Here is a 72,089-nt window from a genome sequence, read left to right as displayed (position 1 = left end):
GCCAACTGGATTTCACCCCATTCACCACAACCCTCTGGGCTCCTCCATCCAGCCAGTTTTTTACCCAGCGAAGAGTACACTTGTCTAAGCCATGAGCCACCAGCTTTTCAAGCTTCACCTTTGCCTCTACTATTCCAGTATTACAGCTTTGGAACAAAGTAATGAGGTAGATGAAATGTTGAGAGAGCAGACCCTCCTATTGACTGGAGACCAGCAGAAACCAGTAGTCCAGTCAAAGAAACCTACTGGTAGTCATGTAAGAATGTTCAGTGTTATTGCTTGGACATATCCAAGAGAATAGCTCTTCTAGTACAAACATTGCTGCCTTCTAAAACATAAAGATGATGAAGTAGAGTTGTATAAACAGCCGTAGGGAAGTGTAAGATGAGATGCTACATGGAGGTATCAAAACTGATTTTACTTGTTTATCCATTATTCAGAAATGACAAAGGGCAGAGGATTAATCTTGCAAGGACCCTGATTACAGGGGAATTCAAAATTCAGGATCCCCTATACAATACACAGACAAAGCTCCCCTGTGGAGCAGTTGGCCTGGGCTGTTCCAACAATGTGAAGCGTCACAGCTACTTTGGGGTTCACAGCCAACACCTGTCTCCTGCAGCTAACTATCTGTATTTGTTCAGTCCTTTCTTTTTCATAAGACAGACACTCTCCTCATGATGAGACTGGCACAGTAGGATGGATACTCTCTCTAGAAACTGGAGACCTGAGTTAGCTGTCTCCCAGCTGGAACAGAAACCTGAACCAACGTCTCCCACCTTGCAGGTGTGTACCATAAACACTGATATATTTGGTTCTGTCCCACTTAAACTGTTCTTATGCAAAACACCTAAATGACTGCTGGTCAGAGAGGACTTGAGAATCTGCTGGTCAGACAGCACTTGAAAACCACGGAGAGTGAAGACACGTTTGTGGGCCAGAAGACACAGGACTTACTTAGTTTCTGCTTTGCTTTGGGTTGAAAAACAATGATCTTAATACTTTTGCCCTCTTGGGACTTTTTCCTCCTCTGCTTTACAGTGCTGCTGGTACTAAATGTTTAAGAGACTGTACTGGGCCTAAACTTTTTTTTCCTCTCCTCCTATATTTGTCCTTTCACTGAACAGGTAAGCTACCTTGTCTACTACACTGGTAGAGTTGGCCTTATTGCATACCAGGTGGCATATGACTATGAAATACTCAAATTAAGTCAACATTGCATCTAAAATTCCATCAAGGCCTCAACAACTTGGAAAAAAGAACACTAAATGTAATAGTCCATGCTCATATGGCTAGAGTTGGGCATTAAGGGTCTGTGCTCAAGAGAAAATCATATTTCTCTAATCCATGGTAAGAAATGTCCCTTCATTCTTCCTTGGGTGTTATAGCAGGAGCTCTTCAAGCTGTTTTAAAAATATCTTGTGTTTTGTTTATTTATTGTTGTTATTCTTATTTTAAATTTCATTTCAGTATGTGTGTTTGACACTTTTATAATTATGTTGATGGGGCAGATAAAGAGAAAATTTGAAGTTGTTTCAGTGAAGAAAACAAGCAATTGTTACAGGACAGAGTTCATTGTATCTAACAAGTTAACACAGAAAGTTTCAGCATGCTTCAATACACGTAACACACTCTTTGAATGTCATTCATGCAATGTTTGGTTCCTTTTTAAAAGACTGTCAGAAAGACTGAGTCAGATTTGAAACTCAGAAAATATACTAGAATACATTTTTAAATTACTTTGTCTTAATCTGATAAACAAATCCTCCCTTACTATAGAGTGACAATTTACTGTATTTTAGCAATCATGATAGCAAATGTACCACAAATGTATTCATTATTTTTCCCAAATGCATAACATCTCCTGAAGGAACCTTTGCTTTACCTCGAGCCAAACCTGAATTCCTTGAAAGATCAAGTTAAAATCATCCAGCCTCATCATGCATCCTTGGTTTCAGGTAAAGTTTCAGCTCATCTTGAAGCAAACACCACATGGTGAGATCATCTTGGACTGCAGCAGAACTAACACAACATGCCTTGCTATGGGTTGTGTCCTATCCCCAGGGGATCCTGTAGCTCCTGATGGCAGCGACGTGATGGGAGGTACGTGGCAGGTGGGTACATTGTGCCTCTGATATTCCCAATCCTAATTCTCTCACTGCTTTCCCCATGTTTGGTGGGAATGTCTCTTTGTGCCTGTTTCAGTGGAACCATTTACTGTTCATTTAGGCTTGATAGCTGGAGTGTGGGCCATAGCCAGCACTGCTTTTTGTTTATTCTTGGTCCTTCTCTTTCAGAGGACACTGGGGAGACCAGTCCTTGAGCCCACTCTCATGGTCTGGGTGAACATCTAGGTGAGGCTCAGAAATGTCATGAGGTGTCCCAGAGTTCTCATAGTCCCTGTGTGACAGATGACGGGCTGTCACTATCTAGTCCCTAGATGGGATTGTTGTCATGGAAACAAAACTACATGGAAATACTAAAAATAAAGCTGGCCAGACACGCTTGATAGTTTTTAGGCAGAAAACCAAAGTGAGAGAGTGCCATGGGTATGCTTGGATTTTAGACAGGCATTTGATGAGGAGGCATATGATAGTCTATGGAGAAAATTAAATCAGTTTGGCTTAGACAACAATACAATTAGTCCAATCAAAAGCTGGCTTGTGAGCTACTGACAATGGAAAATTATAAATAATTCATTAAGAAAAGAGAAATTGGCTCGTGATGTCCCACAAGAATTAGTATTGGGTTACCTGTTTAAAATTTGGAAAAATATATCTACAAAATTCTATCAAGAATAATGAGTTATTCAAGATACATGTAGAATTTGGACTGCTTCAGTAAAGTAGAGACTAACTAATATATGTCCCTGCACTAGCTGCTGTGAGGGGTGTGTAGGTGCTTATGAAAATACATGACCAAATTTTCAAGTCTTCACAACCCAAAAACTTTGGGCTTTTGCCTGTTGGTGGAAACTTTTTGCAGATAAGCCTGATTTTACTTGTCTTCTTCCAGCAGAATTAGGATAATACCTCTAAGAACTGGGCCTTAGTTTTATTGGATGGAGAATCCAAAAATCCTTCACTCTCATTTTTCTGACATGCAGACCCACATTTCCCAGTATTTCCTTTAATATCAACCACAGCAAGTTGCAGCATAACAGATAGCCCAGCACTGTAGGTCCCTGGGCTGGTATCCAGCCACACATTGAAGAATACACAAAATCCTCTACTATCAGGTAGCTCAATATATAGTGGTAACTTTATTCAGCTGTGTTAACATGCATGATTAAATTAGACTCCTGCTAGTAATGTCTATGATAGAAAAAGGTAATTATTCTCTTTTATCTTCTTTATAAAAAGAATATTTTTACTATCTAGCCTCCAATGCTGACACCTCAACTGTGGAAAGCACAGTGCTAATAACGTAAATGGACTACATAGAAATATTTGGGAAGGCTGTAGTTACCCAATCTCTGACTCTACTATTAATCATTTAAGTCATCCAACTTTTGCAAACATGAACTTAAAATAAACACCAGCAGCTAAACTCATAAATACGTCAGCAGTCAAGACTTGTTTGCATTTGAAAATGTGGTGAAATAGCCAGAATAACTGTTTCATCGTAAATCCTCAAATGGCCGCTATTTTCCAAGACAGCTATTTCACTTAATATCTGAAGATAGACAACCTCTGAGTCATCAAAATTATCTCCCCTGTCACTGAACAGGGGGGATAGATAGTTTTATTTTAGATCTTCTCCTCACAGTCTGCTGATTTATCTATTATTCAAGTAACTACATTTTCCTTTGTCCTTGAATTATTTAAACTGTTGTGCATCCAAACAAACACACTTTCCCAACTCTCCAGTGAGATTCTGTTATAAGCAGATATTTGTGTCTAATCACATGCATTAGTGAACACAAAGACTTAATATATCTAACATTATGATCTTTCTTGGATGCAAAACCCCATCAATACTATTTATAAAATACTTAGAGCTTTCACTTTATATTTTATATGCTAATAACTTTTTTTGTTGAGGACCCAGTCTGGCTGTGCTAAGTACATATTCTCCCCCAAATTAACCTATGGAACCTCAGGCTGAAGACAAAATTTATATTTGTGATTTAAAACTACCACCTTAATCAGATCATTATTGTGTTATTATCCTAATACTCAATAATGCATTTCTTGTAGATAATTTAAATATGAATCAATGCCCAAGAATAACTGATTCCACTGAGATCAAGTAAATTAAAAATTGAAAGATGTAAATAAAATCTATTTACTTCAAATCAAAGCAACAGCAGCAGGTTTAAAGAGAGTTCGATCTGACACTATTATGCAATTGTAGTGCAGGGAACATTAGCTTAGAAAAACTCATCAAGAAGTTTAAAAAGTAACCTGTTTTAAAGCTGTCAGTTCAGAAAGTATTGACAGCACCATTTCAAAGGCTTAATCAGCTGCAAAGCGTACTTGAGAAACTCAGTTTTGTTATGTTGAAGAGATAACAACCCAACTGCAAAAATATATGAGGGTAGTTTGGGACTACAGCTACACAGAATGTTGCGGCAGTCTCTACGGTGCGAGAGAGAGGCACCTGGGCAGTATCAAGGTGGTTATATTCAAAATTATAATGCAGAATGCCCCTTCTAGAAACTACAAAACCTCTGAAAGCCAGGGGTTCATACTCCAAAAGGCAGGTTTCAGCCTCTGTGAATGTCTTTAAAAGACTGGAGAGTCTCCATCTCTGCCTTTGCTGCCGGGAGAGGAGTCAGACACTGGGGCACAGAGCTGCCCCATGCGCAGCCCCTGCATTAAGCCCCTGGCTCCTGGGTGACAAGAACCCATCCATCTGCCCCATGTATCCTGCGGGCAAGGAGCATCATACTCAGCTCACCCTCCTCCAAACCCACCTTGCACAAACTGTCTGCCTCTTACGAGACTTAATTTTCCTAGTGAGCTCCAAAGCTTTAAATGCCATTGCGCTGAATCAATCTCATACCGTTAGGTGGCAAATTCTTAATAAGGTACTTTGTAATTCAGGTTACCCAACACTGCACACAAATAGATTAGACTCTACAGTAACTAATTCTAGCTATCTGCAAATTGATCACTTAAGACACATGCTGTAGTTTCTCCTCTTTACTAAGGTGACAAAATTTTACACTTTTTAAAAAAATTAAGTACTTACTTACTTAAGGAAAAACTGCACATTAACTCACTCAATGAAATACTCATTAGTTGTTTGCTTTATTTAGGAAGGTTTCCAGTAACAAACTCTATACTTATACAATCATGAACAGAAAATACACACAAAGAGATACGATGTAAATTTGTGGGTTTAGGTTGAATGAGAAGTCCTGATTTTTTTCCCAGGACTTTCCCTACCAGAGTTCTAATCTGCTTGGAAAATTTGACAGCATATAGAGAAGAATCAAAAGAAATAAATTATATGTCCTAAACCACCAAACTGTGGAGTACCTGAACCATGAGAAACCTGGACAGTGATGCATGCTTCTACAGGCATTATATCTCTGTTAAGGGTTAAGTGCAAAGTAATTTATGCTAAAAATTATCACGATATCGCAGCAGGGCACAAACCAAGAAAAAATGGCACTTTCAGCTTGCCTCCTCCTGGTTTTATACCATATACATACTGTGATATTCAGTGAACTGCAGACCTGGTATCAGCCTAAAAGAGCACAGGGGCAATCTCAAACCCAAGCAGTCCCTTCCGCTGGGCAGTGCATTTCCCTGCTGCAGCTCTGCGAGTCGCAGCCGGTTTGCTGACTGGGCTCAGCTGCTTCTCACGGGTCTCTGAGTTCCTTCCTCAGCTACCCAGCTCCGCACTAGCCAGAAAACAGAGAAAGCTCTAGAAACCTGTTTTCTAATATATTTCCAGTAAATAATTGTCCTGGTTTCAGCTGGGATAGAGTTAATTGTCTTCCTAGTTGCTGGCTGGGGTTAAACCACAACAATAATGAAGTGCTTTGACCAGTGTCTTTGCTGACTGAGCTGGGCCAGCATCTTTAATTCTCAGGCAAAGGAGGAGTAGAAGAGAGGCTGAGTCCATTGCAGTGAGTGTAAAGCAACACACTAATTTCTCCTTCTCACCACAGCAGTTTTCAATCACTTTTGTGGCAGAACTTTCTGCTTTTACAGGTCTATTGATAACTGCAGTTTTGACTGCACTATTCTCCATTACTCCTTTAAAATTACATACATGATTCAAATGCTGTTTGTTGTTTCAGACCATCGCAGTATTTGTGCATGAATACTTTGGGACCTGAGACTAGAATACCTGCGTGCTTATTGCTCAGGATAATATCATTCAAATAATAAGGATTTTTTGTACAGTATTTGCAATACTGTTTTTCACAGAATAGATGTGTTCACTAATAGAACATCTTCATCTTTTCACTTGAAGTCATGGATGGGACACTATTCAGAGGCCCTTTCACCCCTCCAAAAATCCCACTTGTGCCATTGATAAGTTGGTTTGCTGATGTCTCCATGTGGTTTCAGTGGACTATGGCATCAAGCATACTGTTTATTCAGAGATCCTGATTTCAACTCATTTTGTACATTCCATACATCTTCATGTCAGATATATCTTGGCGTAAAAGTAAAATTTGAAAAAGATATCAACAGTGATACTTATTTGGATAGTGAGAGTAAAAATTGTTGGAAGAAAGGATTTCTAGATTGTACTTACAAGCTAGTATTCCACAAAAAGAAAAAAGAAATCTTAGAGACTTCTAGTAACACAGATAATTTCAGAAGTATTTGTCTGGCAAAGGTTTTCAAATTATAAATTAAGTTATAAATGTTATAAATGGAGTAACTGCCTCAGTGGCTGAACAAATTAACACAAAATCTTTATGAATCCTGTGATAAGATAAACATGTGTAGCCATAGCATTGTACCAAACCTTCTATATTCTGATACATATTTACTGTTCTTAAGTAACTTAGCTTGTGGTAAGATTTCATTTTCTCCTAATCATTGGGAAGAACAGGCTTTCTGAGCCTGAGATGAAACAGTGATGCTTCTTCCAACTCAAAAACTTTTAGTGAACATTGTCTGCAATGACAGTTGTGCAGCAGCCTCAACTCACATTTTCAAGATTCCTATCTTTGTATAAAACATCACTTGGGGACCTCAGAATATACAATGATTTTTTAAAAAACTGATCAAGATTTAAACTATATATGGCTTTTGCTATATTTACTGTACTGGAAAGTTGTTCCAGACCACACTGCTTTGATGGGTAAAACTCATGCTGACTTCTAGCCTGCCTGTATTCCTAGATAGTCTGGATCCATTATCTGCCTTGTCAGTTAGACTAAGTAGTAGTAACAGCACACAGGTTTTTTCTCAGCTCTGATATATTTCCAAAACCATGATATTCCCTCTCAGCTTCTGCTTCACTTACTTAGTTAAAGAAGATTAATCTTTTAGACTCTTTCTCCCTGTTGGTTGCCTGCATTTTTTTCACGGAGACTAGAACATAAGTGATTAAATTTGCATGCAATAGTCCAGCAGGGTCCCAGCTGTGCCTTGCACAAGGTCATTAAATCTACTCTTTCTCTAAAGAAAGTACCCAGCCTACAGCAATCCTATTACTGCCTTTCATTTCTGATGGGTGTACATAACAATGGATCAAGGTCATTCTGTAATCAACTAATTTAGCCAGATTTCTTTTTCTTTCGGTGTGAAGAGGAGATAAACAGCAACAGCCAGTGAACTAGTTTGTATTATCCATATTATCTTTGTACAGTGCATATTCCCATTGCACCAGCTCTGCTCCCAAATTGGCTATTTCAGTACTGAAAAAAACCTGAGGACCACAGTGGTGACTGCAGCCAACTGACACAGAACTCCAAAGCAGACTAACAGTGAAAACTGAGCACAAGAGAGTAAAATAAGGAATGTTATTTATAGCAAAAGTCACAAAGTGCAATTTATTATGGTGTTTTATCCTTACACATTATTGTACATGTAATAATGTAATGTATTTATAATCCCACAAAAGCATATTAATGTAAATAAACTGCAAGATATGAAAAAATATTACTGTGCCAAATATTAGCATTCCAAATCCACAGACCTGCATTCAAAGGTGTTCAAACATTTTTCTTAGAAAAGCAAGTAATTCAGTGTTATATAATAGCGTGCATAAAAATTTTGGAGGAAAGTGCTATTGTAATGCAGCAAAATAATCTGTTCCTTTATAATTAGGAAAACATTTTGAAATTAGTTTCCTTTATATCATGAGCAGTCATGAGTCTAAAAATAGAGGCATTTTGGCTTTTTAAGCAAATTATGCCCTCATCTTAGAACACAAAGTGATGTAAGTCAGTCTGTAGTTCTCATGCACTTGTGTGATACTCTGAGGTATGTGTATCCAGCATGGCAGAAACAGGTTTAATTTTGAAAAATTTTATTGTTTTCATTGACATTTTCAAAAACCTTGGAAGTTTTTGTATCCCAATTAGTCCATTTTAGGAGAAAATCTAAAACTCTGGGTCTTAACATTGCCTGAAAACTCTTATCAGTGTCCATGTTACTAGCAATAATCCAACTAGAGAGTTCACTGTTGAACTAAAGAAGAAAAACAAGTATTTCTATTTTAAGAGACACATGAACCTCATTGGAATTAAAATACACTGGAAATGTAACCCCTGAAGTGGCAGGAGTCTTTTAAAAGGTTTTCTGAAGTTTCAATGGAGCTGCACATACAAGTAAATTTACTGTTATTGCAATTCTATCAAGCCCTTTTAGCCTAAAATCCAAGTTCCATGTATTTTTTTTGCCAAAAGGCTAGCAGATGACAATCAACACCTGAAGCAGCGTTTCAGACCTGAAAACCCTCACAAGTCCCCTGCCAAGTAGGCTTACAGCCAGCTACACATTATTTTTAGCAGATAAGAACCAGCATAAGTCTGAGTTTTCCCCAAGCTGAGGCGTACCTATAGTTTTGCTCTGGATTTTTCATTCTTCCTATAGTACAAAAAGACTGGTTTGCTTAAGTGCCTGGATCAAACTGAAACAAAAAAAGGTATAATTATCTCTCAGTGATAAAGATGACAGTGTTATGACGTACTAGTGCTGTGTGTTAAAAATCAAACAAAACAATCAAACCCTCCCACCCCAGGAAACTCAGAAATTAGTGGTGGGATATTCCTTCGAATCAGCAACTGTCATTGCTGTAAAGCTTAATTTCAATTCATTAATTATTATGCTGAAAATAGAGAATCCTGATTTGTAATCTGTGTTGCCTGTTTCAAGCTGAGCAGCTTACTTTTTCCTACTGGAAAATCTTTCCTCATTGCTTGTGACGTCTGCGTTCCAGAACAGCAATATATGGGCAACAATTTGCCCTAACCAGTTTTATTCCTGATGTATCTGTAATACCATCCAGCTCACCCTTCACAGGATTTTTAAACTGCATCCAATGAATAGTTAAGCAATAGCATGTTTTGCAATTTTTCCTTTCCAGGCTGTTGCCCTAAAGACAGAGATGGAAGATATGAGAGACAGGGAGGATGGAAAGGAAACAAAGTGAGGAGAGCCTTCATGGAAACATGATTGCTCATGTGCACCGTATGTGAACAGTGGCATAAACTGAATGAATCAAATTTTGTCTTGCCATATTATACTTCATCAAGAAGCATCACACTCTACAAAGTGTATGTGGCCTTGGAGGAAACAGAGTACACTGATTCATTGTAACAGAGCAGCTGGGGCAGTGCAGTGAGAAGCAAAAAGAATTAGAAAGTTTTGCTAAGGACCCAGAGTGGCTCTGGCTCCTGCTGCTGTTTGCCTCCAAGAAGAGTATCTCCGTGCTCTACATGATGATTCATGATGCAGTACTTGCTATGGTCCCATTTTACAGGTATGGAGACTGAGTTCTGGAAAAAAATGAAGAATTTTCTCACAAGCTTGACCCATTCCTCAAAATCCTCCTTATGCCTGCCTCTGCTTCTCACTTCCCCCAAAACCTCATTTATTTGTTCCAAGAGAAAACTGACAAGTTCTGGTATGTTTTTCCATGTATGCTCAACTCACCATCTTTAGCCCTCTTTCCTGTGTTTCCAGTCTCTAGTTACTGACCTCAGTAAATAAACCCTCCTACCTCTCTAACGGTTCCTTCTGTATGTTCTTCAGTGAGGCCTTGTCTTTTTCCATCCCTCTGTGGTGATCTCCTACAGCTCTGTCTTTTCTGTGTGCATCTTTTCTAAGTAAATGTCATCTACAAACATAAATTCTACCTCCGCTTCTATGCCTCACTTCTAGCCCTGTATTCTGGCCCTGTGGATGGGATTCATACGTCTGAATGGAGATATTTATTTCTGAACCACCCATTGTAGGCTCTCCGTGTAGTCTGAAAAATCAAGCCAATAATATTTGAAGAACTGTAGGGTGCCATTAATCCAACTGCTAAAGAACATCACTAAAATAAAGCAGCTGAGTGACGATCTAACTGTGCTTCTTTCCTTTCACAATAAAGGGTAATACATTGTAGCTATATAAAGTTAGGTAGGATAAATCCCACTCTTTTGTCCAAACTAAAATCCTAGTCTAGCTCTAAAACTTCTCTGTAGACATTTAGGCTCAATGTCGCTAATATAAAACTCATATTCTCCATAGTATTTTTCTGCTCATTTCTTGTGGACAGAACTATCAAGCATATGATCACACAGGACCATAACCTGACTTTCTTGTTCTTGAAGTCTTCACACTCAGAATTACAGCATCTTTCTATCTGACTTCTCTAAAATACACTGTTTCTGATTCATTCACTCAGCTCAAACTGTTATCCAGGCTCTCATCTCATGCATGTGGCATGCTTCCTTGGGCCCAAGTAAATCCCATGTCTCCCCTATATACCCAGAAGAGCTTTGCAATGATAATTCTCCATGCCATTAGTCACCTTCTCTCTCTCTCTGAGGTTCCTCCTCTCTTTCATGTCAAACAAAGGCTTTTGAGGACCTTCCCAGCCAACAACAGCTTTTTTTCTTCTGATTTGGCTCTGAAGCCAGCTTCGGGCTTTGTTCAGAGCATGTGGCTAGCTTGTACCTGGCCAGATTTTCAAAAAGCAGCTTTATCCTTTCTTTCCAGCTACTGTTAATGTTTGAGAGCCACTTGTTACAAATACATGCAAAACTTCCCAGTCTGTCTTTAAACTCTTTCCTAAACTTTCCTTTTCCGTGATGCTTCGACAGCCCCTTGGCTCGTTTGGAAATTTCCTGGGACAACTGTCCTCTCTCCTGTTGAGAAGCACTTATGTGACTTCTATTGATCTGCTGCCTCTTCTTCCACATTAGACTCCAAGTTCTCAGGGCTTTGATGATGTTTTTGTTCTGTTTTCTGTGCAGCTCCTAAAACACCAAGGTCCTAGCACATATGTTTGAGTAGACCACGTTATATCCTCTAGCTCAACAAATATGCCAGATCTCAGAAAATTTTCATACTGGAAAGATCCAACAGATGTGAGGATCTTGACCAACATGTCCATGAAGTATCTACACTATGCCAGAATTGATGTATTTATATTTATTTCTTTTCCCAGCAGAAAATAAGTTGCACTTACAGAGCATAAGAGACTGACAATTTTGAGCACATTATAAAAGTATAAATGATTTGTCCTAAGGAAACAGGCATTAAGGGAAAGAAGGTTTAAGTGTTAATGCAGCTGTCAGGCACAGAGGAAAGAAAGGAAACCCCACAAGTTTATTTAATTATTTTTACTTGGATTTATTTTACATTCTCAATAACCAAATCCAATAACAACAAGAAGCTGCTGTGAATATTCTCCAGCTAGCTTGGAGGTATAGGGATAATTTTGCAGGTGGATTTTCTAATTTCCCTTGTGGAAATAATGCTTTTAGTGCATAGTGCACTGAAGCAAAGAAAAGACAGTGACAGATGCTTTTAAAGTGTTTCTTAAGTGGACAAATGGCCTTTGTAACACAATAGAGACTCAGAGTGTTATTTATCAGAAGTTGTGCAAAACCCGTCATTCAACCTTACCTTGGGGAGCTGGAGTCCCACTTTCCTTTTCTGTTGTAAGGCAGCAATTAGTTCTGAAAAATATAAAGTCCTCACACAAGATCATTACGGTGCTACATAAGTGGTTAACAATAGTTGCTGAAAAGGCTAGTAAAATCTGCTAATTAAAGGTGAATGAAATGATGTAAAAAATTAAACTATCCATTGCTTAGCTAGCTCCAACTATTCAAAGCACTGTTTCAAACAATCAAAAAAAAAATTAGTAGGAGACTAAAAGGAAGTATCTGTCATATTGGCACAAGGGAGACACTGTGCTTCATTCCTCCTCTGTCTACTTCAAAAGCACTATGCCTTATTAACTCTGGTGTATTTCTCCTCCTTTGCTGCTTGGAAAGACCTGATGACTGAGTAGACTGTATTTGTTAATGTTTTCTCTTTCCTTTGGTTCTGCAACATGTCTATACAGGTATAGTGATGCTTTCAACCTCATTACTTCCACTTTATCACAATACTTATTCAAAACAAGATGAATTCAAAAGAAAGAGGCATCCTGTTCTCCTCCACAAATGAAACACAGATGATAAACTGAAATGATTATAAGATGAAGGCTGCTATATAGAAGAAATTAAATAAATTTCCTCTTAAAAGAAATCAAAACATATTAGGTGTTTGGCATCTGTTAGGCAGCAGAATGTAGAACTAAAATAACCATATGTGTGCCTGGGAAGGAAAACACAAAGAGGAAATTTCTACTCTTTTTTAAATGTTTAAGCTAATTTAGAAGAATAATAAAATGCTTTAGTCATGAGAATAGGGTCATTGTATGTTGCCACAGTGGCATAGGTTTACGGTTGCCCTAGTACACTAGATGCTGTTTTCAGATTTAACTTGCTTGGATTTTTCCTTAGAGTAATTCTTACCTTTCTGAACTTTTAAAGCCTAGCTAAATGGTTTTGTCACACATACAAGGTCCATGTTCTCAAATTTAGCATCACTTAAAGTGCAGTTTGGACATGAGTAATAATGTGAGTATCAGTACTTTAAGTGTCCTACAAGAGATGTAAAAAAGTGTGTAATGTGCAAGTTCAAAGAGAACTGAATGGGAAGGTGAATTTGGTTCTGATATGAAGAGAAGGACAGTAACTTTCAAAGAGGGAAAGCAGTTACAACTATTTGAAATGGAAGGCCACCTTCTGAATCCAGTAGCTCAGAAAGAAAGGCTGAAATTTCATTTAATTTTTGTAAAGTAGTGTAATGATTATCCCACACTTTTTTCTTACTATCCTTTTTGTTATTCTTGTTCATGTACAATACTGAAATGTAACTAAATTCCCTGGATGCTGAGAATTAGTTTGAATCTGGAGACAACAGCCCAGCTCTGAGCTGAGCTGCAAAATCAGCTGGGAACACGTTAAGCAGTGACTACACAGAGGTACTGTGAGAACCACACAGCGCAGCAGTAGCTTGAGGACATCTAAATCATGAAGAGAAAACATAATTTACACTCTTCTGACCTTCTGTGCAAATGCCGCTCGGCTATTGCTGTTTCTTGTCTTGTGTATTGATACTGCAGCCCTTTGGAAAATTTAGAGACCAGGAGATTGCCGGGATTTGAATTGTGAGCTTGAGCCCTAACTCTGTTTTGAATGAGTAAGATTTTGTTCCTGCAGGTCACGATCAAGATCACATTAATTTGAGGGAATTAGACAGGAGGGGGCTATCTACAAAAGCCCCCCAGTGCCTATGCATTGTGTGCCAGGTGCCTAAGGATTAGACAGGGACCCAGCAGGGAAAGACCTACACACCCATTTGTCTCTCCTGTGGCAAAGGCACTTTTATGTGTGAGGGCAAAAATTAAGGATGCCTTCAGGAACCAAAAGGACTGAGGAGTTAGATGGTTTCTTGGTGGACCACCCAGTAATGCATAGACGCATGAACTGCACCTAAGCTCCTTTTGGAGATACACTAATCACTGAAGCAAGGAACCAAAAGATGAAATGCCAACTGCCAAGTCCCCAGCCACAGATCTAAGTGGTGGAAACCTTCCGAGCATGCAAAAGCAGAGCCTGAAATTATAGAAGTATACCAAAATGCAACAGTAAGATGTAGCAGGTGGCAAGTCTCGGTTTGTTGTGCCCCATTCTTTCATCTGTTCTTACTTAATGTAGATGTTTCTTTTTTACAAAAACATAGATAAGCAGCTTCTCAGCAGAGCCCGCACTGGCATCCCTGAGATTGTAGCAGGCTACATGTGAATTCAGTTCTTTAATATTATCATTATGAAGCAGAGTGGCAGAAGGCCAGCAATTGCTAATCGGGGAACAACAGAGCTAATTACAGCTAACTGCAAGCTGAACAGTCACCAGACAACAAAAATTCTCTTTCCTTATGGCTGAGTCCCATCCTGAATTTCATTTCAATTCAATCTGTTCCGAACAGCAAAAAGTTGGAGCGTAACAAAATTCTTTCCAAGGCAGTTCCTGGAGCACCAGCTTATGGGCTTTTCTAAGCTATGGTCTCCCACAGTAGTACACAGCAGCCAGGACTCACAGTGCTCTACATAAACCAAACTGATATCCTAGCTTATTACCCAGTACAACTCTCCTGCACTGTCATGGAGACGCATCTCTTCCAAGTTTTAAAGATGAACAAGTTACACCTGAATGACTCACGCTGACCTGATCTTCCCCAAGGTCTCAATTGCAATTGTGGGGCTAGCTAAGGACTGAGCTTACTCTTGATATATGGTAGAGTTTTCTCAAGGTTCACCCTAATTATACTGGTCTGACCCTGCTTCCCGCTGGCTGTTGTAAAATGAGCCTGGCACATGCCAGCTACTTCTGCATTGGCATACATGTCACAGACACAAAAGGTTCTTTCATTATATATATGAACTATTTTTTGAGTGTAGCAATGTTGAAATATAGCACATTAAATTAAACACTAGAAAGAGAACTAGCGGTCTCTCTATACCACTAAGTTTTCCCTAGAAGAATCCAGCAGTTTATCTGTTATCACTGATTAAAAAAAAAAGTCTCTAGGAAGTCAGACATACTCTAATGCTCAATGTCATAAAGAGGACAAAACTAAGGAGCAATAATAGCAATATATTTTCTGTCCTAAAAGAAGCACAGGATCAGAATAATGAAGATATATCTTGGGCCCATCGGCACAGAAAGCACAGCTGGGTGGGCTGGAGCCCTCTGCCACAAGCCCATCCTTTCCTCAGCTCAGAGCGAGGGCTACAGCAACCCTGCAGAAATGCTGGCTCGGCGCTGAACATCCTGGTGCTCCCTCTCAGTAGTTCGCAAAGCTCTTTTTTACACATTCTGGCTCCAACACTAGAAAGCTGGTCCCATATGTGATTAGAATCTAGAGGATCAAGCTTACTCCAGAATAATTTTAAAATCCATGGGACTCCAGAAACACGTCCTCTATTGCAATGAACTTTCAGAGCCATAAAGGCATCGCTCAGTTTTCATCAGAATGCTTTTAAACAGACATATCTTTGCTTGGTGCTCCTCTTGCTGCCTTCAGTCCTCTCTCAAGGCCTCATGAAAGACATTTGCACCACTTTACATTAACAGAGTAGAGTGGAAAACATTGTGAATCCAGAAGTAAGATTCAATATTTTTTGGTGATCAGATTCTTGTCATTCACATAACCATTTTAAACCAGCTAATCCACTGGTTGCAGTGGGACTGTTGGCTGAACTAAACCTATGAGAGTGACTATTTGAGACCATTTATATGAAAAAAGAATGGGAATGAATGCACCTTCACCATCTTTGCTATCTTTCAGGCCAGCAGTCATAGCATATATAACCGACCTTACAACATTTGACCAAATAATGTGCTTATGACCACTTAAATTTTGGAACATGAACCAGTGATTCGGGAGGAAACTGAGTTTTCAGCAAGACTTGACTCAGGACATTGATCTTTACAAGCTTGATATGGCAACTTAACTGCTTTTGGAAATCAAATGGAAATTGCAGGAGTCAATATAACTTTCAAAAATAATTAAAAATTTATAACCATCTAGTGATGGGTGACAGGGCCCTGGGAAACAAGACACTGCGTAATGCAGTAACAGTGGGTACTGAAACTGTTGTGAAATTTTCTGATGAATAACCTGCACATTAGTTCTTGGACATGAGTGTTATAAATCCCTGTGGTATTTTGAGTGGGGTTTTGGGGGGGTTGCATTCACTGCCCTCTAGGCAAGAAAACCAATTTTTCTGGAAAGTTTTCACTTACCTTTCCAAGCAGACAGGACTGCAATTCCACAACACACATTTTAGTTTAAATAATGTGCACAGGACTTTGGTAATGGAAGACTGCTCTTGTTATTTCAAATGTTATTCCAGGTGAATTGAATCATTCAATAGGAAATTTTGCATTTGTTTTCCTCCTTTTGCTGTGCTTCTGTGACGGGAAATGGCCATATTCCCAGGGTAAAAGATACCATCTGGAAAACAGCAAAAAAGGGAAAAAAATGCTGTCAGGTTAGGAGACTTATTCTTATGAAAATGGAATCAAAATAGCCCTCTATCACAGAATAGGTACAATGAAGTATCATTCCCTGCATTTTTAAAGTTACTGCTATATCTAGATAAAGAAGGGGGAAATTACTGGGGTTATTTTTCTGTGTAGCAGAAACTAGATTAAACACTTTCCTAAAAGAACTAGATTTCAAATTTAATCAAGAGTCAAAAGGGTTGTCTTCAATGAGCAAAATAAGCCTTTTTTTCCTCTATTTTGGTTTGATGAGTGCATATGAGGTGTTCAAAGATAAAAAACACAGTTAGAACATGGCATTTTCATCACGGCAAAAGCCTGTTAGTGCAGGGGCAGAGGGCTGGCCTTGACCACTTCACTTCTTAGTAAAACTAAGCCTTTTTTCTGTACCATTCTCTCTTGGGCTAGCACCCACATTACTTATAGACCATAAAAAGCCATGAAGAAATTGATAGAAAAGCAGCATAGTTGCTTTTGAATAATCCATTGTGTTTCCAGTTCATCTTTAGGAACTTAACTATATTTGAACATACTTCTCTGCATACTCTGGGATTGAATCCTCTCTAAAATATCTATATAGATTAATCACATAAATAAACAGGAAATATAGAGGTAAATGCAGCTTAGAATCCATGGCAAGAGATTTAAGGAATAATTTTGACTCTTTTCTATTTCCACAGGGCTGATGCTTAGGCCCAGTGATATGAAACAAGTAAATGTAATGATAATAATAACACTCATGGATTCTCTTTTAGCTTCCCACAGCCCAGAAAAGGAAAATAAAGTAACCCAAGATGGGTTTATATATGATTTGCTTGTACTGAGAGATGTGTCATGGAACTTGGCAAACTTTCTCAGGTCACAGATTTTGCTACCACAGTGCAATATGAGCAGTTTAACCAATTGAAGTAAAAATAATCATTTCCTATCCTTTAATCATAAAATGTTCCTAAATAGACCACAGAAAACTCCCCCAACATCCTACAGAGCAATGGCTGTAAGTTGGATTTGTTAAACCCATGCAGCAAGGCGGCACACAACTTGGTGGTTTTTAGGATGAATTTGCATTTCCAAGGACAGCCTCAGACTATGCCTTTCATGTCCATAAACTGAAGAGGAGGACTGGCAGATGCTCTCTAGGCATGTAGAAAGTACTTCCTTGGTAGCGTCATCCCTACCTCAGGGCTCTGCTAACCTAGTTTCTAAACTGAAGGAGGAAAAACCACCTGGAATAATTTGGAGTTTAGGTTACTGTTTGAATTAATCCCATTGGGATGCTGAAGGTAAACTGCCCTATCCTCTTTGGAAGACAGTATTGTCTCTGAGATCCTTTCCCACTTTCAGAAGTCAATAATCATCAGTGATCTCCTCACTGTGATTTAAAGAAAGGTTGGGATTGCAACTGCTTGCAAGCCATGGAGAATGGGAGGGCTGGGAAAATTTATCTAGGCCTTAATTACAGATAAAATATTGCTAGCATTTAGAAGATTTAACAACAAGGTTAGTAGACGAGTATTTCTGGGCTGCTTTTTTTCTTTCTAACAACTACTAATTATTTCAAAAGCAGCAAGATCAGTTCGGCCTGCATGTAAGAGGGCAATGACAGCTCTGTTAATCATCCAGAAATCATCTGCTTGGGACATTGTGATAAATAACAGATGAACTATCCAGCCAGTTCTTGGAAGCAAAGCCCCTGCTTTGGAACAGTGCGAAACCACAAATACTATCCATGTGCAAACAAATGTGACTTACAGTTTATCATTTATATTCGAGCTGCCCTGAAAATGTCTTTCCTCTTCCTGAATCATTAACTTGTCTGAAAAAAAATAGAATTAGACACATATTAGAGGAGGTCAATAGAAGAAAAGCAAATGACAAAAATTAAACAAAACAATAGACTATGTTATGTTTCCATGGAAAGGCAGCAAAGGAAAAAAAGAAAGGCCAAAAAAAGAATGATGAAATGATTAAACAGAACAAAACTAATACTTCAGTAAACGGTGGCATGTTTGTCTTCCCTTTGAAAATGTTTCTCGTGTCAATATTTACAGGTCTTACCATAGGCAAGCTGGGGAGACCACACTCTGCTGAGGGCACCTCCTCCCTTCTCATTACATCCCGATGTATTTATTTTGCAAGTTATTTTGAAGATCACTTTTTTCATTTCCTAAGGCCTCCTCCATGTGTTCAGAATTAGACTAACCAAAAAGATGGTTATTGCCTGCTTACACGAGTGACAGATGATTACTTCTGTAATTACACCTAGAGCCTGTGTTTCCGGCATATCCCCCCTTACAGCTCCAAAGCCTCTCAAATCTGAGAGCTCTTCCAAGGAGATGTTTAGCTTGCCATTATATTTAGAGATATGGCTGAGTGAAAAAGGCTAAGTGGATGCTTGTGTTTATATGGAAGCCTTGACAAACAGAATCCAAGGGAGCTTTTCACAAAATCTATTACCCTAGTAACTGCAGAAGTGATAGTCTGTAATTGAGAACATAGTATCAGTGGGCAAACACAACAGTCAACTGTTGAACATGTTGTGGTGTCAGGAGAATGTGAAAATAGGACCTGACATCACATTTACTGTATGGAGTAAAACGAGGAATAGGCTTGCGCTACCCACTCTGATTACACGTGGAGATCCATTTTTGCAGTGTGCTGCTCTGGCTTTGTTATGTGGCATTAACACAATTGCATTTTGAAGACGCAGAGCACAGTTTGCATTTTTTCCACATGCACTCAGTTTGGGGGGCTATTTTTACCAAGTATTAAAGCCATAAAATAAACATGATTCTAAATATTTGTGAAAGATTTTTTTTCCCATGCTGCATTTATATATATTCTTTTACATTTGATTTCCATTCTGCTGGTTCCCATTCAGAAAAAAGGAGCTAAAAGGAGAGAGGACGATAAAAAGCAGATATCATACGGATTGTGGTTTTCTTGCATTTTACTTTTGTTTGTTGGCTATGCAGAAATAGCTGTGGAAATAAGGATATATCTTCCTTTAGGAATTTAAATTAAAAAAAAACCCACGACCCGATGCAAGTTTGTACAGAGCTGATGCCTATTTCTTGTGGGTTGTTTTCGAAAGGATAAAAGAGCTGGGTTTCATCTGCTGTTCTGATAACAACACAAAGAAAGAGTTTTTTCCTGAAAAATAGCAAAATGGATGCCTCTTAGAAGATCAGGAAAAAGGTCATGACCATGGGAGTTATGTCTAGCATTAGTCTAAAACCCTGACCACAAAACTGTCTCTGATATAGCACTTGCAATGGTTGTAACTGCAGCCTGGAGATCAAGGACCAGCCCCTGGTAAATGGTCATAAACCCACTGAAATTGGAAATGCTTCCTCAGTTTACACAGGCTGGCCTTTTATTTAGAGAGGCTTGAAAAATAAACACTTTTTAAGCAAAATTACCTAAATACATAGGCCCGGAAAGCCCTTTACAAGAGAGGCCAAATATTACTCTCTGATCCATGAAAACCTTTCTCCAAGACTAAATCAAACAGCTGCTCTGAAATATTCATTGTCAAAAAGGATAAATGGGCCTCTAATAGACAGCAGTATAAATTAGCTTATATTCTAGATGGGATATTTGAATTTATAATAAATGTAACTAAGCCACAAATTCTTTGCTGGGCACAGTATCATGCTTAGCAGTTGCTGTATGGTCTTAATTATCAGAGTAATTTCATTTAATGGTTCATCTCAGCAGAGCGGGCTTGCAGCTCCAGGATTTTGTCGCCACAGAAAGTGAGAAAGTGTCTTCTGGTGTAGCACAGGAAGTCATCACTTCTCAGTGCTGTGGGAATCCTCAGATAAACATATTTTTGTTACATCTGGGGACTGATACTGGTATGTCTGGTTTCTGTTAAATGAGACCTTTTATACTGTCAAAACACAGCCACAGCCACAGCCATTAGCAAACCCATGATTTTCTCTGTTTCCCTGTGACAGTGCTCTCACCGCTGGCCACCACTTCAGATTCGTGAGTGTCACCCTCCTGCCGCACTGTGCCACCTGCCACCACGCGCCGCGGGAAGTGACCTTCTCCTCTGGCACCTGCTCTGGGTTGCACTGAAGATTATCTGATGTTAGAAGAAAGAAGAGGTTAAAAAAACCTTCGGTGTCCAGCTGGTCTCGAAACACCACTAAGCATCTCTACTCCAGACTTTTAAAACCTGTGGTAGCTATGAAAGGTGTGGCAGACAGCACCAATATTGATGATTAATCGCAGTCTTGCTCTTTCCTTAGAGGCATTACACTCTTTTGGTAAATTATTTCCAAACAAGGTTAGATTTTTACATATCTTCTTGTAGCCAAGATTCTCTAACGAGTATTTTGCTGAATATCTATCAATGTATGTATGTATGGCTTACATACATACAAAGGATTTTATGTTACTTACCAATTAATCATTGGAAAAATTGTTTTAAATTCACTGCTAGTAGTACCTATGTACCTTTTGATTCATATTCGGCCAGAGATCCATACATGCTGATGTACCACAACCATAGCAGGATGCCAGAGTTACTGTTAGAGAGCATTTACTTAGCAGGAGATGGGGAAGTGGAAGAAAGAGAGGGGCTGTTTCTGAGAGATGCTGCCAAGAAATCTCTGCAGTCATGAGCTGTGCATGCAGCACCTTGCATGAGGAATTCAGCCTCTCAGCTCCACGGTAAGGAAACTATAAATTACTCAGTCGTTTAACTTTGTGAAACTAGGTCTGTACAGTGCACCTGCCAAATGCTACCTATTGATAACAATTTTAACTTTTGGTTTTTGAATAAAAATACTTCGACAAGAGCCTCCAAAAAACCCACAACTTCTTTTTTTTTCTTTTCCAGTGTTTTCCTTATATTCACAAAAAAGCAAAAAGCAATCCCATAGGCTAGCAAAAAACATTATAAAGCACCTGATAAATGGAATTTGACTATTTTGCAGTTTTTACCAGGATTCAAACCTGTGTGAAACAAATGAAGAAGTCAGCTGTCCTGCTGGGGAGCCCTCCTAGAAGAAAGCAGGATTCAGAGGCATTTGCTGTGAAGTAACACAGCTCTCAGCAGCATCGCTGAGAACACGGGACTGTGCTCTCCCTCAGTGAACAAACTGGTCTTACGGTATATAACAACTGGGGATTTCACAACATTTTAAAAGCACAGAATTTCTGATATTAATCTAGGTGGATGGCACTTTACATGATTACAGTTCTGGTGGAGAGGACAAGGATTAATTTTTTTTTGTAATGGTTTTCATGATCTGTGTTATCCTATTTTTTTACTCTCTAATCCTAAAAAGCAAAGAGGCATCTACAAAGCTGTATTAGCCCCCCGCCTCCTCTCCCAAGAGCCCTCGTGAGCCCTGATGCCCCAATCCCCGTACCATGAACTGCTGGACGACCCTCTGGGAGAAGAAGAGTGGATCAGGGCTTCTGCACCAAGACAGAGAGGAGTGGAGGTAACTGAAGACAGTCCCGAGGCACACGGCAGGGCACCCGTGCACGTCCTTGGGCTGACCCACATTCAGGTACTGCATTTTACAATGCTGAGCCCTTACTGATAGCAACATAACCACAGCCCCAGAGGAGCTATGGCTGCTCTGGTAAGATCCATCTCACCAGCTGTGGACACTTGCTTCTACATGTCTGCTTCCAATTTGGTCACCCGATAATTCTGTATAGGCAACAGAAAGAAGTGGGCACTATCAGGAAGTATTTAATCCAACCTAAGATTCCTTCACTGGGACGTTAAAATATGCCACCTTCTCTCCACTGACTATCTAGTGAATCTGAATTAATAACTCAGATCTTTATTCTAAATGTGGTAACATTAGCCTTATTTCTTGTGTCCTCAAACACCTTTGAAAATTTCTAGCCTTTATTTTTACAGCCAGACAGCAGTACAGCATTGGACTGTTCTGTCTTGTATGTGTTTTATGGCCCTTTGCTCACACTCACCTCTTGTTTTCCACACATTCATTCATTAGAGGAAAACCAATCTAAATTCTTTAGACCAGATGAAAGAACCTTTTCTTTTATATGTAGCATTACACTATATATATATATTAGTATTTACATATGCATACCATGCATAATATATGTACTACACATTATAATATACCAATACTGAGTATAGTATTATACGTTTGTCTTTCTCAGGACTGGCAATGAACTTTCCTCCCTGTTGCCTGTAAGATTAAGGAAACTGGGTTCAAAAAGACTCCTGATGATAGAGGGAGGAATAGGGGTCACCTTCTGTTCACTGCTCCAGCTTTCATTCATACAAGGGAAAAATGAACTAACATTTCTGGATTCTTGGCCTACCATAACCTGGAGATCAGTGCCCAAATTAAGAGGCTTATATTTTGTCCTGTAGGAGCTGAAAGACCTGGATTTCCTCCCCACTGCATCATTAAATGATTAGTGAAGTGCTTTTCTTTTACCCATTAATTTCTTTCCAACACATTTTATTTAGACCAGTGCCTCTAGTCCAGGAGCCATCTGCGACTCTCATGAATGACAAGTGAATTCCCAAAGAATAAATAGAAAAGGGCTTATTCACTACAGATTTTTCAATCATCACACCCATTTAACTTACAGGTTTAAATTGCAACCTGGAATCTGACCAATGTTTCTATTAACTCACCCTTCATATTATATCAATAAAGTAATTATCTCAACTAATAAAGATAATGGATTATGAGAAAATAAAGAACAACCAGAAGAAGAAAGCCATCTATACATATACTAAACTAGTTGCACACAGTGTATCAGTTTGCACAGCTGTGAAAATATGAGGTATGAGTCACTGCAGAAACAGTTAAATGTTACCTAGAGAGATAAGAGGTCTAATAAGAGATGAGTCTTAATGGGTTACATGCCCTTAATTCCTTCCTCTTATTGTTTCTTTGTCCTAAAACAAACGTGACAGTACTGCTTCAGATAATCAGGTTAATGAAAGATGTGTGTATTGTGAAGGTCAGATAAGGCTTCTGGTTAAAGAAGTTTCAACACAAAAGCCTGAAGCAATTTGAATTTTTCTTGTGTTTCAGATTTCCTAATGCAGCTACTAAAGAGGCAATTTGACAAACATATAGAGCTCAGGGCTTTTTGTTCACAGTTGTCAACTGTTTTTTGTTCGGTAAAAGCCCAGTGGAAAGAAAGGGCTTTAAATAGTCATTTTGTTAACATAGAACTTGGATTTAATAGACACGCATCTGTACCCAGCAGTGCTTTTTGCACTGTTCTTTGTAACCTGTAAATCCCCCATATGCGGAATGTGCAGTCTACATGTGGGAGCTCATCCGCCTTCCCCTGCTGCTCGTGCTTTTAAAGCAACTTCTCTTTAGCAGTCATTAGGGGAACACAATGTAAAAAGGTTTTCAAAAACAAACAAGTAAATTATTTGAAGTATTCTTACTTGCACTTTTCCTAAAGAACTTTGTATTTCTGAGTGCATACATTAATCTTTAGGCATCTATTTTTAAGTTTCATTTAAAACCTTAACTAGAATTATCTACCAACATGCAAGAAGAAACCTCAACCTACAGCTCCATGAACATCATTTAAATTAGTGGATTTACAGAACTATCAGTAGAAAGGAAATAGTTCAGTGGTTTGTTTCCTGTTTCTTTTTTCTAAAATCTTTGTTCCCTGGTTCTATTCATGCAGAAAATAAGGATACATAACAGCTGGTCTATCAAGTAAGACTGGTGGTTCATTAAATATACTTTCCCCTTTTCCAGCGGCAAATGACAAATGCTGGCATGAAACCCCATGACAGGTAATTACGGATTTTTTTTTGGGGGGGTGGAATAACCAACTGCCAGGGAAATACCAACTTACTTTCATAGGTCAGTGGCATCTATGAAAATGTTCAGAGACTTCCCAGAGGCCCAAGGCAAAATGGAAACTGTAGAGTCTGCAGAAGTTCAAGACAAACTGCAGGAAATGGATGGGCCTTGGAGACCCTGAGATCAATTGCCCCCTGGACATATATTACACTAACTTAGGTCCGTGTTTAAAAGATGGGATGTTACATTTAGGAACAATGATTTCCACACTGTGGCTGTAGTACTAAAGAAGCATGCTTCAGGTGGGCTTGGTATGTGCAGAACCTGATGATTTTTGGTAGTTTAAAATTATTTGGTTTTGTTGTTCTTCAATGCAAATACCTATCAGCAACTAATACAAAAACTAAATGTGATTATCAGCCTCTGCTGACTCTCAGGGATCCAGGGTGGGCTCTGGCTATGGCACCTGGATTCCCATTCAGATTGGCTTCTAAAACCTTTTCAAGAGGGAAGTGGCTGCATTTTTAATCCCAGTCAAACCTTATTTCAGCAGCAAGATGTGAGATCCTGGGGAATGAGCTGGCTTGGGAGGAGTCTGTAACAGTTCCCAGGGTTTCTGGGCACAGAAATTTTCTGTGGAAGGATATCATCCAACAAAAAAACTTGTTCTTGGAGATTAAGGCCCACCATTATACATGAATAGTAGTTAAACTGGCACTAGTTAAACTTATTTTTCCAACACAGATCAGCGGGACTTAAAGAGGTGTTAGAAGGGCATTACAAATCTCTGCTAGGAAAAACAGAGCCAGGTACCTTCTGATCATTACAGTTACTGATCTTTTACATAGAAATTAACATGTAAAAAGTGACTGGACCTTTAAGAAAAAATACACTGGTGAGTCGAGCTGTCAGTCTGATTTACAAAACCCTTAAACTATTAAATACATATTCCTAAGGATACAGTTTGACCTCGCTGCTTCTTGGATTACTAATGATTCATTTTCTTGTTTTCCAGAGGGTATGAATTTTGCAAGAGCAAATAGTTGAAACTTGCTTTCAGATCTTCTAGCTCTAGTATGGTAAGGCAAAGACAAGATGGTATCAGGTCACATCAATAGATGATAAAACCATTAAATTTAAAAAATTATGCTGAAAATTAAGAAGTACAAGGGAGTCTATTTTGTGAAAAGAAAGGAGAGAAGAAAACAGGCTTGATCTCTAGATTTTCTCCTTGTAGACATTTATTTAAGATTTTTGCTAACAAGAACCATTCAGAAGATTGAGATTCTCTCTGAGTGTCAGATCTTTCCTAGATGGTAGCTCATTATACCTACCTAAAAAGTGCATGCCAGGATTTATTGTCATTGAAATGTGTCCTAATTTTTAGGCTTTTTCTCCTATGATGTCTTTTTCTCTCCTCTTTTCTTCCATGATTCTGATCATATTATACAATCTCCTGGTAGCTCCTCGCAGTTGCATGTCCTCTGTATGTTTAATGAGCATTCTCCTTTTCTATCCTTCCATAGTTAATGAAGACAGGCTCTGAAGCATCCCCCTTGATTATCACTACAGAGTACATATTTCCAGCCTGTTTTACACCTCAGCCTGTTGTAGTTCCATGTAGAAACGTATTTTCAAAGCCTGCTTGTGAGAAAGCTCAATAAAGCAACGTGAAAAGCTTTACTACAGACACCACACAGGGTATCTTCTGCTCCTCTTTCATTCACAGAGCTGCAGAAGGAAATTTGAAAGGTCTGGCATTATTTGTTCTTGCCAAGTCCGTGCTAGCTGTCGCTCAGCTCTATTTTCAGCCCCCATCCTTTTCCTTTTGCTCTGGCTCCTATGCAGTCCGTCTTGCCTCTGCAGCTTTTCTGCCAGCACGCTGAGGTCCCTTCCACTGAGAAAATTTTTTGCTGTCTGTGGGGTGCAGCTATCATTCCCTTGATTTATCATCTTTGCAGTTTGATTTTCATTTCCTTTTTCCCCCCCTTTTTCCAAATATTTTAATGTTTTTTCTATCTGTTGAGAAAACTTAGGCAAAGGCTTTCATTCTTTGCCTCTAATTCTATTCCACCTCTCTGGCTGCTTCCTCAATTTTCTTCTCACTGCTGTGTCTGTGTTTTCCCCTCTGCCTCTAGTCCTTCAGACCACCCTCTGACTTCTCTTCCAAGAGCCCCCACAGCTATTTCTATCATCTTTTGAATCTATCCTTTACTTGCCGTTCCTGCTAATTCAAAACAACAAACAAAAAACCCCTTTCACCTTATCTGCATCGCGTTATCCTCCGCCACTGAAAACTAATAGATAGAAACCTTTTAAATATCTTTGTCACTTCTGAAAATGAAGATGAAACATGAAGCCACTTTTACTGATTTAATTTGGGACCCATGAGCACTACGGTAATGCAGCATTAGATCCTCATAGTTATTTTTTAAAGCATGTGTAACAATATTCCAATTTGCTAGTTTGACAGATCACCGCAACATAGTCATAACTTTTTACAAATTGACAACAATCCCAAGGCTTCTGCCTTCTAAATAAGGCCATTCTGAGTTTCCAGCTCTTATAAAGTAATTATGTTTTGTACTACATTTACAATGGAAATGGATGAATTCAGTATAAAGAAGTAGGCTTTTTCAAAGGAAATCAGACTGAGGGAAAGTAGCTCTGCAATCTGAGAATTCGCACAAAGCAAGCAGCTGATCTTGCCTACACACACTGGGAATTTCTTTTAAAAGGAAAGATCTAATTACAACTGGCACTTTGAAACCAAATAATTCTGCTTTGCTGAAAAGTGACATAATTCTTGTGACACTGCTAGCATGGGGCACAATGTGCAGCAGTCCCCACCCTCTCACCTCCAATGCCAAATAAATAAAATATAATAGGATTTTTGTTTTATTTTTAATGTTAGAACTTTGGCATTTTCCTTTGCAGCATTGTGTCCAGGAAAGGGTTTAGAGAAAGATCAGGCCCTGCAAACTAAAGAAAATCAAAGGGCTTGTTTAATTCCCTACACAGTGGTAATAAACTCAGATCAACAGTATTTATGCTTCAAAACTGTAATTTGAAAAATTTGCAAATGGTATTTTTAAAATCTGACAGATGACCTCAGAGGTAGATCCACTTAAACAGATCATATTCTTTTCAAATAAATTGCCATCCTCCCTACTCACAACAACATCCCCCATTCGCTTATCAGCATTTCCTCTAACAATCCAAAAAGCTCTTAAGTTAACGCTGACTGCATCAGTAATATGACTCGTTGCTGGGGATGTAGGATATAGGTATATGCTCTGAAAGGAAGGTTTCTTTTCTCACAGGTGAGAAATACAGTTGGACTCTTTGGATTATTTGGGTGGGAAACAGGTGAGGGCTGTCTACCTGGCCCCGGTCTTAGGACAGGGAAAACCTGTGAATACCATCTAAGAAGCATGACGGTAGCAAAACCTACTGGTGTATTCATGACGGATGAAAAAGGGTCTAGGTAAGTTCATCCAGGATCATTTTCTAAATCTCATCTAACTCTAGCTTAAAGCCTGATAACCCTATTTAAAATGCATTTTTTATCCCAGTGAGGTGTGGCCTTTCTATCACTTGCTAGTCCAGACTGGCTCTTTCTCCACTCAACTCTTTTCACAGCCTCACCATCTTTTGTTTAAAAAAGACTTCTTCACCAAGTTTTATGCTGTAATTATGAATTTAAAAGTTTCCAACACTATACAAGGACTTTAAACTTGTTCAGGTGGCTTCATACTTGGCAAGCAGTGCCTCGTTCCTTACAATATTTCTAATGTTGATCTTGTTTGTGGTTGGTTGCTTTTTGGTTTTTTTTTTTTCATTTGTCTTACTGCTATGGACTCTGAGAGATGTTACCCCATAATCCTACCCCCTTCCCAGCAACCCACAGCATGAAGGTAAACTTCCTGGTGCTTCTAGTCCTCTCCTTACACTTGCATTCTTCTCCCTACACTTGGGTTCTTTACCAAACACTGACTTCCATTCTGCATTGATTATTTGTCTCAGATTAAAGCAATCTGAATGGCAGAGTCAGCCTATCTCTGCAACCTAGCTGCTTCTGAGCTGACTGAAAAGCAATCAGGAGTACATTGTCTGAAAAAGTCCAAGCTTTAAAATATCTTCTTGGTCCTTTACAGTCAGACCATCAAACAGCTGCACAGCGTTAACACAAGTGAATTGCAAAAGTTTATATTCTTTCAGGCTGATAATAACCAAAATTCATTTTCTTCCCTGTCTGCCAGATTTATCAGTCAAGAATGACAAAGTGAGCGAAAAAAAGGAAAAAGAAAAAGACAGAGAGATAAATAGAAAGAGAACACACTTCTCTCAATGTTTACAATTGGGCCGAATTATCTCATGGCGAGGCTCACTCCACCTGTACAAGAGGGACTTGTTCCTGCAATCCAGCCACCTCCTTGGGACAGGGCACTTCAAGGAAGGAGCTGCTGTTACTTTCAGGCCCTACACGTGATTTAAATTTCAATGCCATATGTAAGTCTCTCAGGCAGGTCTGTGAAATGGATCAGTCCACTTGCTGAAGTGGAAAGCATTTATATATTTGTTCAGATGCCACATCCTCAAAGAGGTAACACGTTCTTTAAGTTTCCTAGTTCCGAATGAGGAAACTTTTGGAATTAAATTTTCTAGTTTCCAAAAGCTCCATAGCCTCAAAGCCCACATGTGCTTTGGCCGTGCCCAGAACAATATGTCTCAATAGTCCTGAGCAATTAGGCGTTTAGCTGATCCCAAAGTTTTGAAAATATCCAGAAACCCTTCTGAGGTCTGATTTGGAAGTCCTGCTCTGAACACCCTGCCCTGGCTGGACTCGTGCAGTGCTCAGCTGTAGGGAAGGGATGGCCATGCTGCGGGATGCAAGGCAAAGGAGGACTTCTCTGCCAGGACATCGCAACCCACCTCTTCTAATTGGCAGTCCTAATTCACCAGGCTGGAAGATAGACTGGGTTTGTGACCTGGCCTGTGGAAGGAGTGCTTTGTTCCATGGGAAAATTAAGTATGCATCATGCATATGATAAATAAAAGGGGAAAGAGAGAAGAGGAAAATGATTTTTCACTCTCATGGTTCATCTGGGGGCAAGGGTATCTGCTATTCAGTCCCTGCTCCAAAGAATATGTACACATTCTGTTTCAAGATACTGATGTTCTGGCTTGTAATAAAATGTGGTTTTAAACCCAAGAAGTGTTGGACTACACAGTGAATGTGCACTTAAAATTACTGCATTTGGGATGTGATCATTTTTAAAGAAGATAACATCTGTTTGAAAGCTGAACAAGAATTGAGCTCATGCATTTGCAGGAACTTATTAAATAACATAAGACAGATTGTCTTTCCTTCATACAGAACTTCTTTTTTTTGCTTTAAAGGAACTACAAGTACTATGCAAAATGAAGTCAAAGACTCCTAACACTTCCACTCTACAAATAGTATTTACTAGTAATTATTTACTGGATCAAGCTGGTAATAGTGCTGGTCTGTCCCCACTGAAATAATAACCATGCAATTTTTAAATCATGTGTCACTCTCCCTTGTCTCTGCAGCCTTCTTCGGCTTTACACCTTCCTGCATTAGTGGAGCTAGACTCTTCACACACAGCTGGCTACACCAGGATTTCAGCCTCCTCACTATGGTATTTTTTGAAGCTCAGAGGTTTTTGCTTCACATCCGTACATCCGTTGAGTTTTGCGGGTTTGAGCTTAAGAAGGGGAAAGAGTGAAGGTTTCTGCATGGCTATTGCAGCTGGTATTTAAGAATCAAAGGATCTTTCTCTTTCTTTACCCCAAATACTTTAGGTTTACAAGGCTTTCATGGTAAATAATGTGCAGTAAGTAGCTCATGATCCATAATAAACATAGTCATTTGGATCTGTACATCAGACACAGCGTGTGTCCACATTGCCTTCCATACAGGGAGAAAGACAAATACCTCTGAAGCCTCCAGAGGGACATCCTACTTGCCTAATTCAAAAGCTTATATTTAGGGCTAATTGCATATACAGATATACATATATATATACTTACACTTACATATAAAGTATAAAAAAACCTTTCAGTCACAGTGAGAAATTAGTTTCTTCTCATAAGCATGTGGCAATATGTTTGGTAGATTATAACTCAGTATAAAATGCTCCATGTAACGTGATGATTTCAGGAAAAAAAGTGGGTGAGACTCCTATTTAGATGGCAGTCTTGCTGGTTTTAGTACTCTGAACTGAAAAATCACAACAAAACAAATGAAAGAGCAAAAGAAAACACTGATACAGTCATGCCCACATAATAAAGTTCCTGGTCATCTCCACCCCTGAACACGCTTCAGTGCTGGAGAAATTCATCACAGTCATGTAGTAGCGCAATGATTCTTCATATTGTATAATAAATGCTGTCAGCTGCATAAAGTGACCACATTTGCAACTCTCAGGGAGAATTGGACTATTTTCTCATCACAAAACAGATACACATTGGAGAAGAACAAATTATGGAACTTGAATGTATTTATTTTAATTCATTAAGTGTTATTTGATGGACTTGAAGGGATTTACTATATAAAAAATGTTAACTGCTGGGGAAAACATATTTTTTTTCCTGATAAGTACTTTACACTGTTAAAAGTTTCTGCTAACAACATGTGCAAATAAATCCAACAGTGACTGTTTTCTTTCTCTCTCAAAAGCAAGTTTCTCCTGCCTTTTTCCTTTGCTTACATGACTGGCAAGAGCAAGCCAAAAGATTGAGTTTCTTCAATATTGCTGTTCTTTGTTAGTAAGTTTATTAAAGTCCTAGTGGTATGTTCTCACTGAGGACCACAGGCATTACAGTTTCTGCTAGACAAGTGTCATATTAGGTTATATTTTAATTCTTGGGCAAAATCATTAGGACTCCTAAGTGTGCATGGAAGTAGTCAGGCATGCAAGAGCAATGTCCAGCATTATTCAGGTTGTGCAGAACAACAAAAGGTTGGCTTACTATGACCCTGCCAATACTGTGAATATCTGAAATGGTCAAATCTTCAACTCAGGTGCAGAAGAAAGCCAATAAATCCCCATCCTCTGAACTACATGCCCTCCGCCTCTATTATTTAAGCCCTTTCTAGCGAAAGGAACTAAGCTATCCATTTTGTGATATTTTAGGCTTTGCCTTCTCAGCTTTGTCAAAGCTCTGTTTAATGGCAGTTTGCCATCATTCAAGTTCTGAAGGATCCTGAAGCACTTCACAAATCATAACATAAACTATTAACTGGGGTTACTCTATTGAGCACCCAGAGGCATCTCTCCCTAAGGCTGTTCACTGTTCCTTTTTTTTCTGTTATGCCTATTTTGACCTCACAGTTGTGGTTTTTTAATTATTATCTTCTGAGTCTTGGTATGAAAATGGTCTAGGCAGGATGAAGAAAATTCAGCCTCTAAACATTCGATTAATATGTACCACTGTAATACCGTATCTTAAAACACACAATTGGAATAAAATGTACTTACCTGCTAATATAAACACCAGAAACTACGACTCCCAGTATATCTGTAGATATATTTCCCAGGATAGAGATAAGGGAGCAGAAATATCAAGAAATCTCTACCCAGACATTGTTTTTAAACCTGTGGGTTTGTCCCATTCTATTTTCTTGTTTTTCTTTTTCCCGTCCCTGCAATAATCCAGTACTCGAGAGCCAAAGGGGTAACTTACTGTGTTCTTCCTTTCAATAATAAAAATACAACTTACTAGCTACATCTATGTTACAGAGCAGGTATAAAACCCTCATAAGCCTCATCTCTGCAGTTTTCCTAGTAGCAACTTCTAAGGTCGAGACAACTCAAGAGGTCTGTGGTTCCTGCCTATGCTATGTTTCTACTAGTTTTCACTATTTATTACTCACTCACAATTCACAATTTTCAACCATCAGAACTATTTACTTCTCATTGCCCTTTCTAAAACAATTCAGAATTCCTGAATTTCTAGTTCATTGCTCTTACCCTTTCAAACTAGTCACTTACTCCATTAGCAAATGATGCCACTTTTGCAAAGTAACCACTCCATTTGGATGCATGATACAATTATTTTCTATTTAGCTACATAAATGACTGAAAACAGCATCATGAATCTCACCAAGCTGAACCCATAAACTTATTTCCTAAAAGAGGGAAATGATCTAATTATATAGTGTGGTAGTGTTATAAATGGAGATAATTTTTGAATCTTTCTAGGCCATGAGTGCAAAAAAAGGTAGCCTGGCACTGGTTTGGTGTTATATGCCACCCATTAACAAAGCATCAGCACTCAGATTGCCTTTGAAAAAAAAAGGAAAAGCATTTTATCTTTGTCTAGATAACTGCATTTACAGCAAAAGTGTATATCTATCTATACAAAACATATTGAGGTGTATCAGTCCCAAGCAAAGAATTTGCACATTGATTTGAAAATGTGTCTCCTCACAATGCGTTCTGGACCACAGTTCTCATGATGAGAATGTCTGCATATAGCATTTATTTGAGTCTGAATCATTACACATCCATTATTCAGAACTAAAAAAAAAAAAAAATCTGTGTTGCAGGACCCAGGGTATTGGAAGCCCAGACTCCAGTGAGCAGAAGGTAAACATGTACTGTGCAATATAAAAGTACTCAGAGGCAACTGAGAAAAGTCTTGAATTGGGAACCTGTGTGCAAGGGAGAAAACATTTCATCTGCAGCCCTCAGCATAGCTTTTTCTACCAGCTGATTTAGCTTATGGTTGCTCTAAATCCCTTTCTTTGCCCCACTTAATACTTACTTAGGGCATAGCAATTTAGGTGTCCATCAAAGCATTGTAAATTCTTGGTGCCAGACAGCTAACATTTAGGAGTTGCAGCACTGAATATTTCATTGGATTTTTGATTCTTTTCCCAAGAAAAATCACAGTTTTGCTACAGGATGCTGTGACCAGGAGTCCCATGATTAGTCCTCCTGCTGTCATCAGCTTCTCTAACAGAAAGATGTGACCTAACCAGACTGTCCGCCTGAGCCTTTATCATCCATTTTGATTCTGTGACCCTACTGTTCTCTCTATGACTACATATTGGACTCTATAACTTCCCTTGGCTGTGTGCCAGATCAAGAAAAGGGGTCGTTACTACATCTTATATAGCTCCATGACCTCTCTGAGGCTAACAGCAAATTTCCAGTGCAGCTGTCAGCTGGGTGGTTTGTGTTTGGCTAAAAGCAAATGTCAATAATAATCAGCATCTGTTGTGGGTCCTACACTACTGGGCACATCTTCAAGTGTGCAGTACAGCTCCAAGTGAAGCCACTTATTTAGCTGCCTAAATATGGATCAGGAGCGCCCATCTTTTGTTGTTGCTGTGGTTTTGCTGTTCGTATGCATGAGCAGTGATGCTTCTTCCTGCCTGTTCCAACCACCTTGGACTAGGGATGACTAACATGTGGCTAAGAGGAAAAGTTTCTATTAAAAGGATTAAGTTTTATTCTACAGTGAATTCCTGTGCTATGTGATAATGAGTTATGTTTGAACATTATCTGTCCTTTTTCATAGAGTAAATGACGTCTCAGGGGGACTCTAAGGTGCTAACTCTGCTGCTTATCTTTCAGTTCACATTTAAAATCTCATAAAATTTCATGCAGTTTCAGACTACAAGAAACTATGGTATCAGTCAGTCTGACTTCCTGTATAGTGCCTTTTGCTAAAAATTGACCTACTGAGGAGTGAAATCAACTGTAGATAAAGGGCATGGCACAGAGGTAATGGGAGATGTCCAAATGCCCACAGTGGGAAAGAACAAACTAGGTCAGATCTGCTTAAATGATCTTGCGGACAGTCTACACCTCATGGAGAAGACAGGGAAAAAAACCCACGGTTACTTCCAGATTGAGGATTTGCACTCAAGATCAATCTGAAAGTAACCAACTTGTGTCTCCCAGAGCATTTTCCACCATGCAGGTACATGCCAGGTGACTCCCATTGCCCTCCAGCAATAACTCGCCATCCCCAACATTCACAGTCCCAGAAAAAAAAATTATATCCATCCCTGGATCTTCACATTTTGAAAAATATACCAAGAAAAGAGCTTAAGTTGTGGTGATCCACTATTAAAGTAAGGAATGATTTCTGGAGAAATTCCTTCAGTTCCTGTGAACTGCCATTCACCCATGGAAGTCCAGGTAAATGCAGTACAGATCTCTTTAATATCAGTTTCTGGTATCAAAGATGACAATATTACACCTGGACATAAATGGAAGTAGGTTACTTTTTATACTTAGACTGATTCCAGTGCTTTAGCAGTACATTGTGCTTGCTCGCTATTCATTGCCAGGATTTATGGTTATGTAATAGGTTGCTTAGACAAGGATTCCTGTGCTATTTTTAGCCAGTTTTTCTTTCTTTTTTTACCTCTCCTTTTAGGCCAGAGATTCAGAACTCCTCTAGTATTTAACCTCAGGGTAGACTTTCTCCCCTTATCTCGCTCGTTTAGACAAGAACATTTTCATTTGTTTCTTTCCTCCTGCCTGTTGAACAGTTACTGTTGATAGGGTATGTAGTCAGCAAAAGAGGAAGCTTTGTAAAACTTCTGAAGACTCGCTCAGGGCACAGACACTTGGCTCATGACAGATATCACTGAAATTCACGGAAAACTGAGCATCTCATTCCTCCAGCATCCTCTGAAAAATCAGTCCACAACTCTTCTAAACATCAAACTATGCTGAGTTCAATCTTTCTGCTGTTGCAGCCTTACTATACAGTCTCAGATACAGACTACAGACTCAGTGCCAGCCTACATGAAGACTATGGAGGGTAAAGAATATGACAAGTCATTTGATACCTATGCATGACCTATATTTTCAAGATAGCTTCAGAATCAGCATCCTGCCAGTATTTTATTTACCCTTAGACCTCAAACTTCCTCCCTTTTCAGCTCTTAAAAAAACTTCTTATTACAGTGCAGTTTTGAAATCACCAATTTGATCACCAAAAAGTAAATAGATTTGTTTGTTGTCTGAGCCTTCAGAATCAGTGTAATAGATTCTAAAGGAAAGTAAAAGAAATGTCTGTAGCTGACTCTCCATCAAATACCACCCTCTTTAATACCAAAGGAATTTGTTATGATCTCTGTTATTCCTGAGACCACATAAATTAAAATAATAAGACAGCTAAAATAAAGTGTTACCAAATCTTAATCTCTAAAAGTGGTATGAAATATTTTCCCAGTAAATAAAAGCAGAAAGAACTAATAATCTAGACCTTTTAGCCTACTTATGTGAAAGACTAAAGTAAACTTAGATTCTAAGTTTTGATCAATAATAAAAGTGTGTGGTCTAGAAAACAGTCACCCTAACAAATGTATACATTGTGAAAATGTGGACATTTGTTAGTCAAATATTTTGGTGGGGCAGATTCACTCTGCAGTTTAAGGGGGTCTGCGTTAACTTCAAAGGAAATGTAGCTATTTCTGGTTGTTATTACAAGAAATCACTCATAGACCTAGACCTCGTTGGAAAGAATGCTAACAATGTCAAATGCCATAGGCCAGTATTGGCATGCGCTTTGAAAACAGATCGCATTCAGTGTAAAGTATAGACTCAAAAGATTTCCTTCCAGGTGTAGATATTGAGTAATTCACATTTTTTTGCTTCTCATTATATAATGTAATTGTGGAAGAATGAGCAAACTCACCTCTTCATCGGTCAGAAAGAGGAGGAGGATTTGGCTCATGATGAGGCTTTTGTGCCTTCTTTGAGAATCTTCCCTTAGCTGTGCAGGACATACGAACACAGAATAGATGATGCTTAATCCTTGGATGCTTGTGACAGATTTTCTCATCTTTTCACTTCATATTGCAAGTAAAAATATCATCCTTACAGGTTTTCCTAGGATACAGGCAGATCCTCCCTAATGTCCCCATTAGCACAGTTAATTTGTAAGTGACGAGGAAGAAGGGGACAGTGAGGCTATCTTCTCCAAAAAACCCACCACCTCCACTGGAGAGGTGCCAGTGACCACAGTCCCAGAGGACGTCCTGTAGAAGGGACCGTGCTGCTTTATGCAGAGCAGGATGTTGACACAGTCAGGCTTTATAGTCTTTAGGACACATTTCATTGAATGCAATGGATTGCTTTGACAATCTCTGGGCCAAAGTGCTCCTGAGCAGCACCAGTGTCGTGCTGAGTTTTCTAACATCAGAAAAAAAAATCCCTAACCCTATGCCTGATTACTCTTTTCCTAGTCTAAATTTGGGACATACCTGAAATCTGTAGCTATATACATCATACAGTGCACGTGGTGGGAACCTCTTAACCCTAAGAGCCAGCCGAGAGGGTGGCACGGGGTTGTGCATTTGCCTTTGCTGGAACAATTTGGATTTCACAAACACCATTTAGGCACGGGTGAAGGGGCATCCTCTGTTCCCTCCCCCATCCATCAGACACCTCCACACCTGAACAACCCCAGGGCAGTGGGCAGCTCCTGGCTGGAAACACGGGGAACATAAGGCAATGGGGAACCCAGCAAATACAGGTGACATCTCATGGTCCAAAAAGCTGGTGAAGTCACCACAAGACTATGCCTAAACCTCATCTTAAAAATTAAAACTTTTATGTAAACTAAGTATAAATTAAAAATTATATATAAAAGCTGTGCCTGAACATTATATTTTTACTGTGTTCTTATCAGGTGTTCAGGTACGCTAACATTGGCTCTGTCTCTAGATACTGATAGTGAATCTCAGCATTCAATTCACTTTCCCAGTAGTCATTTTGTCATGGGATTTGAGATGCCCCAGGACATCCAAGGCACCTGCACAGAGCTGGGAGGACCAGTGGAGATACCCATGCCCTTCTGGAGCCAAGGGGGCCCATGGTCATCGGGTATCTCAGATGTCACTACACACCTATATGGGGCAACTGAACTGAACACTGACCATCACTGGTTTAGATACAATAGAAAACTAAATTTTTTTTTTTTTTTAAATACAGTTTAAAAATATTTTTCTTCTAAGTCATGCACTGAGTCTTGGAGGCTTTGTCTGCTGTCAGCTGAAAATCTTAGTGAAACTAATTCCTTGTCTTGTCCCCTGCAGGCACTTGCTGATCTTTGCTGCCTTGCCAGATTTTGTACTTTTTGTCATTTGTTCTTGGCTCAGCAGATGAAGATTAGTTTAGAAACAAATGAAAGAGGAGTAAAATGCAGATGCTAAATAAAGTAATGCATGTTAATGGGCATCCTACAATTTCTTCCACTTTAGCCAAAATTGTCTCTAATGGTGAATGAAAGGAAGAGGATGGGAAGCAGATGTTTCTACTGTCTGTAGCAATTGATTGTAAATTGGCCTGACACTTCCCCCAGAGAGTTTGTCAGGAACATTTGATTCAGTGAATCAGTCCCAAACCCAGAGTTGAACCACCAGTATCTCAGCCAAAACGATCAACCACTTGGACCTGTCGGGGGGGGGAGGGAACAACCAACCCATCAGAGACAATATTTCAGCTTTACATAAACACATTTCTTTTGCCACAGGCAAAGAATTAAAATACTAAAGTAATCCAGTAGGGTAGCTATACCTCACAGTAATAGCCCTGGGAGTTAGCTATAGACCTCCATAAATCAAATTTAAGCTTCAAGCAGAGATGAAAAGAAAATAAAAACTTGATTCACTGTAGAACATGTTCCCTTGTAAAATAAAACTGTACCATTTGGGAGGAGCTGTCACCTCAGTTCAGATACAGCAGAAGATAGGAATAACAGATACCACAAGTCAGTTGTGGGACGTGTGCTGAGCTAAATGAAAGGAGAAAATGAAGAGGAAAAAACTCAAGTAACCAATCTCAGTTAAATTTTAACTGAAGTTTAGACTTAAAACTGTATTTTAGTGATTAGAATTAGATTTAACTGAAGGTGCAGAAGTCCTATGTTGAGATAAAAATAGGCTCTAGTGTTAGATCTAAAACCCAAATCAAGGCAAGAAGAAAACTGTTTTAATACAAACAATTATTTTAATGCATAGCAGTAAAGATGTACAGAAACACTACTTTAGCTTGTCAGAAAAACAAATTGGAATAACAGTCACACTTCCCATAAGGAGAACATAAATAAATACGCTCAAAAGAAAACTAAGAACCATATGTCCTCATTTTGAAGGATGAGGAAAAAGTAAGACAACCAAAGAAAGGATAATAGAGAAAACAGCATGGAGAGAAAAATATTAAAGAAATGGGTTATCAATGCTATTGCCAGAATGTTGCATAATGAACGCTTTTATGAACAAACAGAACTGGAAATGTTGCCCTCTTGCTTTCCAAGAAACTTCCAGCAAGTCAGGAATGTGACATGATTAAAAAGGAGGACAGTTTTCTCCCTCTGAAACAGTCAGTATTGGGCACTTTATGTACTCTTCAAGAAGTACACATGCTCTGCTAGCTTTTCGATATGCCTCATGTTCTGTCCATTTTTTGTCAGCTCTGGGAATTGAGCAACACCCTTTAAGGATGATGGAAGTTGAGAGAACATCAAATTCAGATTTCTACTGAGATAAATAATGTATCAAACAGAGTCTGGAATTATATTTATTTTTTCCCAGCAAATCTGGGAAACTTCAGTCACATTTTATTTTCCTGGATTTTCCTGATCTCCTTTTCTTTCTGAGATAAGAGGGAAAAGGCAGACTCCATGGTGGAAGGAGCAGTTATTCTACTAAATAAATACTCAGTGGTGCAGATCAGTGTTTTCCATGCCCTGAGGTACAATCACTGAGGGAGCTATAACAAAATCTAAAGAAGATTAAGGTCTGCTAATAAGACCTTGCAGCCATTCATTTCCCAGCCAAAGGGAGAAGCGAGCAGAGATTATCACTGCTGGTGCAGGTGCAAGCATATGTTCTCCCTTCTCCTGCCCCATCTCCCCTCCTTGTGAAGGAACTGCTGGCTGGAAAACATAGCTCCCTGGCAGGCACGACCATTGCAGCCAGTAATTACGAGCTGTTCCTGGACCATAATTTCATGCGGTACGTTGTAGTAGCCCTGCCAGTCAAAGGAGAGCCCTCTGTGTTCACACTCCCCGGCGGCCCGGCTGTGTGCTCCTCCGCTCATGCCAGCTCGCACCCATCTTTGTGTCTGGACCGTGGCTGCCCCATGCAGGACAGTCCATGCTGAGGTCAGTATACCTCAAAATGGTGTTTGCAATGATGGAAAAAAATTCTTGTGGTGGGTTGAAATCTGAAGGAGGGTGGAGTCCTGTGGTGGGGAAGAGGTGGTTAAAGGAAGACAGATGAGCCAGAAGAGTAAATATGGAAATAAAACACCTTAGGATGTTTTTCTGCCCTAGCTGGAAAGGAGGATGCTTTCTTATTTTGAAGAATTAACCATTTGTGTGAGTGACTTGCTATCCCATAGCAGTCTTCCAGTAAGTATTAAATGGGACAGGTCATTGAGGTTATGTCTGTATTAGTAAACTAACCAGTAAATCTGCAGTGGTAAAAAACACAGACCACTGCTGGCTGTGAAGCTGTATGGGACCTGTACAGTTGTCCCCTGCCACCCACCAGAGCGGGCAGCTGCATCTAGCCCCCTTAGCAGCGAGATGCCCCAGTCTATATCACGTCCTGCATGGTGCCTGGGCATCTCATGGCAGAAAACGACTGGGAGAAAGCTGCAGCCACGCCAGGCCAATCTTTACAGCTTAATGGTTGGGGCAATTGTACTGCTGGGGTCCTATCCCCTGGGCCTGCTTAGATTGCTAGTAGAGACACAGCTAACAAGGCTAGGAAGTAGCCAATAAATTCTTAACGTGGTTTTGTCTCTCCTAGGCAAGGTGTAGGCACAGTTCAGGGGACGGAAAGACCAAGGAATGGTACCAGTTAGCAGTGTGGACCACTATGGGCCAGTAGGTGCCAACTGCAGTCAAGGCCTAATAATGTATTAATAAAGATATAATAAGCGTGCAAGTTTGTATTCTCCTAGGCTTGGAAGACTGATGGCCCATGGATTACTGCTGACAGGACTATATGGATTCCACAAACTTTGAAGAAGACGCATTAATATTTTTCATAGCTGAAAGGAAATCCTTCAGATAGCATTCATCCTCCACAAGGAAAGTAAACATTTAAGACTTAGTCTGAGGGATGGGATGGAACAAAACATGCAAATTTTACGTCTTCTACAAAACAGTAATTTAAATTCACAAACGTAAGAGTTTCTGCTCAAGTTACTAAATAGCAAGATACTATGTTTTGAGAGAAAATAATCCAAACTGCATCAAGAATAGCCTATGATGATTTATTTTACAAGAAGGTCCAGTGAATTTCTGTGACTTAATCTAAGATTGTGTCTACATTAGTGTTTTAGTCCAGATCAGGAGGGTGCTTTGTTCCCATTTCTCATGCCTTGATTTGCTTCATGGGGAGGTCTCAGAGACATAAGGAGGTTTTTTTGAATGAAACCAGAAGGTAACTCCAAGCACATTCCTCACGTGCTCCAAACGCAAGGGGCAGTTCAGTCCTGGGGGCCTGCCTACAGCTAACCCAAAGTAAAACGCACTGAAGTGTGTATGGTATAGACACCAACACCAAATGTTACACATATCTGCCTCAGTATCTGCCCTACTTGCTGGTGTAGACACACCCTATAGTGCTTTCTGTCTATAGCCTATGTATTACTGTCTTTTTAACATTTTGAAGAATAGTAGATTAAAGAGGCAAAGCTGAATTTTAACATGCTATTTTGAAATTTTGGAAAGAAGCAAGCCACAAGCATTGTACTGTAACACATCTGAAGAAAATTCAACCCTTTGATCTTCATAGTGGGTTTTGTATTGTTTATGCTTTATTTAGCCTGAAGCAATAGATTTGGCATTACGTCCAACCAGCAAGTTGCCAAAAATGTAGCCTTAACATTCCAATTGACTGAGCCAGATTTGGCTTAGTCAGATACCCTGGTTGTATACCTACAGTGTCATTTATGTCCAGTGCTGCCATATCTGTGAGGCATTAATGGATTACCCTCATGGTCCAATATTTAATTTCTGCAGAAATACATGATACAGGTGTCTGTGAAGTTGTGAAAAAACCAGAGCTTCAGGTATTCACCATTCTAATTTTTTCATTACTCAAACATAGTCAAAAATGCTTAAAACCTACCAAATGGATAGTAAGGGCCTTATTAATGATCATCAGTATCATTTATGCACACCTGAAATGACAAATCTTGGGGTTTAGATTTTTAGGGCATTTGGAAATCCCCAGAGGAGATCCGAGCCAGCACCCCGTAAGTAAACTTCATTTCAGCGGCTGCAGCTGTTCTAGCAGATTCTTTGGGTCCGTACAAGAACCACAACCGAGAGTTTCATAAAATAGTTGTAAACTGAGTGAAGAAAAATATTTTCTTCAACTATCAAGGAGTTTCATCTGTAGAAGTAAGGCCAGTCACAGCTAAATATTCTCTTGTGACTTTCTAAATACAGGCAAATGCATCACTGAGTTTTATTTCTGTACAAACAGGATCCTGTCTGTGCATGGTACAAGTGAATCTGCTAGTCAAACACTGAAATGCTCGCAGAATGCACCTGTCTGTGAAGAGAGGTGTTATGTACTACTCACAGGCTCTATGAAATAAGAACTGAATATGGAGTCTATTATATTGCCTCATGTCACAGTGGAAGCATATGTTCTTTTATAAGTGCACAATAACACTTGAGATAATAATGACATACAGTTATTAACATTATATGCATGTGTAGTATTATTATTCCTCTTTATTGCTAAGCAGAAAAAAAAGTAAAAATTAGTAACTGAGCCTAAGTCCTTCACTCCCTTTGCAGTTCATCTACTCCTTTGAGTATTTCCCCATCTATACACATACAGTATTTACAGTCTGGACCCAGATTACAGGAGTTTATGTCTGAGAAGTTGGAATACTCAAAAGATAAAATCTGATATAACTGAAAGGCTATATCTGGTAGGGCAGCTGAAAGCTCAAGAGATGCAGACACATGAAACAAAGCAGAACAGCCTGGTTGGAAATTAATTAGGCATGAGGGAAGTGGACAATGATTGAGGTGTTGAAACCAGATACCACATAGCATCTGCAAGAAAGACATCCTGTGCACAGGAGGTCAGAAGAAATCAGATGAGCATACTGAGACTTGGGGTCTACTTCCCAACTGATCTGTATGCTTATTTCCTAGTAACAAATGACCCTTTTAAGAAAGAAGAATATACCCTGGGTTACATTTTTCCAAACAAAGGAGACAGCTGAATGGAAAGCTGGAGGACAGAGTGAATCAGTGATGGCAGGGGAAAGAAAAAGGAAAACAAAACTGGAGTAGGCAATATGATAAATGCAGTGCAAAGGGAGCCTGACTAGAAAAGTCCAAATGATGCCAGATGACTTATTGAACTAATGTGAATGTAAATAAAAACCAGAGTCACTCTTCAAAATATAAATACAACAGATATGTACATTAAAGTTCCCCAGCTGGTGTGCTATAAATAGCGTAGAAAAGGTAGCTGGAGGTCAGAAACCAGTGGGAGCCATCCAAGGGTAGGGTCAAGGATGAGAAAAGGCCAGATTCTGCGAACTATGGAGAGCTGAATTTGAGTAAACACAGGAGCACAACACTGGCATCAGGAATGAGCTGTTCACAGGAGGGAGAGTGACAGTTCCCCAGCACCCCTCTGGTCACTGTGTCCCTTGGAAAGCCTCTTCTTACTACCAGCACAACAGGTATGGCTATATATACTCTACAGCTACATTTCAGACTTGGCAGTATCCTCTCAGACAGATGTTTTATCCATAATTCCAGCTGTAGTATTCTCAAAGTAGAGGAAACAAGATCTTGCTGGCTGTTTTCCTACATCCTGGATCTGTTCATGAGATCTTATGGCTAGATCATTTCACAGCTGCTTTACGGGTTCTGTAGATTACTACACAAATATTTACTTTTCAGAAGGAGAAGCCAAGTGCATTAGACCCAACTCTCAAAAGCTTTGTTTCTTCCAGCTTCCTTCTGTGGGGGTTTGATAGGCTGAAACAAATGAGAAAGATGAAGACGACACCATGTACGGCACAGAATGTCATTACAAGGTCACAGCATCACCTAAGTGCTGCGGTGCTGCAACACCCCAACAGCCAGCGGAGCACAAGGAAATGATACAACTATCAAATGCTGCGTGGATGACCTCTCCAGCCCCAATAACTAAAAGCAATTTATGGTGGTCATTTGGGAAGCAGCCTTCAGCACAAGCCAGTTCAGTCCAAGTGAGGCTCAGATGCATGCCTTCCTCTGTAGGGAGATATATTATGATCCACAGTGACATGCCCCCATTGGTCTACTTTCTCAGAGAAGAGCAGGGTTTGAAAATTTTCAAAATCACTTTGTGGCTTAGGAGCTCAAGTTTTCGTCTTCAAGGTAACTTAAGGTTTGGAAACATGGTCCAAGTTCTTCCATCATTTAGGCAGTCTGAAAAATGTCAAGGAGTACTCAGAATTTTGGAAGTGAGGAGCTGGGCACCTTTGCATCACTGAAGACAACCAAACACAAGCCCTGAAAAAGCAGGTCGCATTAAAGCAACATGAGATTGCTCAGGCCCCAAAAAAATCTCACATTACTGACTGCCCTTGAAAAATTGTGGCCAAACTGCTGTCTATTTTCTGGCTGTAATCACACATCACATAAATCTGGATCGCAAAATGATACCACACAGAAAATGTCAGTCTGGACTGACTCCAAGGGCTACATTTAGGCATTTATTTTCATTTAAAACATATGCAAACAAAGTGATCTCGGGTTGCTATGAATAAAGACAATTCATAGTATACAGTAATGGATGTATCGAAGGAATGTCAGCTGGTTTTCTTTCTTAGGTAGATACAGTTATGTATTTAAAAATAGATAATACAATTAAGTAGCTTTTATTGACTATTAGAGGCTATGTAAAAGTAGTTCTCTCTTACTATATCAATACTGTTCCAGGGCAGCCAGATTTGATTCTGCTCTGTGAGTAATGGTGTCAGGTACATGTTAGCATATTCCTGAGGTGGTAAAAGTGAGAAGTCACACTATTATTTTAGGGGGGTTCACAGTGGTTGCTTTTAGAGGGTTAATTTTCAATTTGAAATGTGAACAAACTTCATATAGAATCATCAAAAGAAGCCCCCCCCCCCTTTTTCTTTTTTAACCTCTCAATGTTGATGAAACTCATCTTGTAAAGATATAATGTTCTACTCGGTAGACTCCTCTAAATTAATTCCTTGCAGAGGTGTAAGTAACTTCAGGCACCCATATAGCAGTAGAATATCTAGCATATTCCAGGCCAGGATGCCTACTTCACCAAGAAACTAGTGGCAACAGTTTAGCAGTGGTATTGACAATTACCTTCTTGGGAGCCAGCAGTGCCAGACACTCAGATTTATCTAACTTCACTGAGCTGGATTTCGAAGATTCCAGATTAACTGGAAACATTATATGAAAATACTGGCATACTATATCTTAAAAATGCCACTAAAAATATCACCTCACGATCTTTATTAAGAAGTTTGCGTCCATGTCGTCTTCAAAAGTGTCACTACTGAGACCTCCCTTTCACGCATGGGGGAACAGCAGAAAGAGTAGAGCATGGCACTGACTTCACTTCTGCCAAATAGGATCACTGAGGTGGCATGGATTTCCCACAGAAAGCCCTGCAAAGAGCTCCCTGCCCGAATCACTTGGGCTGGAAAATCATGTTGTTGTTTTGATTCCCAGCTAGTTGAGAAGCACCGGAGACAGAGCTTGCACTGCCGAATTCAGCATACAGAGACAGACCATTATTCAGTCGGCTGTGAAATGTAAATAATTTTTGCCTTTCAGAATATCCTCCCTGATTCTGTCAAAATCCATCAGGCACAACTGCTTATTCAAGCAAAAGGTACCACAAAGTAACACTAAAAAATTTCCCAAACTTACAGCCTAGCAGTGAACATCTTCATTTCAGTCAGTAATTCTTCTCATGACACTTTTCAAAAAAAATACTGTTTTACCAATACCAGTCTGTCCTGAGCACTTTTCAAATAACAAAATCTAAATCTTTAAAAAATTAGAGGTCCAGCCTCTGGTCTCCCTTATGAATTGTGATTTGGGAGCAGCTCCACTGGCCTTACAAGCCAGGTTACTTAATTGCAATCAAGAGTAACATTTGGCCCACAATCTGTGAAAAAATCGGTAAAGGCCAAATCATGACCCAGATTTATGCACCAGCACAGGGATTTTGTTGGGTGTAAAACACACTCGCTAGCAGGCTCACTTCTCTGAACAGCCTCCCCACCTGCTTTCCAGGAGGGCAATCGCTCCTCTGGGAGTCTCCCCTCTGCCTTTGCAGGGGTGGGAACAGGAGAAGAAGAATCGGCTTCAAGAATCAGCTGTTGTCTGCATCTTAAGTTCTTATTTTCCCCTTTGGATTCCCAGGCTGATTATGTGGAAAGCTGAATTTGATCGTATTTCAAAGATGTAAAATCGTATGATAATGCACACTGTTGGATGCTTTCAAAGGTCCAGTCCAACCAAAGCAAGAAAGCCAGACACTCAGGGAAACTCCTCAGTCTCCTGAGTTGAGCACATATCCAGAAGTACGTACCAAAACCAATACTCAGAACATTTGGCTTTCCCATCACTGCCAGACTCCACCAGCAAGAGTCTGACCATGAGTTGTTCTTCAGGATCTTTGTAGATGGAAACTAAGTTTCACGTAACATTTATATAAAACTTATCAATTTTGAACAAAAAAACAGGTTTCTCTAAGCCAAAATTGGGTTTATTAAAAAAAAAAAAAAAGTAGCATTAGCTGAAAGTTAGAAGGGCTATAACATCAAATTAAATGTAGACACTGAATCATTTTACTAATAGAAGAAAATAAATGCATAGAAACATTGAGAAACAGCTAAATATGTCAAATAATTCCTTGGAAAGATAGAAAATACAACTTAATCTGAATATCTATTTAGATATTAAAGTTGTCAAAAAGCAATGCCTGCTTTTAACAGGCAGATAAATTGTGCTTAGGCATAATTGCAGTTAGACTGTCCATAGAGACAGTCTTCTAGATGTCAGGACTGAGCCTGCTTTTAGATTTGCGTTTACCACTTTTTGCCTTTTTTATCTTTATTTCACTTACTGGTTTGTGCCTTAGAATATCTTCCCCAGTTACTGAGAGGTTCCGACAGAGGATCTTTACAGAAGCCATCAAACCTAATGTTTTGGTCAATGATAGTGAATGCTTTCTTTAATCTTGTGCCATCAGAAAGAAAGCAACTGCTATGTCCCATATTAGCAGCAAAGAAACGTCTGTCCAGGTTAAATGTGATTTAACTTGCAATCAAATTTCAGAAACCCACCTCTATCTTGATTTTTTTTTCCTTAATTTTCCTCATTGTGCACAATATATTCATACAACCTGCCAATGAATTCAGAATGTCACTTTTAATTAAGAATACTGTTGTACTGATGAGCATCAGAAGAAGTATGGCTATTTTTTAAACAAAGCAGCAAAGAACCAAGCAATTCACAGCATATTTCCTTTTAGGGACTGACTAACTTATTAAGTAATTACTTTAAATTAATTTTAGAGACAAATCTTCCCTACCCAGTCTTGTCATATGTCTCCTAGTGTAGAAGTAAAATCAGACTTAGAACTCAAATCATATTCTTTTGTCTGTCCAGTCATCTCACAAGATTTCTAGCTACCTTGGAAATTGATTAAAGCTTCTTAGAATCATAGAATCACGGAATCATTTAGGTTGCTCCATGAATTAAAGTAGCCTTCCAGTATCCAACTTTCCCTTATTCTGTGTTGTTTCATAAACTTATTAAGACTATACATTACAATTCTACTTTAGTAAGAGCTCTTAGATTACAAACACCAACATTTGTGTCACTAAGATCATTAAGTGCTCAGGTGGTGCTGGAGTTTGGCACAGAACATCTCTTGTTGCGTAAAATTAAAGCAATTCAATCCTGCTGACTGACTTCCAAAAAAAAAAAAAAATCTGCCAAAAGGAGCAGCTATGTTGAGTTTGCCAGTGGTGCTGCAGGTAGCTGCTATTTGAAAGAACAAATACCATGCAACTAAAAGATGGGGCTTTCCCCCCACCGCAGGTGATTAGATTTGTCCTGGGAATCAGATTTGTTAAAAAGAAAAATCCCGTTGGGTACTTCTTTTCAGCCAGTGTTAAACAACCAGATTACAAAATAAGTCTTGTCCCTGATTCCACCGAGTCAAATTGTACTTAGCCACAGATGAAGTGGTGGTGTGCAGGCAGCTGGAACCACAAAATCAAGCTTTAATGAAGCCAGAGTGTAAGTAATCACTTCATTTTCCAATGGCAAATTAAAGTTGGAAAATTAGTATTTATTATGGATTTTTTAGAATGAAGAAACAGTATTTATACTAGTACTGTAGTTAGGAGCTCTAGTGAGTTTGTGAGAGATTAATATAGACAGAGGCTGCATGGTAATTGATCTCAGGCTGTTTTCTGGCTTTGATTTCTGGAGGTCATGGGGGTTTTTTCCAATTCAGTAGTCTTCCTTAAAGACTACAGTGGAAATCAAAGCCACAGCACCAGCAGTACTATTCCATGATATGGAATAGGTAGATACCAGACTGTGAGCTTCTAACAAACAAAGGTGACCACTAATTCACAAAAAACTTTGTGCAGGTTTTGGTGGAGCCATTTGCATGAGGTTTTGCTCGTTAATCTCACCCTAGAATTTCTTAGAAGGGCAGGAGAAGGAATGGCAGCACTGGGTTACACATAATGACTTTAGGCGTCCCATCATAATGTAACAGAATCATCATGGCAGAAGGGGGTCTGATATAGAGTAGTTTGGAGACATTAAGGGAAAAACAAAGTCCTTTCTAGATAATCTTTGTCGTTAGCTCCTCTTTGACATGACACATGGCTCTTTCAGAACAAGTCCTGATGTTGCATACCACTGGATGCACTCATCTCATTTTCTTTTCAGGATAAGACAGATTTATTTCTTAATTTCTAACTTTCATGCCAACATACGCTACGTCTAATCCTCCTTTGCTCTCTTTTTTCCCTTATTCACATGCTGCTCTTTCCTCTGCTTCTAAACAGCCACCTTTTGGTACACAGATGCCATCCTGCATCCAGGATGGTGGAAGGGCTGCTCGTTTTCAGCCAGAGTCTGGGTGCTGCAAGAAGGATGGGCTCAGGCCTGTGGCACTGTCCTTGACTCCCTCAATCCCTCTATTGTGTCAGGGAGTCAGAAAAAAATCCCCATATTACATTGTTAACACATGAATTCCCAGTACCAAAGCATGTAAATTTGCTTTTTAACTCTGACAAATATGGAAGAAAGCAGCAGATGAGTATATGAACACTTGAAAGCACTTCGTGCAGAAAGTAAGAGGGAGAGAATGAAACGAATCTCTTGCATAAGAGTGCTAGTCTCCAGCAAAAGTGGCTCAAGCAATGTTTTGTCTACGCTTCTTATGAACAGTGGGACTTAGAAAAAATTGTAAAAGTAAACTGTTTGGTGGATTGCTTTGAATACTGCAGGCTACATCTAGGTTCAGGGTAGGGAGTGTTTGAGGGTCCTCCCCCTGCAATCCCAGTTCCCTGGTCTCGATGTTACTGGAGCAAGCCATGAGTCCTGGTTTTCTGCCCATGGAAACCAGGGGACAAGGAGAGGCACGGGGCTGGGGCACAACACTCCGTCTCCGTTTGTCCTCCAGGCTGGAGGCTCAGACACATTACTGCATCCAAAAGGGTGGGCGCAACCATGCCATGTTAGTCTCTCTTTCAAAAAGCACTGCAGAAAACACAGCTTACTACCAGGCTGCTGATGTTCACGCCATATTCTTCCTCCTTCTTTTGCATAACTAAGCATTTGTGGTGATTCAATTGCTCTTACCCTGCAGTGTAGGTACCATAGTATCTAAATACTTGAATGAGTTCTTCCCTTTCTGTTGCAGCTGCCTTGCAGTAACATGCTCTGAAATAGTAGCATGCTCCACAAAGCAAGAGATGACTAACTGTTGCAACCTGTGCATCTTACTTTTATTTACAATTTAATTTACAATTTAAAAAAATTAATTACAATTTAAAAAAATTAATTACAATTTTTTTCATTCTTTTAGGTATACAATTGCAATCAGGAATCAACCACTGTGAAAGAATCATTTATATGTAGTTTGCAATTAAAAGGCCATCTACTTGTGCATCCATGTCAAATCAAGGAGCTTCAAACTCATCATAAGAATGCTCGGCATTTTCTGTTTTGTTGTGTTTTGTTTTTTTCCCAAGTGTTGTGCAACCACTCACTAATTAATCCTCATAACAATGAGAAACAGAAAGGTCAGATTTATTTGGGGTTATACGATAAATCAGATGGCAGAGCTGGGAGTAGGATTTCTGGGGAAGTCATTCTTAGCCTTGTGCTCAATTCATAGTTTTTGTTAACTTTCCACATGTAATTCATTTGCTAATTTTGCTCCCAATCCTTTTTCTCCCCCTCCCCCCCCACCAAGTAATTACTATTAGCTGAAGTAGTGCCTGTAATGTAGTCAATGCTTCCCAGACATGCAACCAAGAAAAATTATTTTACAAGGCTGCCTATAAAAATACATTGCATGTCTGAGATCACTTCGAATTAGGCTGGGAGATTTTAAACATTGGTATGTGCAATGTATTCAGTATAACTATGTAGACTGGTAACAACAAAGTTATCTCTTTTACTCTTGCTTGATGTGATTGTAACTTGTAGCTTCTTCCAGTTACTGAGAGCAGCATGCTCAAAGTTAGTAAAATGGAGTTTCACTGACCATGGAAGTCCTTAAAATTATGTTTTTCTCCCTTCCAGAGTGTGATCCTAGTCTCATTTGATAATAGATTTTTACCTGTGTAACAGTAAAGATAAAACAAACTATCATTAACTTTTAGTAATGAAAGTAGGAAGGGGATTTAAGTCAACTATTTTTACATTTCTGCTATTCTCTGATTCCTAGGAACAGTAAGGCCCATCCAAAACTAAAACCACATTTGTTCTCCTCACACTTATCAGAAATCTATATTTATAAATGCATACTATATATATAGACACAATACACATATGCATTTTTGCTATATACTTATATTTAAATACTTCCAGATGTTTATATATTTTAATAGATAAATATAGAAAGTACTTTACAAAAATATCAGAAGTTAACTTGCTGCTTAAGTCCGGCTGTCAGGTTGTGTCTGGAACTGTCTGTTCTCTTCTGCCATCATGCGGATATGACTGAAGTGCAGAAATAGAGCAGCTGTTAGAAGAGGATGATGCCCTGAGCCTCCCGGGTGCCTTGGGCAAACTGGTGTAGCTGCCTTTTCACTTCAAAAATGTCTGGCAAGATGCATGAAAACCATAACAATTCTCCATACCTTCAGCTCTTTTACCACCTAAAAGTTCAATGCATGTTGATAAAAACAAACAAACAAACAAAAACAAATAAAAAACCCAAACCCAGTCACCTTCCTGCAGAGGTGTTTTCTTGGAATACAGATTGTTTGCGAGGATTGTGATATTCTGGGTGTTTATTCTAAGGAAGTCCAGGAGCTGAACCCCTCCAGGCTGGTTTCTTTGTTCTCAGGGACCATCCGCATCTCTGGAGACAGAGAGACACAGGCCACCAGAGACTAAGGGGCTGTTATATGGATATGTTCTAAATATGCTTCTTTCAGTTTAGTGTATTTAATCCTATGTCCCTGTGATTATGCTACTGACAAAATACATCATATGTAAGATGTATACAACACAGCTGCTTCAAATAGAGACTCTTCTGACTTTACAACTTGTTAAACAAAGAATTATTCATCTAGTTCCTGACTCAGAGATGTTCTGCAGGTTTTTACTCCTCTATTAAAGGCCTAAAAGGGATAATAAAAATTTATTAATATTTTATTTATTACAAAATTATTTAAAAGTCACCATCTCTCCAGAATTCCTGTATAATGGCATTCAAATTCCTATAGTTTTCCCCATAATTAGCAGGAAACAAATCTGATACATCTTTTGGATAATGCTGAGGGAGTGTTAATGTAGTATATGGTAGCTTTTAAATACTGCATTTGAAGAGACAGTGTGTGGGGATTTCACCCTCGCATAAACACTAGTACTCTGGGTAAGTGCATATTTTGTCTCTCTACTGAAAATAACAAAAGAAGGAAAAGTAAACTTATGTCTTTTCGTTAAACAAGGGATAAAATAATGCCTTAGAAATAAGCTACAGAAGTGTAAGGTTTTTTCCCAAGTGTATCCTAAGTTTGTAAATAGTTAATATTTTCTTTAACACCAGTTAATCTATAAATATCTTTTTGACCTCTGGATAACAGCAGGCTTAATACATCTGTATGTCAAACACTGCAAGTTTTACTTTGATTCACCCACTTTAAGATAAGCCATCATGTGTGCCAGACAGCTGTTTTTTCTCATAGCTTCCCACATAACTAAAACTTCTGCATAGTTACAAAGCAAAAAATGACACCAGAATCACAGAGATATGTGCATTACTCAAAACTAAATGTCTTCTGCTTACTTGCTTCAGCCAAGTATAAACCATGAAAAAGTATACTAACTTAGCTTCTAAAAGCAAATGTCTTGTCAGAGTGTTTCACTCCAGTAGTAAACACTCCATCTTCAGATTTTTCCTCCTTTGCCGAGTATCTGAAGTAAATAGTAAAAATAGTGCAACCTTTATTCAGGGTGGTAAATACAATTTGAAGTAATACCGCTCTCCATTATAGAGACTGCTTTCCACAATCTAGATTCTTCAATATAATAAATGCATATTTTAATGCTAAATAATTTGCTGCAAAATTCTCATAGTATATAGCAGAGCTCTCTGTATCTATTCTTACATATCTGCAAGCACTTTGTAAACATTAACTTGTTAACTTTATAAACATGGTAGCATTTTAACTGCCCTTAAAATTACACAGGTAAATATCACCGTCTTATATCTATTAAGGACAAGAAGACTTGGATGCTTATGCACTTCCAATTTGGGCATCGCAGTGCCTAAAAACTCGGTGGCTGGAGTCAGAGGATAATGTAAGAGAGCCAAAGGCTGCTCTGTACAGTCAATGGGAAGAGTCAAGCCCTTCCAAATGTCAATGTTCAATGCCTGAAAAAAATCAGGTCCCTCTAAGGGGTGTCCAACAAAAAACTGCTTACAGCTAGAAAATAGGAAATGCTTGAAAGAAATCAGAAGGAAAACAGTATAGAGAATGCAAAGGTTGTGTTAACGGTGGGAGTGTAGCTAGGAAATAATTTGGCCTCTGCATGGTCTAGATAGGTATAACGGAAGTAGGAATTGCTTTGGACAAAGCAAGAATGGTTGGTTAGAATGTGATACGTTAATTTGGGTGATCAGGAAGTTTCAGGAAGACTTTTGTTAGAGCATACCATTTTGAAAAGCTATTATCAAAGCCCTAAAAGCTTTATAAAGTCAAGACCTAAATGGCATTAGAAATACCACAAAATGCAATCGGAAACCAAAAGCAAAACTATGTGTACCGTGCAATATATACAAATACATACATGAAATGGTTTGAATTAAAAATAGGTTTTGTTTTTTTTAGAGCTTTCACCAAACTGGTATATATTATATCCTTCCACATCTTGTTCTGCCAAATAGGTGGAATGCTTAAGAGGGATGGTAACCGCTGCCAAGGTTTGCTTAGCAAAAAATTCTCTGCCTGTTTTAGCAATAAATAATGCTCACTCTACCACATGTTTTCTAAGCAAGGTTGTGACTTCCTTTCATCTTGGTTTGGTGAGAGAAAAACCAAGAAATACTAATAAGGGTTAATTAAGCCACTTGTAATCTCAGCAGACTCTAAAGCTCAATAGGAAGCCAGAAGCAGCCTCGCTGGAGAGAGAACACTTGGGCCCTACTCACTGCCAGCATCTTAGCTCATGCATTTTACATGCAATCAGCATTATATAAAAAATACGGTGACTAAGAAATGCAAAAATAACTATTGCAAGAAGGAACGTAAGGCCAAACCTTCCCTCAGAAGGAGGCTAGAGTCAGTTCATTCATTTTTCTCCTTTTACTTCACATTTCTTGTGTTTGAGGTTACACCATGGCTCAATTTTAAGGGGAAAGTTGTCCCATGATACCTTTTTGACAGTCTGGTGATTGGGCAGGCTCCTGCAATCCCCACCACACGGAGAAAGGCTGGCATTCCAGCTTGCTTCGTTGGTCTGTGGCACCACGAACCCGCAAGGTCATTACGAAAAGGCAGACAGAGAAGTCTCCTCTGCACCTCTTGCAGAGACAAATCAGCAGCAGCTTTCATGTGTCACACTGGATTCAGGTACCTTGCTGTGTATTACGATGCGATGAGTAAGACTGGGAGACCTGGTCTTTGATCGAAAAATGTAGGCGCCTCCCAACCAGAATCAGCAGGGTTTTAGCTGTGGGTGAGGCACCTATTTACCAAGAGGGCTATTTCTGCAATTACTGACATGTCTGACTGCAGTCCAAAATGTGAGCACCCAGGACATCTGAAGATCTCCGAAACATAGGTTACTAGAGACTTTTGTGGATTTCAGACAAGAACTACTGTGGGCAGCCTCTTTTGTTCCCACCTTAAGTGATTTGTCATTGTCTGTAGGAGTTAATGTTGTGTTTGGCTGGCTCCTGAATTTCATTATCCTCCTTTCATTACCAGGCTCGATACCCTCTTCATTTTTCTTACTAAAGTTTAGTTTTCCATGTAACAGATTGCAGGGAAGCTGCTCTGCTGATCTCCTCATTCCAGGACTGAACAAATAAGTGAAACTTGCTAATGTTACATCATTATTATTATTATTATTATTATTATTTCTCAAGTTCCCAGAGCTATGGGAACTTCTGACAGCTCATGCAGAGCACAAGGCTGTTAGTAGTTATCTTTCAATAAAATACGCTAATGAGAAAATTTCTCATCAGATCTCAACAAGTGTGTTTTGTTCCTTATAACGTAATGTTGACATATTTGTGGGCTGCTGTTCTGGGTCTGGATGTCAAAGCATATTAGACTTAGTACATTGTATTCATGAATTTGGTTGGTAAAAATAAATTAACACCTTCTGCGGTTTCAGTTCTTGATTAGGTACTTTCAAGTCCATTGATGGCATATTCACAAGCAAATGTCTCAAAAAATGTTGGCATAGATTAGCTGAGGTCATCTCCCTTATCTGAAATCACCAGGTATCTCAAAATCCAGTGAAATTCAGAAACGTATTTGAAAACAGACCAAGTTCATCTACAGATTCCTATCCTAACTCTAGTTTATTAAATACTTGGAAAAGCAATGACTTTAGTCATCTTATGAACTATACAGATTAAAAAAGGATTTAGTCAGAGTTTAAACTGGCAACTATGAATGTTTCAGCCCTTAGTCATAAACTTCATGTCAGAGTTTTCCTGTCTTTTCACCCTGGGCAGTAACCCTGAACAGACTGGGCATGCAGTGGTTATCTTAAGTGTGTTTATAAGGTACATACAACCCTTCACAACTACGAAGATGACATAGCATGTCATCAGACATGTACATGGTAACCAAAGTCGGGATCTACTCTAGCTGACAGTAATGAACTCTGACGGTGAAGCAGTAGTTATTTCTGTCCTAAATGACAAACTGCCATGTCTTATTATCTCGAAGCTTTAAGGCCTGACACACTCTATTTCATCTAATGAAAACAGTTTAAAACAAAAAGACAAGTCAACATATGCCAGTAGGAATGGATATGGAGCTGTATTTCCCCAGGTAGCCGAGAACTAAATACCAGTGATTTTTCTAACCATGGTGGTGTTTGTCGGTTCATTTTATTTCAAGGTGTGCTTAAACTTCAAACAGGTACTTGAATTAGCATCCCAGCATCACCTCAGTTGGCCACTTTTCCCAGGAGAAGATAGAAAAAGGCTGAAGTTATCACAAGTAATTACCCCTAGCTGAGCAGACTTTTTGCCAAAAGAGTGATAACCACCATTTATAGTCAAAAAGAAGAGACAGTGAAAGCTGACACCTTGTTGCTTCTTTCTCTGTTAGGAATGGTTGGTTGTAAAGTAGTTCAGACTAGCAATGTCCCCATAGATGAACCTCATGGTACAAGACATTTACCTTTTCCTAAGGGTAATTCCATTTAGTATTTAGCTCTGAATCAGCCTTTTGCCTCTTGTCTAATATTTTGCATTTTCAGTGCTGTAAGGCAATGACTGCATCTTTGCTTTGGTTTTATGCAGCACTTGAGCCATGATTACAATTCCTACAGCAATCACTACCACCATTGCATACCCAGATATTCAAAGTCCCCTTTCCAGGGCCTTCTCTGTCACACTAGTATTTCCAAAATTCAGCACACAGGCAAGGGTTTGGCCCAGAAACTTAACTTCAACACGGTGTTATCATAAACCATGGGAGTACAGCATGTCCTAGAAAGACTCTGCCCTGGTTCATATTTAAAGACACACATTTTTAATGGAATTTTATCTTTCCAGACATTTTGAAATTCATTAAAATGAAAAATACTTCTTTTGGATTCCTGGAAGTAATTCATTCATTTATACTTAAAGTAAAGGCTAGATATTGTAGTAACTGTAACTGTCAAAAAAGACGACATGTTAGAAAGGCTTAGGAAATACAGGCTGCATTCCTGACAGGCAGCTGAGGAACTGCAGGGAATTAACAATGCTGGGGACATTACATTCTTTTATACTATACTAGCAGGGACCAAGGACCCTGAAGTGTGGTTTAAAGACAGGATTAAAACTTTACAACGCTTCATAATTCCCGTTTCAAAATTGCCTAAGTATTTGAACAAGAGGAGAATATGACTCAGTTCTACAGAGGTGAGCTAAATATTGCCACACTTGCCAAAACCAAGAAAGTTTCTTTGCATTCAGACTGCAAATGAGTGAAGTATCAGGTGCTAGTCGGGCAGTCTTCAGACAGATGACCAAAATTAAATGCATACATGTGAGAAGGTATTAAATGCTGTTGGGGGGTTTGAGTTGCAGGCAGAAATAAAAAACATTCGGTTCAGGTCTTTGTAATATAGTCCACCCTTTATAAGACACCCACAATGAAGCTGCAAAAAAAGAAATTATGCAGAAGCAAAGAAAAAAATGCTGTTATACACTGTAGTAAAAGATTAATCAAACTATTCACACTAAACATCCATCTCAGTAATAATTCAATTGATTTCATCAAATCTTTTAGCAGTATGCATATAACCCAGCTGAGCACCTAAATGCAGCAATGCATCATGGCAAATCACCCCAAATATAGTAACCACCTTGAATACAAGAAAAGATTCCTCTAGACCTTTTCTTCTATGTCTACCTATATCAGAAAAGAGCAAAACGGGAGTCCACAAAAGTGTAGGTCCTGCAATGTAGGTCCTCGATGAACAAGATGGGCCAGGAACACTGGATGGCCAAAACACAAGTGCTTCTGTCAGGATATATCTTCAAACTGGTTTGGAAGGTTTTTTTTCCTTTATCTATAATGGAAGGGGTAAATTCTGTCTATCCAGGTAGCAGTTTTCAGAAACTCCTGAAATGTTTTTGAAAAGGAGTCTATTACTTCAGCTTCACCTTTCACAAGCTCTACACAAAACCATACTTAACCATAAGGTTTCCTTACTGGGACACTAAAGTATCTTTCCATCTTCCTATGTCTTATGTGTTCTTTGATTCCTTTAAAAAGATATTGAATCTTCAAGTTTGCATTTTTAAGAAAAAAGTGGGGGGAGGTTTATCTTCTAGATACCAGTGTTTTTGTTTCGGTATATAGTATTTCTGTTTCTATCTATAGATATTCTGGCTTAGAACAAATTTGGCAGCAATACTGTGGAGACAGTGTTAAGGTATTAGCATGCTGAAGTATGATATACATCCTTCACATATGTCGCAACATCTGAATTTGTAGCTCTGAGACTCTGCTTGTTTGAGTTTATCTCCAGTGCCTGGATTTGTATACGCTTTGCTGGAGGCACACAATAATACAGCAGTTCTGAATCTGAAAATAGCTTTACTAGATTTTTTACTGAATTTTATATTTAAAGTAACTAGGATTCTCTATTGGATAACTCTCATATTCCTGTTTGCTAGCTGACTATTAACTGAATAATTCAGCACCCTAAAATTGCAATACATGTGCAATAATAATAATAATAATAATAATAATAATAATAATAAACACAGTTGTTAACTGCACTGTTTAGCTGAAAGATGAGCCCAAGTCACAACATTTACAGTCAGATCTCAAGTTCCCTGTTTTTCAGGTGATGCAGTTGTACTGCTGGCTTTTAACTTACATCCCATTTAAATAGCCTTTTCATTTGTGTGTGTATTGCTTATTTATCTTCAACAAGACAAAATAAACGTCTAGGATACAAATGACTTTTTTGTAGGTATTCATTAAAGAAGAATAAAGAATAAATTTTTATGAGGTACAGAGAGGCTGAGCTGAGGAGCAGGTGTTTCGAATGTAGACAGAATGATTCACTTGCTGCCAGTATGTTTAAAGCTCGCCATTCCCACCCTGGAGAAGCCAGACAGTACTGTCCTCTTCCCCTTGTAAACTCTGGTTGCTGATGTGATGGGAAACAGTGAATGTTCTGCTTACAAATTTAGCCTCTTCATCCCAAGAGGTCCTACTAGATCCCAGGCTCTGGGACAAATCCAGGCTCTTTTTTCATGCCCCATGTATTTCAGAACAGTAATTCAAGACATATGCATTTACCCGCTGAAAGCCCAAAAGAAAGCTGTTTCCTTCTTGTGCCACATGAGCAGCCTTTTCAGTCTTCATCAACACAAGTCACAGGGCTCACTCAGAACCAGGAGGGAATAAATGAAGGATCAGGACATGTATGTTATAATTTTCTGTATACTGGTCTCACCTGTTTGTTTATAAGGCTTCTGTCTTCCCAGATTATGTGTAAATATAGGTATAATAATTGATAAAAAATATATAATAGGTTGTCTAGGGTCTAACAGACTAAAGTAGTATGAGAGTCCAAATCAAAGTTCCTCCAGTCTCTCTGAACTGCCTGACAGTAAGTAATGAACTGAGAAACACTCTTCAGTGCCATTACTAGTGGATGCATTTATACATATAGAGGTAATGAATACCATACTTTTGCTTTTAGACCCCTTTTCTTTCTTATTTCTTACTTCAAAAGTGTAAAAAAAAATTTTTTAAAATCCCAAGTTTCCCACTTGTATTCTTCATCAATAGACAAAAGCATGGAAGGGGAACATAGGATACAGCAGAGTAGTTGTCAGAGAAGCCTGCAATAAGCAGCAGACACTAGAGTTTGCAGAGACAGTGAAAGGCAAAGTATTTTGAGACAGCACATATATGAGATTTTTAGTAAAGTAAATGATGCACAGCAGGAAGCAAAGCAGGAGAGGAGACACTGCAGGAGCATGCCTTATTCTGCCAGCAAGGTAGTTTGAAAAAGACAGCAATTACCTTCTGAAGAAGCAATATGGATGGGAAGAGTCCAAGATTATTAGAACCACTTTTTTCTCATGAAATTTTATGATAATGAGGGCAGTCAGGACAGGAATGTCACAAAAACAGCTGTTGCTATGTTCTCTATAAAATTGTGCTTTTTGCACTGGCCCAAGCCAGGAATTAAAGAATCAGGAAGAAACCAAAGGCGGGGGGGGAATAGCAAAACTTCTTCCAACAAAACCAAAAACTGAAGGTATGAGCTACTGAGCTTATACTACCAAAGCTGTGTTTTAACATACATCAGCTCTTTGTCACACAGTACATTGTTTGTATTCTGACTTCTGAAACAGTTGGAATAAATCACCCAAGCAGCAACTGCCTGAAACACATAAAATCTTCTTATGAGTTGACCTGATGTATTATCACAAGAAATTATTTTGGCTCCTGAAAAAAGTGGCAGTCATGATCACTTGAGTTCACAAACTCCCAGCTCCTTCCAAGGTGCAGGCTTATTATCCTCAGAATATTAAAGTTCCAGAAAAAGAACATTTCTAAGATATTTTAGCAGAATATTTATGAAATGGTTTACTGGCAAAGTTGCTGTTGTTCGTTTTATGTAAAGGAAGTTTATAGGTGAAAACTTGTCTAGTTTCTGTATACATAGTAAATGAAAGATTAGCTAGGTGTTTCTTTTAGAGGTGGATTGTGTGAATTCTTAACATTTTTTGTATTCATTTAGAAAAATAACTCTGATACAAGAGTGCCATTAACTTCACAGGTCTCCAGAATGGCTTTATGTACACTGAAAAAAAAAAAAACCCCAAACACAAAAAACCCCAAACATTTATGTTATTCATAACCATTGCAAAAAGGTTATTAATTTTACATTTTCAAACATTCACTAATTCCATCAGTATTCATACATCCCTATGGTGGAGAGTCTCTACCAAGCAGGTTTACACAGAAGCAAATGACAGCAAAACATTTTACAGAACACAGAGGATTTGTCATGCCAGGCATCAAGACAAAACAAGGACTGTTTCTCAAAACTACAAGTTTATTCTCCCATGTGTTGAACGTTGATGGAAATCCTTACAACAGTTACTATCTGTTCTTGCCACTTTTCCTTTCTAAAAATATTTGATACTTCTTGCCTGCGCATACACAACCAAAACCCTTACGAATTTATTCTGAATGTACAAAGCATGAAATTTGGAGTTTGGCATAATGTCAGTGTAAGGAGGACACACACATACCATTGCAAAGGCCTTAACAATTCAGCCGAGAGCTTACAAGGTTTTCATATACTCATGCATGAGGAATGCAACTCCCCATGAATTCAATTGTGGGTCAGATTTGTCTTTTGAGATTAAAGCTTATATTAATATCTTGGGAGCATATGAATTCAAAGAGGGTGTCTGACTATGATGAATGTCACTGCTACATGCTGAGAACTCCTGCTGCACATTTCACTAACATGAATCTTGCAGACATATTTCTTGCTATAAATCCGCCCCGAGTTTATGAAAATCTGCCACATAGATGGTCACATTTTAAAAGTTTCCTGAACTTTGAAAGATTTTACTGGTTTGAAAAAGATTCTTTGGATAACATTATGGCCCCGCTGATGTGAACAGGAGTTTTGTCATTGATTTTAGCAAGGCCAGAATTTCAAGCCTAATAGCTGAAGGGGATATCTGTAAAAAGAGAAAGTATTTAACCAGCTACTGGTCAGAGCTTGCACTGATCTAGGCTCTGCTCATGTTCACGTGGCTACAGCTTAAACCTACAGTCTCCAGAAAATTCAGGTATCTACTTGCAAGCACTTGGTTCACACAAAGTTACTTTCTACTTTCACCAGTGAAACTATATCAAATTGTAACTCACTGCACTTTGTCAATTTTCTGTGAATATGTAGTAAGTAACAAAAACAAAAACAAAAAAGTTTGAGCCTTAGATTTTACTTCTTGTGAACTAAGTGACACTAAGTATTACTCTATTTTCCCAAATGCAGGTACAGAGTTTCTTCAGCAGAGGAAGACAGTTTCCAGCAAGGAAAAACACAATGTTTTGAGAGCTGTGTGAAAACTTGAGGTCTATCCTTACCCTTTGGTTCTCGAAATGTACACCCCCACTTGCCCTCTTCAGCGTCTCTGACTCCTAGAAAAATTACAAGTCAGTAAATGTGATGGTTTGCTCTGTGAAGACCTCACCAGTGAGACAGTGGCTGTGTCCTGACAGTTAACGATGAAAACGCCTTATCAGATTTGTACATGAAATTCAGTGGCAATGTACATCATGGGTACTTGCAGCACGGTCCTCAGGGTTCCTCTGGGGCTTTCACCAAGTACTCTCCATAGCCAAAATTTGTGTTGCAAAGAGCTGCTGAATTAAAAGTCAACTCATTTTATGAAACAAACCAGGAAATGCCCCCTTCATACAAGCAGCCTGACACTCAGGACCCCTAGATACAGAGCATGTTGTGTTCTTAGAGTTGATTTGGCTTCAAGGTTATAATAATGTTTCTTTACATGTAATGTGGATATCTGTAGGCATTAAACTCAGGAAATAACTTGCCTGTATCATATAAATGCTTGCCTAAAGTTTAGGGCTAGTTGGATATTTTGCCTCAAGGCTCTAAAAATTCTTAAAAAAAATAGAGCACTCAGAAGCAGTGTAGGTGTTTCATATTCCCAATTACTGTTTGTTACTTTCCCAAACTCCCCCCAAAACAAACCCCCTCCATCATACCATCTTTCAAAAAAAAGTGTGGAAATTATGTTAATGTCAGCTACACACCTCATAACATCACTACCAGGGAACTGGATTGCACATTTTGAGGAAAAATAAGACTCAGCATGTATCTTTCATCCTGTTTTTTATCCTTTTACTCCATGGAAAGTATTCTCACCTTGGCTGTGAATTTAGATAAAGTTGCAGTCTGTGAGAGGAAAATTATGTGGGTGTGGTTTGGGGGTAGTGGTGGTGTTATTTTGTCTTTCTGTGTGGGTTACTTTTAATTCTTCTTGGACACCTGATATATAACCCTATATATCGTGATATATATCCTTATATAAGGATAACCTTAGTTTTCTACATTTTAACACTTGAGGCAAAGGTCTGACTGTGATACATGGCCACAATGAAGCTCCTTGGAAAATCTGGTGGTATAACTCCTGCTTCTGTTGGAGAGCTCCTAGATTACAACAAGATTATAAATGCTTTCTCCTTACTACCCCAGTTCCAGCAAGAGGGAAAAAAGACAATTATGAAATAAATGTTGACTCCCTCCAACCAGCTGATAGCCCCACTTGGTGTTTCTCGGCTTAAGATTTGTTATGTTTTTTAAGTGCCATTAATGCTTTTACATGATTCTTCATTTGAAAAGGGCTGTATGAAAAATTCAACTCGGCTAATCAGCATAACTAAGTGATAGCAATTTCCCACAGAAAACAGGGACTCACAAGAAAAAAAGGTGAACAGAAAGGACCTGATTTACTTTTGTGATTAACTACTGACTTGTGATACACTGGAAACATTCAGAACAAGCAGAGACAACACTGACAGGACAAGGAAAAACTAAATGCAATCAGATGATATTCCACCGCTCACAATGAAAACATTGCACACTCTTTACAGCTCTTGTTAGGATTTCAAACCTCAGAGAAAGAGAGGAGTGATTCAAATGCCAAGCTCTTTTAAAATCGTGATACACACTTGAACTTAAAAAGATGCAGATTTTGATTCAGATTCAGTTCTCACTAAAAGGTGTGGGCTTTGAGCTCATCATTTACAGGCATTTCTAGCATCTTCTTACCTGAAGCTTAACAAAATGAAACAGATTCACAAAACCTTTGTGAAGCATAGAACATTTCATTTGATCACTATAGAGAGCTAACAGAGGGTGCCCACAACCACACAGATATCTCCAAGAGGTGGTGGGCATCCACCTCTTTCAGAAATCAGGCTTCCACCTTGCCACTGTCTTCCAAAAACTTAAAGGAAGTTATAGAGAAGCTGGAGGTACTCTCTTCTCTAGGATGCACAGTAGCAGGACAGGAGACAACAGGTACAAGTTGTTCCAGGGGAAATTTCACATGGATTTAAGGAAAAAAATTATTCATCCTGAGAAGAATTAAACACTGGAATAGGCAGCCTGGAGAAGTGGTGGAATCTCCTTAGCTGGAAATATTCTTTGGCTAGACAGTGCTCTGGAAAACCTAATCTAAGGTCTGGCTTTTGGCTGGAGGTTGGATCAGGTGATCTCCAGAGGTCCCTTCCAGCCTGGAATTTTCTGTAATTCTGTCCTGTAACTCACCACTTCCGTTCTTTTCTAAAATGCGTTGGTAGTGCTTAAGAAACATTAAGTTGTGTGAAGTGCATGTTCACCTAATATATAAAAACATGTGAGAAATAAGATCATTAAGTTATGTCCATCGGATTCAGATGACAGATATTGCTTGAAAGTCAAACAAAGGTATTCCGATGGGGTGAGAGTGTAGAAACACTAGTCACTAGCGCTATGTCTATCCCTGTCAAACTGAGGATGCCTGGGCACATAAACCAAGAGGCATGGAGTGCTCTGCATCTGTGCTAGCAAACTGTCAGTGTCTCCAAAATAAATGCCTGCAAGCAAATGCTTATTTGGGCTGGTCCCTGGCCAGTCCTCACTGCCAGCATCTCCTGCACAGGGTGAGTGTGAAGAAAGTCCTACCTGGGACAGGCAAAGCTGCTGCTAGATAACGTTCAAACTGTTAATCAGACAGATAACAGTGGTCCAGGGACCAGAAATGTCCCTGGGCAAACTGGGATTTAAAGCCTAAAAATACCATGGGAATAGGAGGAAATAGGCCTTTATTCCACTGCACATGACCCAGCAACAAAACATTGCACATACAAGGCACAGTTAGCAGAAAATATTCTTTCCACTACAAAAGCACAAGCTCACTTTAAAAACAAAACAAAAAATACTTAGCTTGTGGAATGGATATGGTGAAAGTATCTTATAAATCTGTAGAAGATAAAATTCTAGATTATTCATGGTTTGATTAGTCAAGGGAAAGGTGTGACATTAAATAAACAGAATGTCCTTGCTATCTGAAAGGAGATAAGTTGCTTGCATGAGTACATTCAGTGTTATGCTGGATCTACGCTACCAGTTTGATTCACCACCCTTTTTTGCCTGGGCCCTGGCTCATTGACAACACCACTATATAACTTATTTCCTAGTTCATTAGCAGGCTTGTATTGGGTTTGTGTGGCAAGGTTTTGGTACCACGGGGCTACAGGAATGGCTTCTGTGAGAAGCTGCTAGAAACTTCCCCTGTGTCTGACAGAGCCAATGCCAGCCGGCTCCAAGATGCCAAGGCTGAGCCCATCAGTGACAGTGGGAGTGCCTCTGGGGTAACAGATGTAAGAAGGGGAAAAAAACTCCCAAAGCTGCGCAATTCCAGCCAGAGAGAGGAGTGAGAACATGTAAGAGAACCAACCGTGCAGACCCCCAGGTCAGTGCAGAAGGAGGGGGAGGAGGTGCTCCAGGCGCCGGAGCAGAGATTCCCCTGCAGCCCGTGGGGAAGACCGTGGTGAGGCAGGCTGTCCCCCTGCAGCCCAGGGAGGTCCATGGGGGAGCAGATCTCCACCTGCAGCCCGGGGAGGACCCCACGGGGTTCCCGAAGGAGGCTGTGACCCCATGGGAAGCCCACGCTGGAGCAGGCTCCTGGCAGGACCTGCGGATCTGTGGAGAGAGGAGCCCACGCTGGAGCAGGTTTTCTGGCAGGACTTGTAACCCCACGGGGGACCCACGCTGTAGCAGTCTGTTCCTGAAGGACTGCAGCCCGTGGAAGGGACCCACGCTGGAGCAGTTTGTGAAGAACTGCAGCCCACGGGAAGGACTCATGTTGGAGAAGTTTGTGGAGGACTGTCTCCTGTGGGAGGAACCCCACACTGGAGCAGGGGATGAGTGAGGAGTCCTCCCCCTGAGGAGGAAGGAGCGGCAGAGACAACGTGTGAGGAACTGACCCCAACCCCCATTCCCTGTCCCCCTGTGCTGCTGGTGGGGAGGAGGTAGAGAATTCGAGAGTGAAGTTAAGCCTGGGAAGAAGGGAGGAGTGGGGGGAAGGTGCTTTAAGTTTTGGGGTTTATTTTCTCATTACCCTACTCTGATTGGATTGGTAATAAATTAAACTAATTTCCCCAAGTTGAGTCTGTTTTGCCTGTGATGGTAATTGGTGAATGATCTCTCCCTGTCCTTATCTCAACCTGCGAGCCTTTTGTTATATTTTCTCTCCCCTGTCCAGCTGAGGAGGGGAGTGATAGAGTGGCTTTGGCAAGCACCTGGTGTCCAGCCAGGGTCAACCCACCACAAGGCTCCACTCAGGCATCTGGGTATCGAGCTTTCCCTGAGAGGAAACCTGTGTATTGGTGACAAAACAGTCTGGTCTGTGGTCCAGAGAGAGCATATTCACACATGGCCACCACATGCCTCTGACACTGCCACAAAGGTCCTACTGCTCCTGATGTACACTTGCTCCAGTGAGCTGCATAGTTCTACAGACATTTTGAGCCAGAGAAATCCACTGGCATTGTTACAAACAGGGACAGAGAGAGTTATTCTCCAAGGCTGGGTCACTCATGGTGCCTGTGAGGAAATCCCCTCCATCCCCAGATGAGGAAGCTGTGCCCTGGGACACAGGAGCCTGGCACCTGCCAGAGGATGGCACAGCAGATTAGCAATGTGAAAAGTGGCTGTGACATCAAGACATTTAAATGCCACCCAAAATTCAAGAGATTAAAAAGTGGCCTTTATGAAGGCCAGGGATGCCAAACAAGGATGTGGTGTGCAGAGTTATACCTTGTGCCATACCACTCTACGGCCTCCAAAGCAGACGTTACAGCAAGGCTGGCATTTCAGAGTCAGTGAGCTCAGGTGCCTTCAACATCCCCGACCTTCAAAACTTTCAGAAGATCTAGCGGAGGGTCCATTTTTCAGGGTTTCACCATTGCCCCCCCCAGAAACATGGCAGGAGAGCTCAGATGGCCCGCTCCCCTTCTCCTCCCAGTATTCCCCAGCTCAGGTGATTGCCTCGCTCTGCCTACATTTGGCTGAGGACTCATAGGGAAGAAAGAGTAAGTATTCAGGCTGAGCTTAAAGGACAGTGTGAGACAGACAGACAAATGATCCCCCAAAAGGTATGGTATCCTGAGGTGGGAAGAAGTTTCCAGAATCAGCCTGACCCATTCGTCGCATCCCCCGCCACAGCAACACACAGGCAAAGGAGAGGAGTCTCTTCACGTACCGGAGTCCCACGTGCTGTTTAGTGGCAGCTGTGCAGACTCTGCCACAGCTTCAGCCTCTGACAGTCGCAAGCCCGGCAGATGTATGCAGTGAGCACCGCTCTGCGTGAGCCTCCCAAACCAAAGACATGTCTCAGACTATCAGGGGAGCATGTGTAGGTGCTTCCCTACTATCCTCCCTTCACAGAACAAATGGCCCAGCACTGTCTGCAAGCTGGCAGCAGAGAGGATGGGAAAGAAATCTTTCTCCTATTTTCATAGAAACAAGTCACAGTTGGCAGGATGGCAGTTTATTGGGTTTATGTGGGACATCCTGTAGTCTCTTTCAGGTGTTTCAACTTCTTGCCTCAACTAGGATTCCCCCTGTTCATGCCACAGCACAGGAGATGGAGGTGTAATCTCCCCAAGGCAGACACTCAGGGGTGGGGAGATGAGGAGAAGAGCCCAAAGCCATTAGAGCAGTCCTGACAACACACGGTGCTGCAAACGCCGCAGTGTAGGTGAGCAATAGCATGTGATGACACTTACCATTGCTTTTAGAAGTCTCTAACAGGGTGGCTGAGGTAGCAGGAGGTTCTCAAATGAGCCACAACACAGCAGAGACTGCAGATACACACCAGTAAAGCCCTGTGTAGTGTGAGGACTTTCAGGCAGCACTTCTCACTTGCCCCTGCCTGCTCCATCTGCCTCTTTCACGACTCATCAGCAGGCTCAGGCACTGTGTCATGGCCATCCCTACCATCATATGAGGACACTTCTCTGTAGCTAAGAGACTGCTACCTGCAGAGTGCTTCCTAAAGGTCTGGGGTCAAGAAATGAGGGATGATGTGCCAGGCTGGTTCCCTATTACGAAGTTGTGAACTTTGAATTTCATAAAGGCTCCACGTACGCTCATTACGGTACCCCTTCAATCTTACGGGATGATGAGCAAGACTCTGTACCCATGCAGGGTGTGCTGTGAGGATGGTGCAGGTCTCTGCACACCTGCCCTGCCCCAGCACTGCTGCTGCGTAAGGAGGGAGGGCTGCAGGGACGTCTTGGAGACAGCAGTCTGTCACCAGCCACAACACTCAACTGCCAGAGTAACCCCCTCAGGTGGATCGTAATGAGACTGTTTGTCAGGGTCCGAAGGATATGTAGGTGCGTTTGGCAGTATTTTGTGGCAATGAAGGCACTCGGTGAACAAACGCAATGTGTGTTCTTACAGTGCCATCTTGTGACACGCAAAGGTAAAATTTGTGCACTCGGAATTGACAAATACAGATTTATTATAACTATTTTTAAATGGGACTTATAAGCAATTTCCAACAACATGCTACTGAAAACTAGTGCATGCAATCAGTCTGCTAATTAGTTACAGGTCATTCATTACTTTTAGTTTATTCATCTGAAATTTGGAAAATCCATGCATCACTGTAATTTTGAACATCTTTTCAAACAAATTCAATGGCAGTACCAAAGTAACAGAGACTTCACAAGCATCTGTATCCCTTTTTGGACAAGGGTCAAGTCTGGGAACACTGGATAATTTTTGAAACAGCCATACCAATTCAAAAAGCTATTTAACATTTTTGTTTGTTTTGTCTTTTGAGGGGGAAAGCTGGCAGAGTTTGAAGGCTTTGAATGCCCTTCATTTGCTGAAAAGGATCTCTCAGAGTGCAGTGTTTCCAGTGTTTCTCAGAAAGGACCAGGCCACTACATTCAACTGATCTCTTGGAAGGTTATTTGGACCTTTCTGGCAGCCAGTGCTTTGCTTCCAGCTCTCAGATGCTAGTCTCATGTTCTGTGTTGTTCTGATGGCAGATTGCTGATTTAATAGATGGAAATATGAAAAATTCCTCTTTCATGAAGCTGGGGGCATGAGTCTCAGACTGACTGCTTTGAAAACTAACACTAAAACCTTAAACTGGCATTGGCTGGAAGCCAAAAGATGGACTATAACCTGGGGCTACCGCTCTTACTGTGACCTAAGTCACGGGAAGGGCTCTGTATCAACTTCTCAATCGGATCCAAACACCAGTAGCCTGTTTCAAGTTTTTCATCGAAACATCAGCAATGCTGGGATTTGCGACACTTTAGATTAAAAATTAGAGTCAGTAGAATAGTAATGACAGAAGACAGTTTATGAGATTACTGAAGGAAAAGAGATGTTTTCATGGCAGCAGATGCTGACTTCCAAGCTATTTTGTCATATAGGACTCTATGCCTCTATTCTGACTTAGACAAATTACCTGCAAAGGTAAATTGATACACTCAAGAAACCAGATCCTTTCATCAGTAATCAATGCACATGGAGTTCTCTGAGTTATCAGAGATCTCCAGCTGGTAGCTGTTCTACAGCTGCTGCCGCTTCCACTGAAGAACTTTGTGTCCATTGCCAAAGAGACCTAGAGGTGATATGCAGTGAGAAAGACAGCGATGTGAAAGTGTACTGCCTCTGCCACACACTCGAGCGGAGGGAGTGCAGATTGCTAAACAGAACTGGGGAGGGAAGCAGTGGGGAGCTGTGATGCTCCAATACCCTTGTGATAGGTGCTGATGTAAAGCCTGCACCGATGAGGGCTGACTATCTATCACTTGTTCACAGTCCCATTTGGAAGGCCAGTCTGGGTAACTTAATGCAGAGACCTTGCTCCCTTTCTATTTTCCAAATAGAAAATTGTTTCCCCCTGTATTTTAATGATTTAAGACATCTTTATTTTCAGACCTAAAACTGCAGAAAATATAAATTTAAAGAAGAAACAAGAGACTGCTACTTATCTCTGCATCTACATATCTCTAGTAATATAAATTTCAATATCCATGATAAACTTTTTCATGTTACTGATGTTTACTTGGATGAGTAATAAGTGCATTTTTCTTTGCAGTTTTCTTCTGTGCTTGAGTTTGATATACAGTTCAAAAATTAAAGAACAAGCCCACATCCATGCTTTAAAATTTCCAGCACACTTTATTGATATAATTAACTTGTAAAGTCTTGTCTATTTTTACTGACAACATCCACCTTTCCCTGATGTGTGACTGAGTTGTGTAACTCTTCATAAAATTAATATCTGCTATAGCAGGGTTTAGGATTTGTCTCTTCCCCCTCCTCTGGACATTTAGAAAGTGTATTGGTCTCCTGATGTCATTCGACTGCAAAATAAGGAATATATTGTCACATACGAAGTCCTAAACTTTCAATAGAGAATACCTCTAAATAAGAAAATTGTATTCAGCCTTGTTGTATGGCATTCATCTCACCTAACTTCAGACATCAACAGTGTAGACACTTACAGCTAAACAAGTCACTCCAGTGTCTTTTTATTGGGAGTTAAAATGTGTTTTGGGATGATGTTCTTCTGATTTATTTTAGCTATCTACCTGGAGAACGAGATGAATTTATACCTAGATCATATTGACAAAAGTAACTGCTTCACCACTGACTAGATTAACTAGCTCAAATGTAAACCTATGTTTGGTTAGATTAATGCCATCCCCATTGGCAATAACAACACATTAATAGGTATCAATTTAAAGAACAGTTCTCAGAATTCTTTTTAGTTAATGTTGTATTATTGTAACATCATTCCACTGTCTCAGGGTTTGTTGCAAGGCTTATATTATCTAAATTGGTTTAAGTCTGATACACAGCACAGCCACCCTCCCAAAGCTTTCCCTAAAGCTTAATTCTGTAATCTACAAAGGCTAACAACAGTCACTGCACAATCTATAACATTTGCCTGTATCTCAGCTAACTTAGAAACAGAAAGTTTGCATGGTGTGATACTGGCTTCAGTAGAGGTGAAAAATCTACCAAAGATTTCTGGTTCTTAATGGAGAACTCTGTCTCCTATAGGTGGGAGGGGAAGGGGTAAGGGAATCTTTTCCTCATTCTTTGGGGGGAAAGATGTTCAAGCAGATAAATGGTTGAAAAAATAGTCCAATCTCCTCTTGATCTACTAGTATATCGTTCCACAGAATTTGGCAGGGTTTTCAACCATGTTCACTGGTTCACAGAGAAGTATTTAGAAACTTATACAGAAATATTCTGCTATAATAACCAGAATATCAGAGTCCAGCTGTGCAGCATAGTAGATTTATAGGAATGAAAGGTTTAGACTTCACTGAATGATTTTTTTAAAAAGCTTGAAAAATTTCAACCCTGGAAACAGTTTTTGGTTTGGTTTGGGGTTTTTTTTGGAAACTTTACTTATAAAAACCAAACCAAACTTCATGTGCCATTGTAATTAAGCTAAAACTGTTGCAATATTTTGATCCTCATGAAAATAAATTATCAAAATTGCCCTCACAATTTGTACAGCACAATGGTAATTGTATTGTCCTTATAGTATTAGACATCAAATGCTGAAATTCAATTTATTAACAACACCTGCCTTTATTGATTTTCTCTATGGCACCATCTGACCAATGCTCTGAAAGTTAAGCAAACTTAATGAATTTAGTTTCACTTCTCTCTTACAACATTAGAGATGTTGTAAGATTCTAGAGAGTGAGGAACTGAAGTAGGGTGTCTCATCTTTACAAGAAAAAAATTGAGTTCTCATACTGAATTACTAAGTCAAGTTAAATAATGCAAGGTAACACTGAAGTCCAGACAGTTTGCAACGTTGACATGAGTTGGCAGGTCAAAATAAGGTCATAGGTGCAGTTTTTAATTGATCTATTAGTCGATATGAAAACTAAAAATAGAGTTTAGCTTTCAGTAGAATTTAATTGCATCTGAGTTGATTCAATGAGGTAAAGCTGAAATCAAATTTTTTCCCGGAAAAAAAATCCAGCCAGAGTTGTTAAAAGAAATGACATCTGTGATGTGCTTAGTATCTACAATTCAAGTTCAAGTCACTTGATACAATAGTGCTCAGCAACCTGAAAAAGATTAGCTGAAAACCTAAGACACAATTAGGAAGATTCTGCCTAATTTCCTGAAATTCAGCTTTTGCCTTAACCTGTGTGAAGCTGGCATGGTACTGCACCTTCTCAAAGTTTTCAGCTGAGTGCTATTAAAAAAAAACCAAAAACAAACCACTAACTGAACTGCTGATTATGAGAAAAACATGGTCTCCTCTAATCTTTGAGCAGCCTATTTTCCTTTCAGTGCACATGCCATTATCTCAGTAGTGTTAATGGGATTTGGAACCATTTGTCCAGAGACCATGCCTGTCTCTGGGACCTCTCTGAGAGATACTGAACATTTGCAATTCTCATTGAGCTTAACAAGAACAAGTTTTGTGTCTTAAACACAGCACACTTTTTTTTAGGTTACATATAGTAGTGTGTTGTGGCAGAAAATCTGGACTGTGAAAAAGAAAGTTAAACTTTTTAAAAGAGATCTGAGCTAGATCTTACAAGCCTTTATGCATACGTGGTCTGTACATATGCAAGTAGTCACATTGACGTAGAAATCGCACTATCAGGCAGTGTTAGAGAAGAAAAAGAACAAAATTAAATTACAGTAAGGAAGAAATAATCACAGTCCTCTGAAAAATAATCAGTAACATGTTTTATGCATTTTTTTTTAATTTTTATTTCTTCACATTTTTGTTCAATTCATCTTTCTTTGAGTCTCATCCAGTAAGGTCTCCCTCCCACTCCCTCCGTCTGGAATATGAATCTAATTCTTTACGTATTTTCTCTTCAACTTACTTTTCAACTCTGTCCCCAAAGCTCCTGAAATTTCAGTGATTAATTGAACAGAATCTGGAATACTTCCAAGCCTACCTCGTCCTTATTGGTTTGACAATGTTCCTGTGCTCTGGTCATTAGTACAGCATGACCCTGCAGAACTAACTCAGCCATGAAGCAAGTTAATCAGTAAATGAATAGAGTTCTTGAGCAAAGAAGTTTTAGCTTGAGTTCACCAGAGCAATTATGTGTTAATTAATTCTCTGCCAGGCACAAAGTAAGACAAATATAGGAAGTATGATCTTCAGAAAAATAATTTTCTGGTGAGAAGGTCAA

This window comes from Haliaeetus leucocephalus, unplaced genomic scaffold (genome assembly GCF_000737465.1).
Source record: "Haliaeetus leucocephalus isolate CR32 unplaced genomic scaffold, Haliaeetus_leucocephalus-4.0 Scaffold0, whole genome shotgun sequence".
Taxonomy (NCBI): Eukaryota; Metazoa; Chordata; class Aves; order Accipitriformes; family Accipitridae; genus Haliaeetus; species Haliaeetus leucocephalus.
This window is presented reverse-complemented; position numbering follows the sequence as displayed.